The sequence below is a fragment of the Chiroxiphia lanceolata genome, chromosome 18, assembly GCF_009829145.1.
Source record: "Chiroxiphia lanceolata isolate bChiLan1 chromosome 18, bChiLan1.pri, whole genome shotgun sequence".
Taxonomy (NCBI): Eukaryota; Metazoa; Chordata; class Aves; order Passeriformes; family Pipridae; genus Chiroxiphia; species Chiroxiphia lanceolata.
The window spans coordinates 12,166,071-12,227,018 of NC_045654.1; the positions used below are offsets into that span (position 1 = coordinate 12,166,071).

General features: G+C 40.1%; 1 protein-coding gene across 3 annotated transcripts; it reads left to right on the forward strand.

Annotated features, from left to right (window-relative positions):
- The first annotated feature begins 30,547 nt into the window (after positions 1-30,547).
- Positions 30,548-60,520, forward strand: SFSWAP (splicing factor SWAP). Of its 3 annotated transcripts, XM_032705561.1 has the most exons (19): positions 30,844-30,954; positions 32,865-33,001; positions 33,404-33,526; positions 34,115-34,252; positions 35,679-35,764; positions 38,881-39,106; positions 39,527-39,642; positions 40,496-40,631; positions 41,037-41,274; positions 41,483-41,614; positions 41,978-42,071; positions 44,316-44,493; positions 46,201-46,434; positions 47,277-47,467; positions 55,035-55,300; positions 56,580-56,705; positions 58,767-58,937; positions 59,509-59,581; positions 60,100-60,520. In XM_032705561.1, exons 2-19 carry the CDS (start codon positions 32,923-32,925, stop codon positions 60,163-60,165), a joined length of 2,673 nt encoding a protein of 890 aa, XP_032561452.1. In that variant the 5' UTR covers positions 30,844-30,954; positions 32,865-32,922; the 3' UTR covers positions 60,166-60,520. The 3 variants fall into 3 exon arrangements, with proteins under 3 accessions (XP_032561451.1, XP_032561453.1, XP_032561452.1); XM_032705560.1 differs by lacking the exon at positions 32,865-33,001 and having other exon boundaries at positions 30,548-30,954; positions 33,404-33,573; XM_032705562.1 differs by lacking the exon at positions 32,865-33,001 and having other exon boundaries at positions 30,842-30,954.
- The last annotated feature ends 428 nt before the right edge of the window (positions 60,521-60,948 follow it).

Sequence of the window (60,948 nt, forward strand, 5' to 3'; positions counted from 1 at the left end):
GAATGCCTCTAGGCCTAAGAAAAACTGTCAGCTAACAGAGAGTAAAACCCAAAGACAGGCCCCATCCCTGTCCTGCCAGGCAGTGCCAGACCCCCTCTTTAAAGCACACAACTTTCAACAAGCTGCTTGTTCTGGGATTCAGGGCACAAATACATGGAGTTAATATCCACATTTCCCTTGGAGAAGTTGTGTTCTCATCTGGTGATACAAAACAGAGAGCAGAATCATTTCCAAGACATGCAGTAATGAGCACTCACCAGGCAATGAAAGAGGTACCATTTTTGTCAGCTTGGAGGCATTCATGGCATACTAAATGCACTTTTATAAAAAATACAACTGTAAGCAGAGGAAGAATTGGCTGCTTTTACCATAAAGCATTCCTAGATGGGGTGATGCAAGCGTTTGTGGCACAGAAAATTAAAGGAAGGCATATCCAAAATATAAATGGCAATGGTGCAGCAGTAAATTCACACTCTCTCACCTGTAGACAGCTTCACAGCTCTCCAGCAACTGCACAGAAAGTGGAACGTGCAGAGGAGCCAAGAAGATGCCAGACACAAAACCAGTCACTTGCTGATTCCTGCTGCCAGAAACCTGCCCTCACTGCAATCCATTTGGCATTCCCACCCCTGAGCTGCAAATGAAATGAGATCCCAGGCTGGTGTGCCTCACACTTCTGCCTCGTTCTCTACCAACACCATATTCCCAGGATGAAAGGGGCTGAGCCCAATCCTTGGTTCAACAGCCCAATTACTGTGTGCAATGCACTGTCCCCCACAGTGACAGGAGCTTCTTGGGCCTGATCATCCCATTTGGTGAGGTCAATGAAAGTTGTGCTTTTTGATCACATTAGTGCAAGAGTGAGCACAGAGGGGAAAATTTGGGCAAGTGAAGGCAGAAGAAAGCAGTCACAAAAATCTTGGTTTACAAAAAGCAAAGATTCTTCGGAAAGATGGGGTTTGCTTTTCAACAGCTTCCTCGGGTGACAGCTACCTGCTTTCTTGCTGTGCAGCTCTGCAAAATGCTGCTATGCCTGTGAATTCATCTGTGTGGTCTAAACCAAGAGAGGGCTCACTGTCTCTTGGTTTGGGGAAAAAAAAAAACAAAACCCAGTGATAAAAAAACCCATCAACTTTGCCTTTTCTTCCTAAAATAAATAACATTCAGAGCAGGAGCTGAATCCTATTTTGAACAGGAGAGTGGAGGCTCCAGCTGGGCAGTTTGTTTCTCAGGACAGGTCTGCAAGGAGAGAAATACTAACAGTCCCAGGAGGTTATAACTGCAAGTATTAGGATAAACTTCTCTACTCTGTGTGTATTTGTGAGATCATCTAGAAGAGAAACAAAACAAAATATTTAAAATGGTGTGGAAGGTAGAGAAATTCACTTAGAAACTGTTTGCCCTAGCTGGGCATCCTAAGTGCCAAGCTGTTCCTGGTGGATGCTGCAGCAGCTGCCTCTGCTTCCAAAGCAAGGTAACTAGGATTCAATTCTACGTGGCAGTGAACTGGAAGGCACAACACAGCATATTATAGGGCAAATACAATTGGAAAGGGAGGGGGAAACAATATCAATGGAAGAAGCAAAATGCAGATGTGAAAGTGACTTCTCAACACTCAGAATTCCAGTTTGGTTCATAAAAATACTGGCACAAACCCCAGAACACAGAGCATCAGGGAGGGGTCCAGCAATGAGTTACTTCATCCCATCTTGCAGTGGTGGTCTAGACTGGAAAGCTGTACTGAAAAAAATGAACGCTGCTAAATTCTCTTTTATCTTCCACAAATTCAGTTCAAATTTGGTAAAGTATCTTCTCACTTGTAACTACGTGACATTCATAAAAAGTCAGGTGAGAACTTGGCTTGAACTGCAGCTTTGTTTCCTGCATTAATGAAGTTCTAAAACCACAAAAGTCATGCTAAATTTACACAAGCAACAGTTAGCAAGAACTCAGAGGAGATTACAAAGCAGAGTTTGGTCAGTGAACTGACACCTGGACCAGGTAACCCACAGTAACTGTCCAGTCCTAAGGTCAGTGTTGGAAGACAGACAATCAGAAAAAGTAATTGTAGTTACAGATGGCTCATCTATAAGCTGAGCTTACAAGTGAGACTGTGTTTTTCATCTAACCCTGCGCTTCCTTTTGTATGTTAGAGAGATGGGAGGAATGTAATTTTATTCAGCACTGGGAAAACACATTTTCATGGGCAACTTCTGAAACAACTGAGAAGGGGACACCAAGACCTGCTTGGAATATGTGTTCTCTTCTGCAGAGAGCACTTGCATAGACTTCAGTTTTGCCAGTTAAAATAGGTTTCAGCAGCAGGTACCCATCTGGATTCTAATCTGAAATAACATAAAAGTTATTACAACACTTCCAAATATACTGATACACACATTATCTAATGTTCTGCTGTTTTATACCCCACTATAATAGCTGAGAAATAATAGAAAAAGTCTTCGGCTGTTTTATGAATAATAAAGTACTGAGATCAAGAAAAATGTTCTATATATCCTTGACTCACAGATCAAATGGGCTTAATAAAAACTGAAATGAGGTGGTTATCCAATAATCTGAGGATGTGATCCTCTTGGTTTTATTTTCCAAGCTGTTCCATTTGCTGACTCTTTCCTTCCCTCCTCCCCTTCTCCTACACTTGTTAGGAGGTTGAGGTTCTGGTCAAGCCCTTGAAGAACTTGTTGCTCTGAAACAAAGGAAATCATGTCATAATCATCTCATGAGAAAGTATTCCCTACAGAAACAGCCATTATTGAATATTATGTGAAGCTGAGCATTTTAAGGCACTGTTTAATTTAATTGCTAGTACCCGTTTTAATTAGCAAGAGTTATAGTCATACCATAATGAGCAATTGCATAGAATAACATTGTGGAAAATTTTAAGAGTTTTTCCACTTTATTGAAAGCACTGACAGTATCTGGCATCTTCAAAAGCTGCACCCTTAGGCCAGGGATGTGACAACAAATTATAGCAGGGTACCAAACCAAATGTCCCATCACAGTCCCCCTGCTTAGAGCCTGTACAGTAACACCAAGTCCTCTGGGACAGGAACTGCATCTGCAATGCCCTCAGTGACACAGTTTTGATCTGAAGTGTAAAGCACAGGACTAAATTCATAATAATATATCTATCACTTCTCTGAAGTTCCCCGTGTTAACTTTAGGCCTAGCACAATGGCAAAGGATGAAAAAAAAACCAAAATTAAAAGATAGAGTTATAAGAAACTGTGGAAAGAATGAAATCAATTAATCAGTGGATCTGCACAGTATGTAAGCCGCAGTGGCAGGTACTTCACAAGGAAAACAGCAGAGAGCTGAATTTCCATCAAAGGGTGTTCTTGTTGTTTCATCCATCAAGGTCCATTACTGTTAAACTTTAGGTCTCACCAATGTGTGGCAACAATTGATCCTCCCCATTTTCCAGCCCTCTTCTGAAATCCCAAAGGTGGGTTTGGATAGTCTGCATAGGCACTGGGGACATCCAATCCCAGAGTTTAAGGGAGCCAATCCCTCAGGATGTAAACTACAAGTATGCTGCTTGTACAGGAGCCAAACCTGGCTCCTGAAATGAGTGTCACTGTGGGGGTCATTCCTTTGGCTCCTGGCAGCTGATAAGTCCCTGGAGGGCTTCCTCATCCTGCCTGTTCCTTTTCCAGTCCCTCTATTCTCACAATTCCAGCCTGTCCTGTAGGGTTGTAGCTCAGTACAGCAGGTAGGAGGAGAGATAAGGAAAGGGCAGTGGGAGCAAATGCTTTAGGATGGCAGACTAAGCTTGGAGTGGAGGGTCCAAGGAGGAGCTGCTTTGCTCTACAACAGCCCCAGGAGGTCCTGTATGCAGCAGTATTTGATAAAACTGCTAGAAACACCCAGCAAACTATTCCTCAGGCTCACATCCTGACCTGCAAGAATATTCCATGACAGAAATGGTCTGTCCACACAAGGCAGTCTGTAGATGCAAATGATAAAGGCTGGGCATGCTGGATTTCACCTTAGAGAGCAAGATCTCTGCTGATTAAAGCACCTTGCACCTGTGACAAAGGGAACTTAAACCTATTTTCACCCACTTTCGGTGATTAAAAGTTGTTTTCTACTACTTCAAGCCCAGAAAATAGATCAAGATAAGCAGCATGGACCAGCAAATGTAATTCTCCCTGCCCTGGTGACGAGTGGCTCTGCTTACAGACATTTCTCTCTCTCTGTAGGGAGGCCCCTCCGTTATGCCCAAGGAGAAGCACCTGCTTCTGGCAGCGCATGAACAGCGAGGTTCCTCTCTCTCATAGCTGAAGGCTAATAAGAGCAAAGCAGGTTCAGCTCAGAACATCAACAGTGCCAGGAAAAACGATGTCTGTGCAAGCTGCTCTGGCCTGTGTGCCCAGAGCCCCGTGGGACTGTGAGCAGGCAGGCGACAGCTCGCTCCGGGTTGGCATCGGTGGCACGTTTTGTTCCGCAGCACACGCTGCATGCAAAGCCTTCCACATGAAGTCAAAGGAAGCAAAATCTCAGTGAATGCTACAAAAAGAAGAATTCTGCTTTGAAGGCAAGGGAAAAAAAGCATAATAAACAGCTGTGATGGTCTCCCTCGCCACCATTGCTCACCAGCACAACTAAACGGAGACCTCGATCAGCCATATTTGTCAATATTTTTATTTTTTTAAGTCATACCAAGTGTGTTTGGGGATCTTGGATAAATTTCAGCTGGCATTAGAATAAAAAAGATCTTGCACTTTTCCTCACTTCCATCAGGGTCTAGCAGGGTTTTGTTCTTTGCTCTCAGGCCTTTGTTTCAAGGACTTTTACAATTTTTTTGGAGGTGCTGAAGAAGGGGATGTGGGCTATGGGGCCAGATGGGCAGACTGCAGAGAGTTAATTTTATTGTGTTTTGGTCCCATAAGGTAATGGAACAGACCAAAATTGGAAAATCTCTCTCCAAGTTGGTGGACCAACATTCAGAGAGCTGCAGTGCAACTGCAACACCTTTCATGTCTTCTGTCATCAGCCTAATGAGCCTGGGGGGGAGGGTTTGACCCTTGCACTGTAGGAAGAAAGCTCTAATTACTTTGAAAGCAAAAAAGAACTTGTCCTTTAGGTTACATAACCCATGTTGCTGCTGTCCTACATAACTATGGAGAACTAAATAACACGTAATTGAATGAAAGCTGCAACACTGGGCTGGGAAAATCTGCTGAAATAATTAATACCACCAGTCAGTTATATTGATTTATACATTCAGCAGTCCAGACACAGCCAACCACTGTAGGTTATTATCCTCAGAGTCAATATGTTCAACTGCTATGCAGAAACAAAGGGAAAAAGTCAAAGAATATAATTTGTAACATTTGCAATGGAAAAAAAGGAGGTGCTGAATGCACAATGTGTGCTGCATAGGGGAAAGTCGTGCTGAAAAATGAATGGAGAAAGAAAGAGAAGCTGACATGAAGGATTGTTTAGCACACAGCCCAAAGTAAAATGCAATACTGGCTCCTTGAATATATTGTTATTTGCACAGTCCTTTTATTTTGCCTCTCTGGTATTATTCAAATTCCAAAGGTAGAGTCTCTGCTGTGTGTGACTGTGTAAATACATATAAAAACACACACGTACACACATATATAAAATAACTTTACAAGAATGACTATAGGGTGTCAGAGGACTTCAAAGTATGAAGTGATACAATTTCTATCTGCACATAAAAGTTATCACGGTAATGATATTTTCAGTTAAGGATAAAATAACAATTTGCATTGTTATCCACTGTAATGAAAATCGTTATTTTTTTACCAGCAAGTGCATGTCTGACTTTAGCCTCAGTGGCAGGATGAATGTTAAACCAGAGCCAATGAATAATTCATGAATGTTATATAATGCAATGGCTCATTCTGGGATTCGTGTTTGAAGAATGACTTCTGGTTAGATGCTGTTTAGATTCTGGGCCAGTGACACCCTGGCATGACCTGCCTGCAATGAGATAATGATGAAAGGGGTGGGCTGTTGTTTGGGGCTTTCTTAACCATTAAAATTTGATTGAGTTTTCATTACGCAGACATATCTACAGCAGGATGAAAAAAAGCAAACCCTGGAATTCAGCAGGCACGTTCCACCCCCTGAGCTGATTGCAGGGTCAACAACTGTGCCCAGTGAACCAAAGGGCCCGTTCCCACCACATCCTGTGCAAAATGTGGCACAGTGGGGGGGACACTTGGCATTAGGAAGTGGCATTAGGAAATCTGGGTCCACTCCCAGCTCTGCCAACTGCCTGGGACGTGACAGAAACACAGGGAAGCGATTTCCCTCCACGCCCCTGAGCGGGAAAGAGGAACAGAGGGAAGACTGGAACCTTCCCAGGGCAGGGACTGAGCCTCTGGTGTTACAGCCAGAGCAGACACTTGTCTGGTGTCCTCTCCAAGGGAGCTGAAACAAAGAGACTTGGCATTTACCAAAGGCTCCTCAGCTATGCTGTTCCAGCATGATGACAGAGCTTTATTGAAAAATATAAAAGGAGCAGGAATCGCAGAGTTTTGGGAAATTTAGAATAGTTCATTATAATTTTTTTCTAATGTCATGAGATCTTCTTTGAACGTTTCATTTTAAAAAACTCAAAACTTACAAGAACTTATTTTTCCCTAGTACACAATGTCTTTTTGTTGTTTTGAGTGATTTTTTGAGGGGCTTGTGGTTTATTTGGATATTTTACACTCCTTTCTCACATGTTATAAATAGCTCAACTAATTAAAAAGATTAAAAAAAAAAGGAATGGAGAAAGATCTTAACAGGATTGTAAAACGCTGCTCTGGATGTTCTTGTAACTAAATACATGCTCAGACAACATTGTGCATTACAAAACAGATAACCAAATTAAACCCATCTCTGCCTCAAAGGAGTTTTGGAGACAGAATTGGTTCATATGTCTCAGAGTAAAAACAGACAAATCATAACCAATATGGGTTGCAGGGTTTTATACTTCTTGATCCAGATTAATCCAAGTTGAGCTGCTGTACTGAATTTCTGGTGCCCCCCTTCCATTCCATCTGCTCTTGAACACAACATGGATCTAGAGGTCTAAACATTGCAACAGTTCCAATATCCTTCTGTCATGAACTCCCACCCTCTTTTTCTCATGTCCACAAAACAGCATATTTCCTGACTCTGTGCCACACTGCATGGTTAAGGGGCCAGTGTTGAAGTGGGTTTCTCATTTGAAGTGATTACTCATAACAGGAGGAGAAGTAATTTCTCTCTGACCTTCTTGATGACCATGAAAATATATATAATTCCTTAGAGCTCCTGCATTTCTCTGAATCAAAAGAATTAGAAAAGAGATACACACAGCAGGGAACTAATTTACACTTAGCTCACACCTTTGGAAAGGGATTTATAACCATCAAGGCTTTAATAAATTCTGCCTCCCTGTAGTTGTTAGTTCCCAAGAGAACTTGATAAAAGCCAAAATGTCAAAAGGAAGGCTAACACTTCACTGCCCATATCACTCCAGCTGCTCCTAAAAATGAGGATAAGTGAGAATTGTTCTACTAAATTTAAAATTCATTTGCTAGTCAGAGATTTAGCGAAAATCTCTGTTCCTCTGAGGGCCACACCAGTCTGGTTCTGCAAGGACCACTGAGAAAACAGCCTGCACAGCCCAGAACAGCAGCATGCCCAAGCACTAGCCTGGCACCCAAAAGCATCACAGCAGTATTAGTGGGTGAGAACAGGGACCCTGCTGCTCCAAGCCAGGTCCTTCAGCACCTCTGTACCACCCACCCAACCTTCAGACATGGAAGCACTAGTCTGGGAGGTAAGACTGAGTAAGGAGTGTTACAGGGTGGAAGCATCTTCCTTCCCAGAGAAGGAATAGTCATTAAATCCTGTTGGAACACCCTGGTGGAGGGTGTGACTGTGTCCAGCTATTCCAAATGCCACAGCAGATGCAGACAGCACATGCATCAGTCCAAGCTCCTGTCTGGAGTTATTCCATCAGTATCCTCACTGAATATTGCCTAAACTGTAGTTAGACCAGGTGTGTCACGTGTGTTGCTGCTGTTTGATCAGTGCTCTGTAAGGTCAGAGCTGTGACAATTTAGATCACAACAGGGACAAAGCATTTTTGGCCCTTAACGTTTCATTTGATGAAAGTCCTTTAGTTATTAAGTGCATGCTTGCAAGCCTCCTGGTTTTGTAAAGATTATGATTAGCTGATGGCATGGTTTTGTTCAGATACGCTGCCATCTAAGAACAAATAAGCGTAAAATAACTACTCACAAAAATAAACCCAACTTAAACTTACTATTGTTGCAGTGCTGTCTCCAGTTACACAAGAGCCTACAGCAAACCTTCAGCCCAAGAAACCCTCTGCTTTGCAAGCAGGACATCATCTCATGATTTGAATAGAAGTGAGATGACTTACAACATGCCCTCCACGTGTGAGCGAGCAGCTGCTCTGTTGTTGCTCTAGCGACAGGGGAGGAAAAGAAGATTACAGATGGATATGGGTATGAGATGAAAAGCATATTGTTTAGGTTCAGCAATACTGAAACACACAGAGTGCTGTCATTTGTATACAAAGCTGTTTTCCATTTAACCACAATGACAAAATGATAATTGCCTGGCTGCAAATGTGTCCATTTTAGAAGTTATAGAAACTGGCAGTCAGGGAGGAAAGAAGTGTTCCTCTCTGAGAGTCAGAGACCAATTTGTCTAAACTGTGCAGCCTACTGCCGAGGGTAACAAATCACTCAGACCTCCCCACTGAGCAGCATCAGAAGGTACCACTGTATGGGTAGGAGGCTCCTACACTCCATGTAAAGCACTTTCTGGAACTCTTAACTCACAATAGTGGTAAAATTACTTGTCATCCGAGTCTGGTTATCCTGTATGTTGTGTTAACGATGGTGTTTCCCTTTGAACGAGATACTTGAGATGCCCATTAAGGATCTCAAATTACTTTTAAAAATAGTAGATCCATCAAGCTAAGTACTCCATGAAAAGATTTATGTAGTTGTATGAAACAGCTCATACGCTGACATTTAAGTTCATCACAGTGTCTGACTTCCTTCTAGCAAGATCTTAAATTTCTAATTAAGGAATTTACCTGCTATTTATCTGCTGCTTTCCATTTGTGTGTAAGCAGCTGTGCTGGCTGCTACCTGGCACTTTACCATACTGCTAACAGCAGCTAAGCAGCTGTCAAGCTTTGCTTGACAAGTGACAGCAGTTTGATAGCAAAGTCATCACCTCTATATTCTTAAAGTGCACGGTGTTTTGCAAATCCTAGAGAAGAAAGCAGGCTGGAACAGACCACAAAGCCTGGGAAATATTAACCCACTTAACAAGTGATGAGGGCAGCGATGCTCTTCACAAACTAGTGATGCTCTTTGCGAATCTGTTCTTCCCTGGGTGTGAGTCTGTGTGGGTGTCAGCGTGAACAACCAACACGTTCCAATCTCTTCTCTTGGCATTAACACAGCAACAACTGGAATTTGTCTGTACATTGTGCTGACATGAATTCAGTTACAGACACTGCAGCACAGAGGTGGTTAAACCAGCACAAACTGATGTAGGTCCTGCTTCTGAAATAATGGGAGTGAAGTAGCTTATCTTGAGCCACAGCACTGCATTTTCTTCCATTTTCTTCTCCTGTGTTGGAAAGCTTTGCATCACCCCAGCCTGTCCAGAGTTGCTTCAGTGCTCTCCAACAAGGATACATGGCAGAAAGAAGCTTTGGCTTTGGTCATGCTTATAGGTGGTCTTCAAGCCCAGATCTACCAGACAGCTACATCCTGAAAGCCTCAAAGTTCAGTCTCTAGTTGTACACTAGCCCATGTCTTCATCAGTGTTATTGAATATCAGAATTTGAAGCCAAGCCTGCCCCTGCAGCTTTTCAAGTCTCATCTCTTCTGGAGTGGCACTGCAAAAACGAGCCGAGGAAGTCTCAGTTATGTCCTTGCCTTTTGGCTTCTGCTTTCTTGCCTTTTTTTTTTTTTCTGTAGTCTTTCTAGAGAGAAAACCCACAGAGCTGTGGGGATTTAACACAGGTCCCAAGGATCAGAAAAGGACTATTCAGATGGCTCAGGTGATCCTGCACGCTCTGCCCAGACCAGCTGTAGAAGCAGGCTGGGCTTCTAGATGTCATCCAGTGGAAAAGGATTCCATTGCAGTAGGGCAGGAAGGGTTTATACTCCAATTCACCTCCTAACCTACTTCAGCATAGCTTTGTCCCTGTGAATAGGCTCAGGTAAAGCTCACAAAGTCCTTTGGATATAAAACTGGTAAGCATCACAATTATGTTTTTTAGTGGATCTATTTCTACCCCCTTAGCGAAGAAACAGAGGAGTGTCTAGCTGCTATATTCTCCCTTCCTTGTGTTCACATGTCCATTATTTATTTTCACTTTTTAGAAGCATCACCCTGGCATAAGGGCACAAAGATGCACCTATCAAATCTGAACCACAGTGATTATAACACAAGCACTGCTCCAGAGCTGAAAGCAGCAATCACTCCTTCAAATAAAGAACCATTTATTAACCCTTTTATCTGAGCTGAGATAAAACTCTTATAAAACAGCCCTTTGCAGTTTAAACTAAAGGGCAAAATGTTACTGTGGATCTGCAATTTGTCATCTAGAAGCATTTGATGAAGGTCACAGGGACAGGCAGAGTCCTGATTCTGCTGCTTTCATTGCAGGACTCTGCAGGATCAGCCAGTTCCCACTTTGCTCAGATGCTCTTCCTTCCTGAGCTGTGGCTTCTACAGTTACAGTCCTAGGAGGGTACAGAGGGAAAGGCAACACTGCTGAGCTACAGCATAACAATATGAGAGGCTTATTATAATACAAAGCAAACAAACGAGAAGGAGAGTAGGAATACCACCTAACTAACAGCAGATAAAGGTGTAAATCCAATTGACCTCTTTCATATGTACAAGATGCAAGAAATAAACACCTCTCGGGGGGGGGGGGGGAAGGACTCCAGCTATAGGGTCATAATATTTATTTGTTGAAGTCATCTTGCTATTTCTATTTAGTTATTTCAAGAACAGTTATTCCAAGGATGTCATTCAAATGGTTTCTGGGATTTTTGACTCAGAGAAGTTTATTTATTCAGTATTCAATCATGAGGTACTTTCTTTAGGTGTTGAAAATCACTCCATAGTTCGCTCAAGAACAAGCTATGAAGGTAAAGGGTAAGAAGAAAGGAAATTCCCATTACAGAAACAAAGCTTCAAAAGTCAATGCTACAAAACTTACATGATTTTTTTAATGCCACTTTTCTGAGTCTTTTTCATTTGAGTACTATACACTGATGTGAACAGTGATTATTGGCTGATAATTACTCTGTGCACAATACAGCACCTGAAAGCAGAGCAGGTCTACCACTGACTCTGGGGAGCTGTGAAATTCAATAAAATGTCAGTTTGGTTCCCATTTGTGTCAGTCTGTGACACTCGATGTCCCTGTTCAAAGCTCTCCCTTCTGCAGTTAGTGATAGGCTTGGTACAAATCTAGCTAAATCAAGTTACTGGAAGACAGGGAAATTAATAGCTTTAAAATTCAATTAATTTCTGTCTATATTTTAAGATTTCACTGCCAGGTTTTAACCTAATTGTTTCCTGAATGCTGGTAAGAACAACTTGCATTGATTTGCAGTGTTCACCTTCCACCTGACGTCACTGACAGCTGCATTACATGGCATGGCAATTTTTTTCCCCATGTGGTCACTCTTAATGAGATTAAAGGCACTTTGTATTTTCAAGCCATTTATTTGGAAGAGATTGTGAATGGATTGTCATCACATCAAGGTTATTTAACCTAATAAGCAGTACAAAGAAAAATACAACCTACACACTTCTGCAAGAGAGGTTACCAACTGATGCTATTTAAAAAGTGTATTACACAAATAATTTTCGTGAGATACTAAAGAGATATTTTATTTGCAATCCTATGCCATTTGAGCTATTCAGAGGTGTTTTGCATATTCACAGTATGTCCATTCAGGACACCTCATTTCCTATTTGGAATGAGAATTCAGGTCCCACTTTAATCAATGGGAATTTTGCCATTGACTTTAGTGAAATCAGGATTTCATTCTTACTATAAATAACTCAGATAGCTTCAAACTACTCCAAAATATTGTCATGAATTACCACTGACTTCTGCCCCTGTTGTAGAATTGCAAACACAATAATTAGGCTGGAGATATAAAAGCAGCAACAGAGAGAGAGACTAGAACTGAGAAGGAGGGTCAGAGTGGCACCACAGTATGTAAACACTGTATCATCCATGTTGAAGTGCTAATCTGCATGAGTTTCCAGATTAATTCACCTTCTCTAATTCAAGTCCTTTAATATGTAACCCTCAGGCAGAGTACAATATTTTGTTGCAGACAAACATACTGCTATAATCAGCATATTTTCAGGTACTTCATGCCTAAGAAATGTCACTGCTGTATGGATGTATAATGTATACACAGGAACAGATTACACCTATTGCAAAAGCTTCTCTCTGAGATAACACAAAATTCTGTACCTCAGCTGGTACTTCAAATAATGAAATCTTTTCCTGATCCACCGCATAGAGCAATTATGCAAATTTCTACGAGTCCCCTCTTTCTGCAATGATTATGACTGAGGGTTCGACACGATCATAATTTGTCTGACTGGAAGACTGTAAGAGAGGCACAAATAAAGCATCGTGCCAAACAAGAAATCCATAGCTAGTAAGCAATTCAACGTTCATTAATAGCTCCTTCCTCCCCAAGGACTCCCCCCTGCCGGCAGAGACTCTCACGCTCCCGTTTCCAAGGAGCTGAGTGTGGCTGATGCAGACTCAAACTTTCTCAGTTAATTCTGTCTCCCATAACTCAAGTATTTCAGTACTGATTATTTGCCAGCTAATCTCCTTCAGCTCATCCCCTTACAGGCAAGGAATATTGCCCAAACAAGCCTTACTGCACCAGGATTTAAAATCTGTAGCTGGTCCTCTATTTTGCTATCTGAACACCATATTCTGAGCAAGGAGGACAATAAAAGTCTCCTTTCTCCTGGGTAGACCCTGCCCTGTTTCTGCAGCACAAGAGCTCCCTTAGCTGCTGTATCACTGATAGCAAGCAGGTGGGAGTTACCCAAGATAATATATTTGCCTTGTTGTATTTTCATGTTGTACAATCAGATTTCTCTGTACAAGGCATCACTACATTCTTCACAAGGCATTAATTCCCACAAGTTGTGCGGTATCAATGAAACAAACCTTAAAAGAAATTATATGCTTCAGCTATTGGGAAATTTGTTTTTTATAGATGACTACAACACAGCCATGAGTGACTCAAACCATACATTATTCCTATACAAAGAACAAAACAACACAACCATAGATGCACCTGGCCATGCAGGAAGGCTTCCCCTATCTATCACTTAAACAGATGGGAAAAGTTGCCAGTAAGTGTTGCCAACTGCTCCTCTAATAAACAATATTTCTCCCAATAGAAAGCCAGCAGCATGTGCTGATTTATGGTAAATGTACCATTCTTTCCCTGTGCTATCAGCACTGAAGACAATAACGAGTAGCTCAGAGCACAATACATTTTTATAAAAACAAAACAGTGGGTGTTGGCGCAGCACCTCATCTGCTCTGTGTGAGCACGGAGGCATCTGAATTGCCCCAGTGGGCACCTTAAGATCCTTTGTTACCTTTATGCTGTTGCCTTCTTGAGTACAGCTTTGAGGATGCAGACCAATAAATCATCAGTGAATAGCGTTCAGTGGTGTATTTGACATATTTAGATCTATGGACACGAAAGTCAAATCAAAGGCTGTGCAGAGGTAGCAGAGGTTACACCCTCTTACAGAGGTGAGTTGTACGTACAGTCTGAGTCAGCCTGAACACCTCACCAGCAGAAGAGCTGAGCAAGTGCCCTGTTCACAGATAAACCTGTAAAAATTCCTTCTGTGTCTTCCAACTGCCTGCCATTCAATTCCTGCCACTCGTAAAGGGAAAAGGGGTCTCTAGAACAGTGCGATTGCTCTTCAGTGTTAAGGGCTGACGGGGAAGAATCCTGTTTTGGGGCCTGCATTAGCTTACACAAGTGTGAAGCTGCAGTGTTCCCATCACCCATCATGTTCAAGATGTTTTCACAGTAGGTTATTAGCCTGGTAGCTGTACTAACACTATTTCTGCGTGGTGTGCAATATGTACATCGCTCAGCCTCCCCAAACTGCTCTTGGATTAGATGCTTCATACACACAGCACCATCCTGGGGCCCATCACGATTTTCCACTCACATTTTACTCAAATCTAATATGAAACACACTTTTAATTCAGAATCATGCATCTCCCTGACACTACAAGTCCTTAACTCCTCTCCCAGCCCCCTTGGAGGCAGTTGCTCTGCATCCTGAGCCAGCTACCCAGAAAGTCTAATCAAATAGCTTTATGGATAAGTATCACTCTTAGACTTAGTGCAATTATTTACATTTGACTAAAGCTTAACACATATTTTGCTAAAGTTAATCTTCCAAAAAGATACTTAAGCTTAGTTCAAAGGCATTTCAGAGCATAGAACTATGGATTTATTGCAGCAGTTGTTATGTATGTTCAATCTTTCTTAATTGGCATATGTCTTGCTTTAGTTTCCATCTGCTGATCCTCACAAAAACACTATTTAGGACCCAATACTTCTTTTCCCATGAAAATACTACTTCATTGCAATTGAAACCTCTCTCAATCCCTGTAATAAGTACATACACTAAAAATTGAAAATCTCAGCCTGTTACACTTGCAATCTTGACTGTGCACATTTCCAAACCACACTCCTGACCCAGACTGGGATTATGCAGATATGCTTTTATTTCCTCAAACAACAAGTTTTCAGTTGATGCTTAGAAGCATTCACTGCAATCCTCCAGCAGTTACTCTGGTGATTGGAGGTAAAAGAGCACTAACCAGGGCATGTCTGATTGACTAAGTCATTCCTGGAGCTGATAGTTATCTTTACAGATCACAACAGGGATGGTGCTGCTTGGTAGCATTTACTGCTCTGGCAGACACTGGTGGAAATTTCAGAGAAACCTTCAATTCTTTTCGTATGTTTAAAGCTGACCAGAGACAAAGGCAGAGTGGTTGCAAAATAACTACTGATTATTCCACTCTTTTTCGTTGACAAACATGCAGGGTGAGTAAGAGGTGTTTTGAAGAGAGGTTATTTTGTCCTACAATTTCCCATGGAGAGAAGGGGGCAGAACAGTGCAGACCACTGGCTGGACAGGGCCATTTTCAGCACCACAGTAAGTGTGTGTGTGTGAGGGCAGGTCTCAAGCCATAAGCAGCAGCTCCCAGTGTAGGGCATGGGAATATGGAATGGGTTGGGTTGGAAGGGACCACAGTGGGTCATCTGGTCCAACCTCCCTGCAGACACTGACAGACATGGGTGAGGTCCCCTCCCAGTGTCTCCTCTCGAGGCTGAAGAGCCCCAGCTCCTTCAGCCTTTCGTCATCACAGAGATGCTCCAGTCTCTTCATCATCTTTGTTCTCCTCCTCTGGACCTGCTCCAGGAGCTCCACGTCTCTGTTGTCCTGAAGAGCCCGGAACAGGACACAGCACTCCAGGTGTGCCTCACAAGGGCTGACTAGAGGGGTAGGGTCACCTCCTTGACCTGCTGGCAATGCTCTTCCTGACATCCCCCAGGGTCCCATTGGCCTTCTCATCCCCCAGGACACACTGCTGGCTCGGGGGCAGCTGGTTGTCCATCAGGTTCTTCTCCAGAGCTGCTCTCCAGCAGGTCACCCCCAGCCTGGGCTGCTGCCTGGGGTTATTCCTGCTGAGCTGCAGGATCCTGCATTTACCCTCGTTGAACTCCAGGCAGTTCTCTGCCCATCTCACCAACCTGTTGAGGTCTTTCTGAAGGGCTGCACAGCACTCTGGGGTATCAGCCACTCCTCCCACTTATGTCCAAAAGCTCTGCATTGCGGGCTGCTGTGTGATGGCCCCTGCTCCCAGAGCTGACAGAAAAAAGGAGCCTTTTAGAGGGACAAGAAAGGATAATTCTCACCTATTGCATTCAAAAGGAAGTCTTTCTCAACAACAGAACCTTTTTACATCACATTGTCAGGATCTGCCTTTTTAGTAAAGGCTTTTATATTGCTCAAACACCAAAGAAGCATTTAATTACAGGGCAGTTCCATAATAATATGTTAAGGATGCAATCAGTTCTACTCCTCCAAAATCAAAAGAGGCCGTGACTGGCTAATAAACTACTCCTTTCTAGTTGGGAACTTTTATCTGGTGTTTTAAAAATTTTAGGCTGAAATTTGGCTCTGCATATATTGAAGTATGATCATGAAAATATTTGCTATACAAATGTTAATTGAATTGAAAACACTGTTGATTCTGTCCTTAAATTTACATTTAATTGAAAAAACATCAAAGAATGAAGTAGCTAATTATAGAGACACATGGTTTTTTGGGACCTACCCAAATAGCTAACAGAGATCTTCAGAGAAACACAAAATAAAGCAGATTAAGTTACTTTCCAGGTATTTTCAGTGCATTACTTGAGCTGGGGTTTGTTAGTTTGCTTGGGTGGGGTTGTTGGGTTTGAGGGTTTTTTGGTTGGTTGGTTGGTTTTTTTTAACTTTTAGTGCAATCCCAACAGCTGCTTGCTCCAGGCACAGGAATGTTGGATCAACTTAGTGCTTTTTCTGCCCTCTTAAGCATCAGTGATCAGCCCACAGTCAAGGCAGAACAATTTAACCTTCTAAGTTAGCAGCTTTCTCCACATCTGGATAAGGTTTTGGATGTTTCTAGGCATCTAAGGTCTGGAGAAGAGGACATGAAGAGCCCACACAGCCCAAAAATCAAACAGGCTGCTTAAAATTCCCCCAAAGCACAAAAACAATGGCAAGTTCTTAATATTTAACCCTGTGACACAGAAAAAGTGCTTCTTTAATAGCTTTCCTCCTCCTGCAGTAGAAGTTATCAACACATTCTAGAAAGGTGAGTGGGTTCTGCTTAAGAGCTTTATTTTTTTTAACAGTTAAAAAAGAAATCCAAGAGTAACTGATTCGTTGATACAGAGAAAACACTCTACTAGCAGTACTTTCTTTATACTGAAGACTACAATGGTATCCTTTGTTACACAGGAACTGGCTCTTATTAAAGCTGAATAACTTTCACCCAGGAAACAAGGAAAGAAAGGGGGGGTAGGGTGGAGGAACACTAACGTTTAATTTTGTCTAGGACTTTTGCCTTTCTTCTGAGATATGAGGAAAAAAAAAACGTACCTGGAGTTTTCTCTTTTGAAGCTGACAAAATGCTTTTCAGACCTTGGCTTTTGGCAAAGGCAGCTGAGGGGAATAATTTAGATGTAATATGGAAAGTTATCAAAAAAGGACAGCAGCTTGAATATTCTTCTTAGATGACAGAGTTTAGTAAACAATTTTGGTCTTTTTTTTTTTTTGCTTTCTGCCATTAAGTTGAAAGCAATGGTTACCTTCTCAAAGGCCTCTTTGACCAAGGCTGAAATGAAGAAATACTGGCTCCTTCTGTAAATAGTCCCACATGAAGCACTATTAAATTATAGCAATATTTCTGAAACATAATGGTTTGAGGGGGAGAAAAATCCCTGTAACAGTTGACAGCTACACTACACATCTTCCCATCTCTCTGGAAATCCAGCCAAGCCTTCCTCCTCCCCATACAGGGGATTAAAGCCATCACATGAGAAAGCCTGTATTACCAAACACTTCAGAAAGAAACAAATACTCTTAGGATTTCAATGTAAACACAGAAGGAAAACCAAGTATTTGTTTCACAGGGAAAATACAGATAATCCCTATGAATGCTTAAACTTTTTTTTAAATTTTTTTTTGCTAATTACTGAGCAGATTCACAATGAACTTTAAAAAGGACGAGGCATTGAACTAAATGCAGTGAAATCTTGAGAAGCATCTCAGAGATTCAAGCTTACAGGTTAGTCTTAAAATTCCCTATGCCTTCCCCTCTTCCAAAATATCTAACTTCTGCCTTTTATTACTCAGGAAAGAGGAGTGAAAATGTATATATTAATTCAGTCTGGTTGAGGACAGACCATTTGCTGCAAAGGCATAAATAAAGTCTCAGGAATATTGCAGCTTGCTGACCAGACCAGCAGAACATCATGGGCACATAATACATGAAAAAATAGCCCAGGAGAACTAAATTGTACTTCTGAACACATGGAAAACTATGACAGAGGATAAGCCCTTTCCCATAGTCTTAGAAGACAGGATTTTTTCTTCTCCAATCACAAGACAGCATCAGTGCCATTGATCTTTTTATTAGGCTGTGCTGTTAGCCCTGAATATTGCCCAGCATCGAATTATTCTGTAACAGAGCTAAATGAGCAATATATTCCAATTACAGGACTTCACTGACACGTTCAGCCCTTCTGACATCATTGAGCTATGCTGGCCTTTTCCTAAAGTCAGACAAAAGAGGAATCATGGAGTTCATCTTCCCTTTAGCCTGGAGCAGGGCATTGGCACGTGGTAGAGGCTCACAGGATATTCAGGCCATTTTACAAACAGGTGCTTTACAAGGGCTTCTAACAGCAAGAAGGGATGAGTCTCACAGCAAAATATTTCACCATTTTGAAACACCACTGACAAACTCTAAGCTGTGCTTCTTCCAAAACTTAAGGCTGTTACTACCCAAAGAAAAAAAATTAATGTGTATTTAAAAAAAAAAAATAAAATTGCCAACGCATGTCCCATTTCCCTTTTTGAACCAATTTTCTGGTAACAAAAATTCAGGGTGAAATCTTACGCAAGAGGAAAATTTCATACAACAGTTTTTGAAGCTGAAAATTATCTTTCAGGATAAATTTTTAGGCAGCCTAAGGCAAATGTAACACATTTTTATTGTTTTGGAATTTTGAAGTTATTCAGATAATATTAAGTGAAGTTATTCAGATCTGAAGTTATTTATACTCGTATCATACACAGGCTTCTCTCAGCAGTACCTCAATAACATCACAGATTTTTGCCTAAGGAGGGAGCCAGGTAAAAATGCCAGAAAAATTGCATAGAAAATAATTAAAGCCCACAGTGCTGTCTCACACTGTGTTGGCTCAATACAATGAATCATTTGGGAATTTTATTTTTATTTATTGTGACTGGGTTTCATTACATCTGAGCAAGATATGCTCTTACGGGAGCAAGTGGGTTGTACTGGATTTATAGCAGAACAATACAAAGACCAGCAAAGTAAAGATGTATTTTAAGGCTTTATATTTTTTTTACTTTTTTTTTTAATCAATAAACTGCTTATAAAGGAAGATTAAGATCAGATGCAACATGGAACTGATTTAGAGGGGGGATGAAAAGATTATAATTTTCTGTGTCTTGTGAGATGCTCAGGTCTCAAAGAAGGAATAAATTTACCAGACTTCAAAAAAGTGGTGGGAGCAGATTATCACACATGAGAAAGGCACAGAACAGAGTCATTTCTGGCATTATATTTCCAGCAGCCTGAATTTTAAGACTCATAATAGAGAGAAGTCTTCCTTTGGGATAACGAAACCTATTTTTTTGCTGAGCATAAACCTTTGAAGAACACTCATAAAATTACCAGTAAAAGAACCAAAGTGAACTTTGGGGAAGTTACATCAAGAATCGGTTGTTGTGGGGAGAAAGGCAAATGCTTCTTCACCAGCCTGCCCTGACAGAAGTGCCCCAGGAGAAAGTCAGCCCTAAATAATCCTGCCCAGAGTGCGCTTTTGGGAAAGGTTTGTGTGGTCAAATCCTGTCTAACAGCAAAACTCTGTGCTGTGGTTTGTTTGAGGGAGTGTTTCTGCAGACAACTCTCCACCTGAGAACACAGCGGAGTTCGCTTCCTGCATTTCTGAAACACCGTGTTGGACCTTCTCAAGCTTCTTCTTGCAGCAACAGCACCCACAGAAAACAACGAGGAATGAAGCACTGAAGTGCTCCAAGTGAGTATTTTTCACATGGGTGAAAGTCTGACTTTGTTTTAATAAGCATTGTTTCTCTCCAAATAAACCAGTAGGAACTAGGCAGGAACAAGAGAGTCACCTACTGCAAACGGAGCAGCACATTCCTAGAACAAGTTCCAAAAAACCCCACTGACATTTTGCAGATATAATGAGGCCAATAATTAATTAATGTAGTGTGATTCAGAAACAAAACTTAGAAAGACAACGGGTCATCAGGAGTCACCCAGAAAATAAATAACCAAAACAGCAAGAATTGGCTGTGCCCTGCTGCAGCACGAAGGTGATCCCCCTTCCACCTCTGTCAAACCATGTAGCTTTTTTAAGCACAGCAAATATTGGTTCCTTCAGCTTTGCTAAGCAAATGCTAGATTTGACAGCATTAAGTTCTTTTTCCAGTGTGAGTTCATTGGTGTCTGAGCTCAAAATGAAGATTTTACCTTTTTAGAAGTTCTAGGATTTCTCTAATGCTGATGTCCTGTTTACATAAATTGATATAAATTTATGTTTGAGACACCTACTCTGCTGTCAAATTTCTTCCACAAAGGCTTTCAAAGCTTTTTAGCCAGAGTCTTTGTTTTAAAAGAAAATATTTTCTAAGTCTTCAGTTTAACGTTTACACCTTGCTTATAGTTTGCGTGTAGTAGCTCTGATCTGTGCCTGGTTCAGGTCTCTAACCTTCAATTCAATGATCAAGATTATCTGATGTTCAATTAGCTCAAAGTCCCTCAATTCCCTGCTCTCCACACTGGAACAGAAGTCAAACAGAAGTCAAACAGAGTCAATAATTAATTCAGTTTAATCCCCACAGCCTCCCTCTAGCACTGCTTGTCAAGGCCCTTTAAATCTACTCTAAGACTATGAGAAAAGACCAGAAATTCAAGAAAGTCATTGCTTTTCATTTCCTGTTCCTGGCAAGGCAGTCACAAACCTCCTGTACATGCAGGTTCACACCCACACATGCTATTTAAAATTAAAAGCTTTTCATTGATCCACTCTTGGCAGAAGAGTGCAAGTGTGATTCACACAGCTGTATTATCTGTCTTGCTCAGTGAAATGCCACTAGTCTTTTGAAGATTGTCATCTCCTCATGAGTTCCCAGGAAATGCAACGGAGAAAGAGTAACAAACTGCACCGAAAAGGTGGGAAAAACATGAGGAGCCTTCAGCAACGACAGCTTCCTGCATGACATCATTTTAAGAACCCTGATGATAAAGGGCAGCACAGCCCAAGCCAAAATGCTGGAGGACAAGTGGAACAGTGGCTAGAAAGGAAAACTTGAAAGTGGACAAAATGTACATTTTGGGTTTACGGCAGTACAGTCCTGACTCTGTCCCCAGCACTGCCTGCATCCCTAAAGCACAGACAGACCCTCCTGAGGTTAATGGGATCACCTATTCCTCACCCTGAGGATGTGTCAGCAGAAGAGATGTTTGGATTTACAGGATGACTCAGATCAGAACACACCTCAGGAGGGGTTATCAGTCCAATCTCTTGTTGGCAGCAGAGTCACTATGAAGTCAGATCAAACTGCTCAAGGCTTAAGCAAATCCATGCCCGGTTACTGTATATCTTTCATATTTTTGTATGTTATAATCTTCTATAGTTACTCCCCCTTCCAGAAACTGAATTTAGGGAAACTGCATGGAGTGAAACTTGAAAAAATCAACTTGCTTGTAAACTGTCCTGGAAAATAACAATTTTTCTATGAAATATCAACCCTGAGCCTCACAGGGGAGTTCATTACTCCAGATTTTAGGATTCACTGTGTGGCTGATTCTATTTCCTCACTTTTATCATTAGAACAAAGCTATAAAGCAGTTTCACAATATAGTGTGTTATGTGTATAATCAACATTCGCATTTCAGTTTGCATGTTATTCTTGTCCATCATAACTTGAGTTCCTGTCACCAAAATATTGCCACTTGCACCATAAATTAGATCTCTAAGGCATTAATTCTATTTCCCAAGACATAAAAACCCCTTATAGGATGTTATTACTTTATTTTCCTTTGAAACAGGAACCAGCTGTCTGATCCAATAATTCAAACCCTTAAGTTCTTAAACAGAAGCCACCATGATATTGAATGTAAACTACTTCAGGAACTGCAGGAATGACTGAATGATGAGCACTATTTATTTCCTTTCCATGTTAAAACACTTGGGTGGGCTCTCCTTCAGTCTGACACTTTTTTAACACAATAGGACATGACTAAGATTGTGCAGATCAGAATAGAAGCAACACAATAATAATAATTGAGTTTTTCTGCCTCAGGTTCAGAGCAGCAGAAATCTTTGGGCTCACTGTAACACAAAGGGATCTTTAACACAATTATTGCCCGTATCTTTGACCCACTAGATAACTCAAGAACCACAATGCCAGCATAATCAAGTTATTCTGAGATATAATTTAATGTCTTCATGAGTGTACTTCCATACAAAATGTGGAGAAATAAAGATGCAGGATGACAAACAGCAGCAAGCCAGAAAGAAAACACCACTAAAAGTCCTGTCCTGTGACTAGACCAGCACACAGATGTGCCTGAGCAGCTGTACTGATAAACAGATCATTTTGGCTGCATAGAGGCAGATACTAGGCTGACATCTCTGCCTTTGAAGTTTTCTTATATTAGAAAGCCTACAAAAATAGGAAAAACATCACAAGACTTGGATTGCTTCTGTGCTCAGACTTCAGCTTATCGTGCTGATCAACCTCGTCTCCCTACTGTGTGTACTTTCCTTTTATGTCACAACTGCACACAGGATGGAGATGGCAAATACGCCTTGTCTGTGTGTCTTGACTAATCTGAGCAGATTTTAATAACTCACCCAGCACAAAGAAGTATTTGTTTTGGCTTCTCCTGTACAGACAAGCTGTATTGACTGAAATGTCTTATGCAGTTGAGAGTTTCAAACTAGAAAAACCATAACGGTTGCATTAAGCAGAGAAGGGTCTTTATGAAGCATCGAGAGCTCTTGGAGTTTGCTTCCAAATTTGGTAGCTCAGGTTTTTCCCCTCAGAGCAATAATATCCTGAGCCTTGCACATAGAACTATGTATTACAAAAGGTAGCATCGAAAAAAGGAAGAAGCTGTGGGAATTGACATCAATAGAGGAAGAAAGCACAACATGCACAACTGGGGAAAAAAAATGAATTTTAGACTAATAAATTCTACTATAGGATGTCTCCTTCAGTTCTTAATTAGCATTTTCTACCCAGATGTATCTCAGAGTGAAGTATTTGAAATAAATCATTGGATCCAACTATACACTTTTAAGTTCAGGTGTCTTTTCCAATTTCATCCACCTTCAGAAATGGACATTATCTCAGTCATACACAGCAGAGGATAAGGTATTTAATTACACTTCTATGAAGAGTGGCATTGAGCCTTTTTGGTTTTATATTTTAGATTCAAGCCTTAGGTGTTGCCATCATGGAAACACAAAATATTTGCACCCAGCAGATCCACCATGGAAGGATAAGAGTCCCACTGCCTTCCCATGTCCCTCACTTGATCCCAGTCAATGTGTGAACAGGAAAGACAAGAGTTTTGCCAGGGATGACAGCAAGTTGCACTAGAGAAAAAAAAACATATGAAGGAACTGGCAGATTATATATGTCTTCACACTGACTGATTTGAAGGCACAGCGTGTAGCACACTCTGAAAGCAGCAGCTGCTGAGTATAAAACACTTGACACTGCTGAGACAGTTGGAAGCCAAACAGTGAAGACTGAAAGAAAAATTTCAGGGTTTTTCATCCAAGAAACTTCAAATTCTTAGAGAGACAAAAAATAACTGGGTTTGATTACTTGAACTGGCAATATCAATATGCAGGCACTTCAGCCTTCTTCCTCAGCATCTCTGTGTGGCCTCACAAAGGACAGTGTTGCTGGAGGCCTCTGTAAAAAGAAATTTTAAATCCAAGCTCAGGATGCACAGAGCCATAAGCAGCCTCTTGTCCCACTGTGCCATCTGGCCCTGGGTTGATGTGTCTCTCAGGGACAGCTGTCACACTCCTGGAGAGCCATTACTCGGTTACATGACCAATAGGTCCACTGGAGCCTGCTGTGATTTGTAAGCTGTCTCCCCAAAAGTCACCAGTTTTAAAAGTTATGTTCTGACTCGAAGAAATGTTTGTTTCAAGAAGCATTTTTCAAACGTGTTGGACTTACAAATTTCGCTGCAGTAAGATCTAATAAAAAAAGCATGTATGAAATATCACAGTTACAGGAATTGCTCATTAAGGACCTCACACAAACCAACTTTTCCTCTTAAGTCCACATGATGACATAATTTCATGTGAACTACCAAGGGCTTGAGAGCAACATTGCTGCCCACAGGCTTGTTAGATAAACTGCCTATGTCCTGATTCTTGCATTCTGGGCAGAGTCCATCAGCAATTCCTTTCAAAAGGTTTCTTTCCTCTTCACCCACACACAAAGGAACAGTTGATTTCTATTTGACAAAGTCAACATTACAGCTCAACCCAGTCAAATTTTAAGTTAATTTTCCATCAAACCTAAGTAAATTATAATTGTATTCAAGGCTCCTGTACTATAATATGGACTGAAGGTTTTACTTTCCATTATGGATCAACAAAACCCCCAGTGATATGAACGGTAGTCTAGAAGCAAATGACTGCAGAGACTAATATACTTCAGAAATTGCTATTGGAGAACATTCTCAGGAATTAGAAAGTAATTGTGAGACAAATAACAATGAAAGAATCCAAGCTAAAGGAGAGCAAATCATATTCCAACTTGTTCACAAACAGTAGGACAACAAAGGGAGGGAAAAATAATTTTTGGTGGTTTGTTTTATCTTTTTACATGTCTCTGTGTTTTTTCTTATGGATTAAAGGAACTAATGAACTGACTTTATTGACATAAAACTGCCAGCATGAAAAGTAAAACAAGATCACCACCCAGTATAGCCCCCACCACAGGAGGCCTAAAAGCTCCTCTGATGTCTCCTACCTGTGAAACTTTGCCATGTGTTATCTTGAGTGACTCACCTTTGGTAAAGCATTTAAAAGTTAAGTGCAAATAAAATCTTCAAAAAATACTCTGTAGAACAGAAGACTGCAGAACATTAAAGAAGCTAGTAAACAACACAAACTGCTGCTGATCTACCTTTTTCCTCCAGGAATGATTAGTAGTCTTCCCAGCCCATATCTTTAGTAATTATTTGCACACAGGAGTGCAGTATTGATTTCTCTAAAGCACACAGAGGGCCAGCAGTGCTTTAGCATCATTTGAGAGAGAAGCCTCAAGAAAGCAGTGGCTGCTGAAGAACAACATTTGCTTCATTTGCAAAAACTCCAAATTGTCAGAGCCATGAAGTTTGCAAGTAAGCCTTTCACTAGTTTCTATGTTCATTCTATCATATAAAATGACAGTCTTTAATAATCTGTATTTCCCTGTTGTTTCTACTAACAAATATAGTCTGACAACCCATTAAAGCTTATGAATCTGTCTCAGGTTATTTTAGGATGCCACTATTATAAATCTGGCTGTTACACAAGGGCAGAGTTTGACATTTTTATATCTGTGTATTTCAAATGATATAATGTACAAAAAAAAAAAAAAAGGCAGAAAGCATTTATTTTGTGTCTCAAGTGGGCACTCTCCTCTTCAAGGAGCAGATCAATGATCATCAAGATTCAGTTAGAAATTCTATCAAGGAATGCTGTCACAACATTAGACAAATGGTATTGCTCGTAGGGAAAATAAGTTTATTTTTGTATTCAGTAAACCTGCTCAGCTAAAGCCTTTTCTCCTTTTGCAGAGAGGATTCCCCTTAATGGCTAAGAGGAAATTAAATACAATTGGCCAGGCTGTGACACAGAGTGAGCTGCTTCATTGCATGAGGAATTTAGTGTAAAGCCTCCCTGCCCTAGGACAGGTACACCACCGACTTTGCTCTCAAACACAACAGCGCTAACAAAGTTTCTGTTCATTTTGGTTACTTTGTCTTCAAGACAGAACAGTACTTAAAAACCAGATTAATGTAAGTTACTCTCCAGAGACACTAAGCTTTGCAAGCAAACCCACAACACATTCCTGATAGAACCTGTGTCAGGGTTCACACAGTAACAACACAACCAAATCCATGATTAAAGCTGAACATAAAGAATTTGTTCATTATAAACTCATTACTTTTTAAGACTATTACATTTCTTCTATGAATCTCTCGTACAATAACTGAAATTGCTTGTTGCAAACTTCAGCTGAAAATGTCTCTTACATAAGCACTTTTTTGGGGAAAAATTGTAAGAAAACAAAGGTACTGCAGTGAGAATTCAAGAGCAAATCCAACACCGACTGTTGGTGTTACTCATAAGCTTTAATTTACCCTTTTGAAGCACACAGTAATAAAATGCCTTATAAAGTACAGCAGTGGAGATTGTCTTAAATCAAGAAAAAGGAAAGCACCAGGAAGGGAAAAGAGACAGCTTTGTGTATTGTTTTCTGTTTATATTTAAGTGTCTTTTTTCTTCTTACACTCTCAAGAAAGGAGTCCTTGGGTCTGAAGACAGTAACCAAATAAATTAATCATAGAAATTGGCAGGCAGTGAAATACACACACAAACTCAAAAGAAAATTAAAAAACAGAATAAGAAAGGTGGTCAATAGGTAAAAACACTGTGTTAAAAAGAAGTGATTTACCTCATTTTCTAAGAGAAAGAGGTAAATAGAATCTTTATACAATTCATACAAGAGGTAAGTAACTCTGGATATAAAGTGAGCAACTAAGCTATGAATTGCAGCAAACTTCTAAATAAAAAGGGCTGGAAATCCTTAACCACTACTCCACCCCCAGTCATTAATGCAGCCAGTTACATACTGCAGTCATTAACATCCCCAGAAATTGTTTACCTTGCTGCTGCTGTACAGCAATTCTGGGTTTAAAATGTGCTTCCAAATCAACTGGACTGGAATAACCATATGCTTTATATGTGGATGCTGCAGTAATGACAGAAGCAACGATAAAATCTGCTCAGAAAGTCATGATAATTTAGAGAATATCTTCTTTAAGAGAACAGTTATGTACAGTTTCAGTGTTGAAGAAACCTCACAGGTTTTGTGCATCCTTCCCCAAAGAACACGGCAGCTCTTCTGCTATAGGAGATCACTGAGAGAGAATAAAGAAGTCTGATGGTAGAGTGGGCTCACGCCAAGTTTTGTGATGAACAAATGATGATCAAGAAAAAAACTCAACTTAGGTCTTGGCTCCAGCCGGAGTATTTTTACTATAAAGCCAAGGCACTTGTGTTGATCAACAAAACCTGATTTTGTCCCCATATAACCAACATAGAAGACTACAAGCCTGTTCTTTGAATTTGTTTCAAATCTCATTCCCAAATTATAGCTTCTTAATTATTGAAAAAATTGCACATGCTTCTGCACTGAACTGGTTACCCATCCTGCACCTGCAGGGTCTGTGGCTTCAGAGCTACAGGTTTCATATCTTCCATGTGCTTGGAATAACATTTGATGCATTCTTTTGGTATGCTGAAGATTCCTTTATATTGCTGAAGGATGACAGAAATGGGACTTTTCTTTAGAAACAGCACAACACACTTTTCTTTCAAGTGTACTTCAAAACTAAATAGTAGGTGCTATTATACAATTTTAGCTAAACTGCAAAACAATATTAGATGCCTACACCTCCAATAAGACAGAGGAAAAAAAGACAGCCTAGGAAAGAAGGGCTTTTTTTTACTTGCTTTATTGTTGCTTTTGTACCTATGGCAAAATGAAAATAGAAACAGTGAGAGGGAGGGAGATTAATTTTGTAAATTTTCCCCGTTACACCTTCCCTGTCTTCAATACAGCCAGAACAGTTGGGATTAATCAAGGGTCTGAATAAAATAACCTGGGCATCCTACCATATAAAGATTTTTAAAGTCTGTAGTAAGTTCAGTGTATTTTTTTTTTTTAGTAGCAGATATTAAAGTTGGATGTATTTTTAAACGTGGTAAAAAACCATACCATGTGTTATGATCAGCACCAAGATTCCTTCCCAGTGTTGATGCAGAGTAAAAAAGAAAGGGAAAAAAGTTTAATTTTTTACACAAAGGAAAAAAGAAAGGGATAAGTGCTTTTTTATACCAATGTGAATTCATAATGCACTATGATGAGCTTTCTTAAAGACATTGAATATCCCTGTAAGTCGTCTGCTTATGTTCCTATTTCTTTTCCTCAGTTGCACAATAATCTGAAAAGAACTATGGTGTTGTAGTCCTGTTCTTTAAGAAATCTCTCTGAATCTCTCTTCTGATTACAGGTTAATTATGTGTGAACAAACAGCCCAGAACATCCCATGCTGTAAAAAACAGCGAGGTGCTGCCCTGGGCCTCGGGATTCATTTTGTCTCCTTTCTCAAAAATAGACACATGATTCCCCTTTTCCATTTCTTTACATTATTTACAAACTACCAAACCAACACGAATTAATTTTTAAAGTATTGCCCCCTTCTGTTCTTAATAATTCAGTGGGAACATTATCAACACCTGGTGCTTTATCGTTCCTGAGTGCTCTGGTTGCCTCTTGGTTCTTCTACAAATGGCTCAGCTTTGGAAAACACCAGCTCATCATTAAAGAGATCACTCCCTCCATCTCTCTCTAATTGCATTTTTTGTAACTAAGTTTTCCATTTTGTCCTTTATCTGACTCATGCACAGTTCATGTCCTTGTCTCAAATGCTGATATCTCACTAAAATGGTCTGGAGTTATCTTATTACGCTGCCACTTCAGCTGCTCAGAACCCTTTTTGTGCTGCACCATCTTTCTGCTGAATCCTTTGCGTTACCAGAGGACTCATGGAAGTCAAAAAATCCTCACCACATATTGCTTTCTTATACTCCCCATCAAAAACTTTTAATTTATTTTTTTTTTCTTGGGAGTTCTTTCCACGGTTTTCTCCTGCTCTTTTCTTTACTCCAAGTGTTTTCCAGCTGGTATAAAATTGTTGCACAATAGTCAAGCGTGTTCCCACCTGTAATACTTGGTGTTCAGGTCTGTATTTGTTCCTCAAAGGCCAGGCATTTGCTACACTTAGAACTTCTGTCTTCGTTAAAACAACTTTAGTCATTATTTTTGTCAAACACTAAGATCTCTCTGAAGCATCTACCTTTAGCAGATTTGTTCACTGATAACTTTGAAGTATCAGATGATTACTGGTACCTTACACACACTCAGGGATAGAGATGTTAACTTTAGTAGAATTTTAACCATCTTTTCAAGGCTGTGGAATGGCAGGTGGAACTGTATATGCACCACAGCTACCTAAAAGCATCATTATAAAGCTTACTCAGATTTTGCATTTCACTCTGAAAGATAGTGAGGAACCCCCACATATTATTATTTCCGATTTCATTACTCCAAATGAATAAAATGTCCAAGGGCATTTCTAGTATCCTCTTTTGTCAAGTTCACACGCTAGGAGGTATTTCTAGATGCTGATACAAACTATCCATGTCTCTTCCACTGCTCCTGCATTGTTTTCCCCACACTATCTTAACATGTTTCCTTCCTTTGTGTACAATGAAGCCAGGAAATTTTTCCCACAGGAAAACCCCAGCAGCTCTGCCTGCCTTTATGAGGACCCCCAACCTTTGGTTACAAAGGCTGTGGAATAACTCCCACCATGAATCACTAAAAACCATATGTGCTTCTTGACAGAATTTTATGTAAAATATGCAAAGCAATGTGTTTCTTCATATTTCTTGGAAGAGTGATGAAAGTAACAACCCTAAGGAAAACAATACTGAAAATTTCAAGCCAGGTGACACAACTTCAGCTAAAATAGTCCTTTATGTATATATAGACATACATGTATATATATCTATATAAATATGTATATATATATATATTTAAATCTCTCTCAGTGCCGTTTTCTCTTCTTTTTAAGGGAAGACTGGACTTGGGACTCAGTGCCCTGCTCTAACTGACGTGGTGGTGATCAGTCGAAGATTGGACTCAGTGTCAGAGATTTTTCCAACATAATTGATCCTGCGATTCTCTTCTTGGCTCCCAGGCTTTCCTTTCCCCTTGAGCTCCCCAGGCGCTGCCTGAGGTAAATCCCCGCTTCCTGTCGCACCTCCGCCCGCACGCCCGCCCCGAAACGGGCCGAGCCCCTTCAGCCTCCCCCTCCCCTGGGGGCTCCGGGGAATTTTTGTTTATTAAAAATTTGTTCTCGGTTGTTGTTTTTAATCCCCACGGGCTCATTTGGCCCCAACGGACCGAGAACACACCCGACTCCTCCCCCGGAGCCGCCTCAGGCGGCCCCTCAGAACACCCGCGCACCGGGGGCGGGGCCTCCGCGCCGCTCCGCCCCCCTCGCTCCGCACTTTCGCCATACCCGTGCTCCCGCCCGCGCCGCCCTCGCCGGGCCCGGTGGCCGTTGTCGCCGAACGCACCGTGTCTCTGCCAGTACTACGGAGCCGGCTGAGCAGTGTTTTCCCCCCGGATTTCACACCCGGGCTGCCGGAGTCTGCGGCGAATCTGCTGCTCGCCAGAGCCAGCCCGGCCCTGCCCCTGCGCCGCCAGCGGAAGCGGAAGCGCCGCCATTTTGTCTCGGGTGATGGCGGCAGTGGCGCTCCGGGGCTGGGGGGTTTAGCGCGGGCCCGGCCCTGGCGGGGACTCGCTGCTCGGACAGTCGCTGTTCCTGCGAGCTGCCGCTGCCTCGCTGAGGCCCCCGGGGATGTACGGAGGGGCCGGAGGGTCTCGACGGACTTCGGAAGAAGCAGGCCCACCACCCCTAATGTTGTTGTCAGGCGGGGGAGCGGTGCCCGGGCCCCCCGGAGCAGGTGGAGGTGGAGGCGGGAATAGCCGTGTGGAGCTGCTGGTGTTCGGCTATGCCTGCAAGCTGTTTCGGGATGATGAGAAGGCTCAGTACCAGGAACAGGGGCGACACCTTATTCCTTGGATGGGAGACCCCAAGATCATGATCGATAGGTCGGTGTAACACAACCCCCCAGACTCTGCTGCGAGCCCTCCTCCTGTGATAGCCTCTTTCTGTTCCCCCCCTTGTGCTGTGGGCAGGTGAGGGCGGGGGATGAGCAGCGGGGATGTTCTTCGAGGGCAGCTCCCCCTGGAAAAGCGCTCCGGGGGCTGCTTTGGTGTCGCTGCAGGGCCCCCCCGGCAGCGGGAACTCGGCGTTTCCCGCTCCGGCGGCGCTGGAGGTTCCCGTCCGTGCGCGGTGGTCCCTGTGCCCCGCAGGGCGGAGCGGAGAGCGGGAATGGGCTGTTCCTTTTCAGTGCGGACCACAAACATCCTCTACTACTCACTTGGAGTCCAAGGGAGCCCGACTGCGTTGGGAATACCTTACTAGGCACGCTGTGTGTGTTCTCTAGGTGAGAACGGTGCAGTGTGGGCAGTGCAGAGGTGTTTACCCACCTCAGAGCAAATGGGGATTTCTTATTTCTCCTACATAATCTGGCTGCAGGCTGTTGGTGGGACACCCCAGAAGTAATTCTTGGCCTAATTACTTTTTCCTTGTGCCATGATTCACTGTATTAGTCAGAATGGAGTTGATTTTGGGTGCTTGCTGTTCAAATTTTATGTGAGAGGTGGCTTTTTTTTTTTTGTGGTTGTTCATGCAGTAGGTCCAGGTTCGTGGCCAGAGAGAGAAATAGAATCCACCTTGATGTTCCTTCTGGTCTCTGAGTTGTTTCAGCAGTGCAGGGTGGGATTTCGAAATTCATTCATTCAGAAAGAGTTTTCTGGATGTTTTACTGGAGAGAAGGAAGATAGGAGGTCAAGTTGGTTATATTTGAGTGGAGCAGTAAAAGAATAATTTAAGAGTTGTGGCTGACCTGAAAACCTCAGTGGGAAACATGGAAGGATTTTGGTTTGAAAAGGATCACATGACATACTGTAGATATTTGTTCCCTCAATTTCATCATTGCTTTGGTGCTAGACTTGGTTTTCTTGTTGTGACTGAAGAGCTGCATTTGGCTTGGAAAAATGTCAATAAGGGAAGGTCTTTCCACTCCCTTCCATTAGACTGGAGAAAAAAGAGGTGCCCTTGCACTGTTTTGGTGTCTGTACTGTTAGTGATTTTTTTATCATTGAAATTAGTTTGATAAATTGAAATAAGCACAAACACAGGAAAAAACAACCATAAGTGTTTGTAGCTGTGTTTCGTTCTCAGTTACGTGAGAATGGAAGTGTTATGTTGCACACTTGTGATCCAGATCACTTCTGTGACAGATCTCATGGGTAGGTAGAGGCCGGTTTTGGGGTCCTGTGCAGCAGCAGCCCCGTTCCCAGGTGGCACAGAAATTGTAGGGAGCAAACACTGAGTGTGTGCTTGTCAGTGCACAGGTACTGAAACACCTGAATAATGGACATTTGTGAGTTAAGGCACCTTGCAATTGCTAATCTTGTAAACTCCTTCAGAAGCTTAGATTCCTTTTATCTCCAGCAGCAGGAAGTCTCCATTATCACCATTTTGAGAAAAGCACATTGCTATGAGAAGACTTGGGTTGAAGTTTACCTGTGGACAGAGCTTGATTAACCAGACCTGTGTGTTTCATTCACTTTTTTGCTACAAGAATATTTACTTTCTTTGTTTTTGGTCTAGCAAGTTGGCACAAGTCAAGAGTTGTGTGTGGGAAGACACCTCAGCGGAGTCGAGTTTACTGTCACTTTACTTTTCCAATCAGTTTCTCTTGCTGGTGCACAAACATTATCCCAGGGCAGTGCTTTTCCTGCAAACCAAACCTGGTTTCCTGGTAGACGGGAACTGTCCGTCACTGATCTCTGCCGGTTTTGCGGTGAAACCTCCTTAAATTGCATGTTTATGTTACTGTTCCTATGTATGTGTGTCTCTCTATCACATAACCCAGAACTTATTTCCTCAGCCAAATGGCTAGGGGCCGAGCCTAGCCATGATTTTACCTCCAATGGACGCAAGTTTCTATGGTGAAGATTTCTCCTGAGAGTTCGGGACTAGCAGAAAGAAGCGAGGAAATTTCGACCGTTTGGTTCTTACGGATAGGTATTTATGTACTCGGGTTTGTGTGAATGTAAGCTATTTGACTTTCCAGAAAAAAACGTATTTTGCAAGTGACATTGATTGGTTGGTTGAAGCACGTACGGTAAGAAGCTGTTAAGGAAATGGATCCCACTTAAAAAAAAAAAAACCTATTAAAGGATACCTTTTTGCCTTTAATTGTTAATAATTTAGTAGTTTCTTTGAGAGGAATTTAGACTGTTAAATTTTCGATAGCTGGCGACAAATGATTAGCAAAATTAATCGTAACTTCTAAAAAAGGCAGTTTGCGTTAACGTATAAGTATTTTATTTTTTTTTTTTCCATTTTTAATGGGTAAGTATTTTAAGTAGTCACATAAACCCAAGCCCTAAGTTCTTTGCATTGACCAGCTGTTTCATCCTGCAGGTATGATGGGCGTGGTCACCTGCATGACCTTTCTGAATACGATGCTGAATATTCCACGTGGAACAGAGACTATCAGTTGTCCGAAGAGGAGGCTAGAATTGAAGCCCTCTGTGATGAAGAGAGGTATTTAGCCTTGCATACGGACTTGCTTGAGGAGGAGGCAAGGCAAGGTATTTGCTCAAGGAAACTTCCTGGGTTTAGCACATGTTTAAAGAAATTATTACGAAATTAAATTTACTCCTAATTTTATACTCTCTTTTTCTGATGTTATCTTGACAGTACCCAGTGGATTGGAAAAGCGGGAGTCTTTGCGTATGTGAGAGGACCTCAGGATAGTTTAACTGTAGAGCCACACAGAAATTGCCCAGATTCTGAGGGCAGACTGGGATTTCAGACCCCCCCCCTCCCAAATGCCCCAAAATAAACACATTGTGCTTCTTTTTTAGTGTTGTATAAGTGAAATTCCGTGCTTTATGTGCATAATTGCATTAGAATGTCTTAATCCGCAGCCTGTGTCTCTTCCAGAAGAATTAAGTGGTCAGCATGTGTTACATGCTGTGTTTTTCTGTTCAGTTTTTTAATGAAAGCTAAAATGATCAGGTGAAAACTTCTAATTTTAAAACTAAAGTAAGAATTATTACTTCTATTTTTTTTTTTAATCAATTACCTTCCAAATATGTTCTAATGTTGGCAATTGCATTTTTGTTCAAGAGGAGGAATATAAAAGACTGAGTGAAGCTTTGGCAGAGGATGGTACCTATAATGCAGTGGGATTCCGTTATGGCAGTGATTATTATGACCCTTCAGAACCCACTGAGGAGGAGGAACATCAGCCTGCAAAACAAAGAGGTAAGGGGTAAAAACAGCAAGGGTTAATTGAGAGGGAGGACACTGCACCTCTGTGTCTTGCAGTTGCAGGCTGAAAATATGTGTGTCATTAAAATGCAATTAAAAATTCTCAAAGCATTTCATCAAAGTCTTTGTGGGACTGAGTTTTTGCAGACTTTGTTCTTGATGAGCTTAAATGTTTTCTGTTACAGCACAGTCAATACTGCAGCAGTCAGGGAATTTAATTCTGCTGTCTTGCAGATTCTTATGCAGAAAAAACTAGTTATTCCTCACATGGCTGTCTGTTGACACTGTGTTTCTTAGTCAAGAAGGAAAATATAATTGTAAACAGAATAGTAATTAATAAGAATATATATTTTTTTAAGTTTAGATTTTGTCTTCTTAATTATTAGAAATGAGTCTGTCTTCAACACAGTGTGCCTGCTCCATGACCTAAAAAGTACAGAATTAAGTTCTCATGTTCCCACCTCTAATTACAGTAACTTTGTATTTTTAGCATGAAACCTTAAGCAAACTTTCAATGGTTTTTGAACTATGTCTTAGTAAAGTGAGGATTGTTTAATTAACAGTTGGGTTGCCCAACTATATATTGATGTGTTACTGTGGTATGAGATGTGCTTGTCTTACCAAGGTGTGTGTGCTGCAATGCAGGATCATTTTAGGTGCTAAAGCTTATTCAGGGTTTTTTGCTGCTGTGTGTGAGAGGTTGTGTCAGGGCAGTGTCTGTGTTGCATTCCACAAAGGGTTTTTTTCTGTGCTCTATCTGATGCTGAATTGCATTGTCTCTTCTGGGGTTTAATTCATTTGTTTTAGACTCCATCACCAAACAGTGTTAGCTGGAGCTGCTGCCAGAAGAAACACTCCCATTCTGATTTGTCTGCTTCTTCCTTCTTTCCTTGGTGCTAAAATTTCTCTGTGCCTTTGGGGAGTTAAACTATTTGAGTTCATTTAAAAAAAAAAAAAAAAAGCAACCTACCAGAAAGCAACCAAAAAGTCCCTTGGTTGCATGGTTTGTGAGCAGTGATTGTTTTGACATCTCGTGCATGATGAGGCTGCTCTGCTGTGCCCAGAGTTCCCATGGTCAGGTGTCCACACACTTAATCCTGTCTAGTTTGTAAGAGGAAACCTGGAATACAATTTCTCTTAAAGCCGATAGAATAGATAATACAGTAAGTTACTTTCTAAAGTAAACTTTTCAATTATTGTAACAATTTGTAAAGCAAAATATTTTCAGAGGGACGTTTCTACTGTAGCAAATAACAGAACGTTAAACAAATTGTTCCTTATAACCATATTTAAATGTCTTCAGTGCAAATGCTGGTTATAGTTGCATTTGATAAATTCCTTGAGTGCACATCCTTTTAGGCATATTTTATTTTAATAATTGTTTTTGACCTTATATATTTTCTTCTGTCATTTCTTGTAGAAGCAGCTCAGACAGAAAATATAGAAGAAAATGAAGAACCTTTTGTTGCCCCTCCGGGACTGAATGTCCCCTCTGATGTGGAACTGGTATGTGTGTGCATTTAATGCAGCTACACTTGTGCCAACTTTTGGGGAGCTGATGGTGCTCTACTGTTTGGTGACTGGGTTGGGGTTTTTTCCATTAACTTTACTGTGGTATATTTTAAATTATTCTAAAAGAGCGGCTTCATTTCAAATGTTCTTTCTTGAATTCTTGAGTTCTATGAACAGTGTTGAATCTTCTTTTTTCTCAGTGAAATGATTGCAGGGCATATACTGAGTGCATTTAGTATCACTTGTGATATTATTTTAGATAATGCAGAGAAAGGGCAGTTGTTCTTGGAATGGATTCTTGCCGAGATGTCAGGGCTGACATTCTGAACGTAAAGGACCATTAAACCAAAAGATTGCTTCTATTCAGGAGGTTTTCTCTGGATTCTTTTTAATTGAGTCCCAATCTGAAGGGGGTAGGAGTTGACCAAGTGTAAAGGCTGTGTTTGAAACTAGCCTAAGTGTGAAATAACTTGAAAGTATTAGCTTACAGAAGTTTATAGAAGCTCTTTCCTTCGTGTGATGTCACCAGAATTTGCTACATAATTTAAACTTAATTGCAACATGCCTATTTTTCCTGCCTCCTGAAGTTTGCTGAACAGGCACCTGCTTGAGTACAGTTCTAACCTTGAGGGTTTTCAATTTATATCAATTTTTTTAAAAGATACTGGGAAGTCAAATAATATTCCTTTTTCTATAACCGTAGTCACGAAAGTGTTAATTTATATGTGGGCTCAACTTGATATTCTCAGCTTGATAACCTTGGTCACTAAAGATTCAAAGCACTCTGCTAGAATAATAGTGAGCACAGGATATTTGTGTAAGAGTGTTTTTCTACTTCATTAGCTTTTAATTAAAAATATTTATCCTGTTGTGGTCTTTTTACATGAAATAAGAGCTATTTAACCAAACTAGTGTGCAACTTATTCTAATTTTACTTCCTCTTCTCTACAGTCTATAATGCATTTCATTAGTGAGCTGCTTACCAACCTAGTTATAAACTCAGGGAAGATTTTTATATGCTGCCTTTAAATAGTGAGTTATACTTTAGTCTTATAATAAGAACCTTGAGTTCTCAGAGAGAAGCTGCTTATTTTGCATTTGGATACTGTTTCCAAGCAGTAACTGGTGGTGAAAGAGGTGACAGACTGTTGGTTTTGACAGCTGCTTGGCTTGGGTTTTGTTCTGAAACTTAAGATATATTTTCTGTGGATGTTGCAGAATGCAGTGTGGGACTTACCAAAGTAATTTCCCAGTCAGTTATTGAACTCCAGTATATTCACATGAACAGAAAGCAAATGTAGGCTTATTTGGTTTTGAGTTAAAAAAAAACCCAGCAAACATCAAAATGTCTAGACAGCAGCTCTGAAAGCAAGTCATATACTTGTATATGTATACGAGTGTGTACTTGACCTTGGATTGGGAATTGTGAGAATTTGGTTTTTTACAAGCCTTGATTTGTTTTTGTTATTCTAGTCATTCAACTTTACCAGGAACATATTTATTCTGTATTTTTTATTTCAACTGCTGGGAGGAATAGAAACCTGGTAAAGGTCACTTGTAAAGTTTGAATCATTTTGGGGAGGAAGCTGCTTGGAACTAAGTTAAAATTTGAGAGTCAGCTCGCTAACATGGAGACCTTGCTCACAGCCTGCAAGGTGCAGTTCAACAAAGACAGATATGAAATAACTTCTGTAATACAGAGCAATGCAAAATGCAAATATTTGATATTGAAGATGAGTCAGCACAACTGCATAAAAAGTCCAGAGGCTGTAGTGAGCTGGGGAATGTTCAGTGTGTGGCAACTCCAAGTGCAGCAGTAATGTCCTTCTGCAACTTGGAATGGAAGAGCTGTGTCCAGGATGCAGGAGATCTTCCACTGCTTCAGACTGTGATTATGGGCAGAGATGACTTTTTCACCAGTGCATTTTAAGAAGTCTGTGGATGCTATGAAAGTGGGCTGTGAGAGGAAATTATCAGTTAATAACTTCTGAGGAGAGATAGAAACAGAAAAACTTGATATATGGTGTGAAACTGATAATGCACAAATTGTTACCAGTTTATTAAAAACTTCATTGCCTCTAATTAAAATAATCTTTGTTAGGATTTTAAAGGGACAAGTAAAACTTGTAACAACTAGTTATTTTACATAGTGGACATGTTGTCCTGGTAGAGGATCCAGTTGTCTGAAAGCAACCTTTAAAAATGGGCTGTTTGATAATATTCAGACTTTTTTCCCTACGTGCAGCACCATGCTTCCAGTCTAATGAAAACCATTTTCTGAGGTTTGCAGCATAGTTCTGTATTTAAACCAATAAAATTGCAAAGCTAAAGAAATCATTAGTGTGATGCTTCAGTCTTTATAGGCACACAGAGTGAGAGTTTCTGCAGTTAGGTAAGCACAAGACAAACAGCTATCTGAGTATGAAATGAAAGACAGTGAATGATGTTCATTCATTCTTTAACTGTACTTTTGTTCTCTTCTCTTCTTGGGTTTGATATGGTAGTGCTCCCTAGATGGGATTTCAGGAGTGGAATGCATGGATGCTGCCTAACTTTATTAATTTTATTTTTTCTTTTATTGTTAAGGCATTCAATGACTCTTTAGGGGAATGTGACAGCACATAGGAATTATAGTTCTTATGTTGGTCTTGAGAGGCAACATGTTCCTTCCAAGCAAATGCAAAGTAACAAACTTCTCTAGTTAGGGAACAATATTTGCACACTCAGAGGTAACAGAGTTAAGGAGAACTCTGGGGATGAAGGCCATATATTGTGGGTCTTCAGGTAACCTTGAGGTATTGTAACACCGAACTCACCCAGGATTTGTTCCCCCTTCAGTTTGGTGTGCAGTGGCAGAAATAGTTGTGCTGATAGAAGGAGAGGATCTTGCAAAAGGAACTGAACGAGCAGCTGGGGAAGATTGGGACTGTGTTGGTTATTTTGTACTGCTGGCGTGCTTTCTCTAGTTGTGAGAGATCCCGAAACTTGAGCTGCCAGAGGAAGCTGAGAAGGGCAGGGAGCTCCCGTTCTTTCTAATTCCGTTTGGAGTTGTAACACACCGTTACAAGCTGCTCATGAAAACACAAATCTATGATCTTTCCCTCCCACAGCCGCCGACAGCGAAAATGCACGCGATCATCGAGCGCACGGCCAACTTCGTGTGCAAGCAGGGAGCGCAGTTCGAGATCATGCTGAAGGCCAAGCAGGCGCGCAACTCCCAGTTCGACTTCCTGCGCTTCGACCACTACCTCAACCCCTACTACAAGTTCATCCAGAAGGCCATGAAGGAGGGACGATACGCTGCCCCTTCCGAGAGCAAAGCGGACGAGAAGAAACGTGAGTTGTTGCCCGCCGCGGCCTGGCTTTGGGCAGGGAGTCAGTGAAACGGCCGCTGGGGTCGCGGGTAAAGCAGCCACGTCTCTCTGGTGTTACCCACAGCTGAGGTTCAAAACGTTGCTTAAATTGGAGGAGATTTTTTGAAAAGATGCTGTTCTGGAAAACTTTCAGCTACGGCAGCTGCTGTGATTTTGGAGGTTTTAGAAACTCATAAAGCTCAAACCCAACAGAAGGACTCAACACTTAAGTATTAGTGTTATTGATGTCTGGTGATATCTTCTTGTATCTGTATATTTGTGAATAAGCTGATTTATATAATTGAGGCTTCCTTAAGAATTCATGCTAGTGCTGTATCACCTTTCTCTCCCAGTGCAAACTCATAGCAAACCCAGCTAAAATTCAGACATTGCTTTTATTTAGACTCAAGAGTCAAATCTGAGGAAGATGATGATGATGATGACGACGATGATGGAAATTATCTGCATCCAAGTCTCTTTGCATCTAAAAAATGCAGTAGGCTTGAAGAGCTCATGAAGGTACTTGTCCCTATTAAAATTACTTTCTGTCTTGTAAAACACCTGATTCATGGACACAAAAATTATAATATGCAGGTGTTCAGGTCTTTTATTGACAAAAGTTTGGGGTTTTTTTCAGACTGTAATTGAAGTCTGCTTTGATAGGCTTTTGAGTTATCTTTTCTCTAGTACATAAATTGTTATTTTTCCATTTGTAAGGAATTATATTTCTATTTTTGATGCCCTCTGGTATTGAGGGCATCACTCAAGGATTTATCCCACAGAACCTGTGTTGAAGCTGAAGAGATTAAGGTATTTAATGCCTTCTGTATATAAGCTGAGAATGTTTTCTTTTTAGATTTTAGTGAATAAAATGTTGACATGAAATAGCACTTTCAGCAAATAATATTTCACTAGAATTTACTACTTATTACATGTAAATTTTGCTGGATGTGTTAGTTGTTTTTTTTTTTTGAGTCTGGGCAGTGATGGAATAATGGGACTGACAGATGGTTGGATGTATTTGAGGCTTTCAGAGGAATGCCTGTGGTGCTCCCACACTTAGACAAGGCAGGTTCTGTGGCTTATCCCAGCCATGGCAGTAAATGGCTAACAGTAGTAACCACTTTTTTTTTTTATGTCATGCACTTCTGTTCACATGGAATTACTTTTGTTTTGTTTTCCACTAATTTTCAGAGACGTCGATTGTGAGAGCTACAAAAAGATTAACTTCTTTTAGAAGTTTGCGCAGAATTATCCGTATCTATTAACTTACATAAATTTGCTTTCCCAAATACGTTGATGCCGTTATGCCTTAAATATGGACTTCCAATTTTAATCTCTTTTTCTTTTTCTTCTCTGAAAACCTTTCCAGCCTTTGAAGGTGGTAGACCCTGATCACCCGCTTGCAGCACTGGTGCGCAAAGCCCAGTCAGACAATAGCTCATCCACACCACAGTCAGCAGACGGGGCAGCTGTGCAGACATCCCAGGCAGAATACTCCTCTGATTGTAAGTGCTTTGTGATTAGGCAGCTGCTGAAGTGTCTTGATGAATTGTGTGTGGATGCTGGTGGGAAGAGAATAAATACATTGGCTTCATGCTTCATCCTGTGTGTTTATTCTTCTTCAGTCTCCTGAGTCTTTGGAGGTGCATTCTTTATTACCTGTAACCTTCAGTACTTCTGCATTCTGTCCCTTACTCCACATATTTCTTAGTCAGCCTAAGAGCATTAACATGAGCTGCCTTCTATTTCTTTGTTTGGTTGGTTTTTTTTACACAAGAGATCAGGTGCCATTTCTTAGTGTGTGATGTGAATCTGGATTCTCAATGTGTTTGTACTTATGCAATAACTTTTTTTTCTAACTGGGTGTTTTTCTTCTAATCAGAACATTGTTCTTAAATGTCTTTTCATAGCAACGGTGGCAGCCATGTATTACAGCTACTACATGCTCCCTGATGGCACCTATTGCCTGGCACCTCCACCTCCAGGAATAGATGTTGCCACCTACTACAGCACCTTGCCTGCAGGGGTGACTGTCTCCAGCACTACAGGGGTAGCAACAGTGCCTCCCCCCCCCGGCACCACACCTCCACCTCCCCCAGACACAAGTGACAGCAGCACTGGGTTGACTTCCACCACAACATCTACAAGGTACCTTGTGCAGATTTTTTCATTGTTTGGAGGGATCTTCCTTCACTTCAATATGGAATATTTAGTATATGGAGTGTTCTGTTACTGAATCAAGTTTAAATGCATACAGAGAACAAACCTCTGTGTACTTTTTTGTTGTTGTTAAAGCAAGAGTCTGAAAGATATTTATGTTCTATTTATAAAAACCATTTACTCTTGATGTTTTCAGCACAATTGCTCCAGTGGTTGCCATTATACCTCCACCTCCAGATATCCAACCTGTCATTGATAAGCTAGCTGAGTATGTTGCTAGAAATGGGGTAAAATTTGAAACCAGTGTTCGTGCCAAGAATGATCTCAGGTAAGAGAAAATGTTATTTAAACTTGTATTTTAGAAGTTGACAGTTTTGTTTTTAAATATATTACCGGGGCATGTGGGTTTCAAGTAGAGAAGTACTGTCTTTTTTTCTTTACTTTGAAATTCAGGGACCTACTTAAAAGTAAGGCCAAACCGTTGTTGCCTAAATTCTCAGAAAAAACAGCCTATTGAAAATGTCTCTAGTAAGCATGCTCTGAATATGTATCCTCTGAGGTTTAGGCATAAATAAGAATCCTTCCAACCATCAAGTAATGTTTCATTTGCTAGAGAAAATTAGATGGCAAAGGATTGTTGGTATTCACTTTGTTCATGTGCATTTTCAGATATGCGGTTTTCTTTTCACAGGTTTGAGTTCCTGCAACCATGGCACCAGTATAATGCTTATTATGAATTTAAAAAACAGTTCTTCCTTCAAAAAGAGAGTAGTGACAACTGCCAGGTACATGTGTGTTTGTATATACTTCTACTAAAAATGCAGTGAAAGTGAGAAAAGGCCTGGTTTATCTGTTGTGTTACCATGAGACATTTTAAAAATGGAACACTGAATTATGGAGAAATTGTTCAGCAAAGGATGTGAATGCTTTTTTTGTTGATTTTTAGCTTTGTATGGCCTTTAACTAAGGATATGTGAGGTGGTGTGGTGCTTAATTCTTTTTCAGTATAAGCCACTTCACTGTGGTTGCAATATAAAATGACCACCTGAAGATCTTTGGGCTTTCTATAGGAGGGAATGTGTGTTTTGTGGAGGTTTAGAGCTTTGCAGGATTGTGATCAGCGTTGTGCTGTCAGAAAGGGGAGGTCTGGCTTTTAACACCCACACCTTCTCATGTGCCTCATGGTTCTTTGTACAACAGTAGCACAGAGGCTGGACTAGTTTTCTGACATGCTTTTTTTCTGAGGGAGGTTTTAAGAGTCCTGTCATGACTGCAACAATGCTGGAGCTTCAGAATCTCCCATGAGTTTCCTACTTGCTTTGCTTCTCCTAGTCCATGTTATTAGAAGATGATAGCCAGCCTTGGCATCCATGTCTTTAACTGTTCTCGTGCTAGCTAATTAGATTGTTCTCTTACTGAAAAGAAAATTGCAAATAGTATCAGAACTACATTATCTGATGTTAACTTTTCATGGGAAAGAGCTATTTTTTTTTTAGGCCCTATGTCATTTGTCATCTCAAGGCTTAGATTGGGGAGCCTTAAACTGAAGAAGGTAGGCCTGTGGGTAAACTCCTCGGAATTGCTTTGTGGAAAATGAAGAAATTCAATACTCATTGCTGTTCGAAACACTTGTGTCTCATGTTTTGTTTTAATAGTGAAAAACGTTGTGAAAATACTGTTTTTAAAGATAAGCTGTGGTAAATATTATCTTACTCAGCTGATAAATTGCAAGCAAAATTGTCCTGTGCCACAATGTTGACTGTTATTCTAGAATGTCTTATTTGCAAACCAGTGGGTTGAATTCTTAATACTTAGATAATTAATAGGGACTTATGAACACTTATTTGGGGGGGAAATTGTACACTAACCAAAGCATAATAATAAAGGATTCATTTTAAATGTTCAAATGAGTACAGCTAAGAAGCAACAGAAGCTGACTTAAGTCCCTTGAGGTCAAGTGTAGCAATCATATTTTTGTACTGCATGGCTTTGTAGATAATGCCATTCTCTTCATTTTTTTAAAATAATGATTTTAATATTATCTTTATGCTTTAGCAATACATGTATAGGCAACTAATGCAATTGATGCTTCTCCTTTTGGCCATTAAAGTTAATAAGAAATTGTACTACTGGCCTCAGTAAATACACGATGAAGTCTTTGATTTCATTGTGTTTTTCCCCTTTGAGGATTTTACAGAAATTAGTTCTGTTGGTCAGGGAATGGCTGCAGGGAAGATCTGCTCGATGCCTCAATTTCAATATCAAACATGCTTAACAACAGCCAGTGGAATGCAACCAAACTATTTATTGAGAGGCACATTTCAATGTTAAATTACTCAATGTCATCACCTGACTCACCATGTAAATATTTTGAATGTTCTGTAATATCCATCTTGACATTTTTATACTGTGAGTTCAGAGATGGTCCTGAGTGATTCAGTCATGTAATAGCACAACCAGGAATTCTTTACTCCCTTGAGAAATCTCAGCACATCTGAGATTGCTAGGCCCAATGTTCTTCAGCAAGATGTTGGAACAAATCAACCTCTGTTGACCCCTGTATAACTTGATTCTGTTGAAGAAGTTATCATGCAATTGTACATTAGGAAAAACGAGTTGAAAACTTGTATTTTGTCCCTGGGAATCAACGTTAATGGGTTTGGTCTGGGACCCTGAAGGTCAAGACCTTAAAGAATATTCTTTGGGAAAAAAAGGATATGCTTTTAGGGTCTAATTTTAAAAATATAGTTTTTAAAGTGGTTTTTGGTGAAAGTATATCAGCTGAAGAACATTTTCTTTGCTGTAAAATAACATGTTCTTACAGTAGGTCTGTAGGTTTTACAGCCTACAGTGGGGTTTACATGAGGCAGACTTACGGTCATGAGTGCTCAGTGATATAAAAATAACTGTTATGTGATTAGCTGATAATGTGATTTTTGAAATGGCTGGCAAAACTGCAGCTCCACAGACGCTGCATTAATTATTTCATAACCACCCAGTTAGTAATTCTGCACATTTCTTTTGAAAAGGGAGTATCTTCCTCTGAAGATGTTCCAGCAGACACTGCCAGCGATACACCAAGCGAGACTCAGTTTGCAGATGAGCATGCACCTGAAGATGCATCTGAGCCAAGCTCTAAAGGAGTTCCAGGAACTAAAAAGGATGTTCCTCCTCCTAAAAATGTCAGTGATGGCAAACTGGTGAAAGGTATGTTAACATGTTTTACTGGGTGTGAAAGTATTTGTTAACAGATACGTAAGGAAAAAAAGGAAGGTGGGAGAGAGGAAAAGAATTTCATCATGCGAAAAATACGTTTGCACTGAAGGCATCAAAAAGGGACTGAAATAAGTAATTTGATTGCTTTCATATTTCTTTCTTATCAGACTATCAGGTATTTATGGGCTGACAGAATAAATGGTTTTACTTCGGTTTTGTGCTAAGTTGAAGGCTTTCATCACTGACCCCAGCAGAATCTTATTTTTGTCATTTTGAACTTGACAGTTACAAGCTCTGTGCAAGAAAGAAGTCATTTGTTCTGAATAAAAGCAGTGGTCTGATTTGAAAGCATACATATGGAGGAAGTAGTTTAGGCTTGTTGCTCAGTCTTCCTGTGTTGGACATTAGTCATGCTGGAAAAAAAGACCCCTTTTCATGTCTCAGTGGAATGTTTTTCCTCTTGTAGTTGTAGCAGCAGGGGGACAGAAGGGGAAGATCTTTCTGGAAGCCAGTCAAACAAAGTCAGCTAACACACTGTTAGTGCCCTGAGTGGAGATTATTTAAATCTGGGAACTGATTTCCTGACCTATCAGGAAAAGATACCTTAAAAATTCTCCTTTTTTGCAGTAAAAACTAGAAATTTGAAGTTTTCAACTAGAACTGAAAACCATTGAAAAAAAAAAAAAAGAAACAGAAAAACCACTCTTGACCTGTGTTTCCATGGATGGAAGCTGCCTTCCTGCCACCTCACTTAGTTGCTCATAAGTTTATCTACATCCTGTGGTCCCTTGGAATTCTTCTCTCTTCCTGCTTCTCTCTGCACTCCCATTCCCTCCAGGGCCTGCACACTCCAGGCTCTTTGCTGTGGTTTCCTCACTGACCTTACTCTGCCCTTTCTTCCCTGGGCAGCTTGAGAAGCTTTCCTGGGGAAAGAGCAATCCTCTCTGTCTTCAGAGGTGCTTTGTTAAGGGAACACAGTGTTCACCAGAAAATGGTATTGTTTCTTTTCGTGTTATTAATAAATGGCAAACTGGAGCCTGTGCTTTCATAATAGTAATCTGCTCAAATTCAGATGATGGAATATAACCAGTGAGTCATTTCATGACAATCTCATTCCTATAAATATTTATTTTCATTTCCTTTAATATGGTACAAATACCACTTTATTGTAACCTAAATACTGTACTTGGCTGCAAGACAGACATAACATTGGCACTAGATTTTTCTTCTGCCTCTGAGGAAGTAAGATCCCGTTTTAGGATTTGTTTTGTCACATGAAAAAGTTGGAAAATCACTGTTATCACTTCTCTTGGAATGCTTGAGTTCTCTGTTTCTGAGCATATTTCCTGAACCCAGAATTACCAGAATCAAAGCATGTATTTTATAAACCTTGGTATGTAATTTAATTACTATATTTAAATCTTATAGGATATATATGCAAAAGGCATCCTGAGGAAGATATACATTGCAGCAGACCATATGGTAGTAGGTTGCTTTGCTTCAAATGTGTGAGAAATTCCATTCTTTATTCATTGAAGTTTCATTTTAGATAAATGGGTTAGAAATTAATGCTGTATTTTTTTTCAGGTCTTTACAGGACAAAGGAAGTTTCCAACGTTTATTTAAAAACAAATTTGTTCAAAAAAACCCCGATTGTGTTGCCTAATGATGTGTGAAATCTCACCCATTCATTCACAGCGTCGTTTGCTCCAATAAGCTTTGCAATCAAGGCCAAAGAAAACGACCTTCTTCCTTTGGAGAAAAACCGTGTGAAATTAGATGATGACAGTGATGAGGAGGAGGAGGAGGGAAAGGAAGGCCAAGAGAATGCTAACAGTGCTTCAAACCATACTCCAGCAGTTACCACACCTTGTGCTGCTCCAGAAGAGAAAAAACCTCAACTTACACAGGAGGAGTTGGAAGCCAAACAAGGTATTCCATGTGGCACTGAAAACTAAATGAAGCTTTGAGTCCTTCAGGGAAACTGCAAAACTGTCATGTGACATTTTAGTGTGTTGAATCTTTTCTGTGTCATGTTAACAGGAATCAGAATTCTCTTCTTTTACCACAGTTTGCTTTTTATTGTTAAGAATTGAATCTTCATTGGTTGCTTAGCAAAAATCAAACTTTTAATGGACTGCTGACAAGTGCTTTGCCCTAATGCCTGATCTTTCTGAAACTTTTTTTTTTTTTGCTTTTCCATTACAACCTTCAGTAAAACACTTTTGGTTCCCAGATTGCATTAACAGAGACAAACAAAGGCATATCTGTTTCTCATTTTCCTCAGAGAACAATGAATTGCTTCAAGCTATTTTTCAGTTATATAGCACTCCCATATAGACTAATATCACCTAGTTGATGTTTTGTTACTCTTATAATGCAATGCCATTAAGTCTTCTTGTGGGTTTTTCTTGTTACTAGGAAAGGACAGAAGGGTATGCTGTGTGAATTTGAATGAAAAGATGTTTTAGAATAATCAAATTGCCCCCATTCCTCCCCAGGGCCTGACATTTGGGGTTTTTTTTTAAGTTTAAAAGTTTTTACTTCCCCTGTACTGCTTTTCATCAAGCGAATGATATATCTGCGAATTAAGATGCTTGGAATTTCCTAATTTCAATCTGATATATCTTTATCATGTCATTGAATGGATGTATTAGAAAGGGTTGAGAATGGCTGGAGAGGCTGTTTGCTGGTTTGTGATATTTTTGTGTGTGTTTGTTTCAAGGAAAGCCAAGTTCCCCCAGAATTACTCTCTGCTTAATTGTCTTTCTTAGCAAAGCAGAAGCTAGAGGACAGATTAGCAGCTGCTGCAAGGGAGAAGCTTGCACAGGCCTCCAAAGAATCCAAGGAGAAGCAGCTACAAGCAGAGCGCAAAAGGAAAGCTGCACTGTTCTTACAGACCCTGAAAAACCCTCTGGCAGAGGCAGAAACTGAGAAAATGGAAGAGAATTCCTTCAGTAACGAGGTAAGCAGGAAATAAATTTCTCTTTTCCATAAAAAGCTGTCGGAAAACTTCCCTCTGGAGTGTGAATCTGACAGCCTGTTATGGATTTGACTGAAGAGATGGAAGGTTTTCGAAATGGGGAGAAATTTGAATTTTAAACACTGTTAATCTTTTTCAGTTATCTTACATATGTCATCTGTCATTAAAGAACTGGTAGAGAAATGTGCTGCACAAATTCTCAGGTCAGTTAGCCAGGTACAGAAAGGAAAAGGACCTTCCACATTTTAACTCTGTACTAGTGGTCCATCTATTAGAGTGCTCACCTTTCAAGAGTGTTGGGATATCAGTTGTGATGCTTATTTAATGTGTATATTGGTGAGTTTGATGCATGTTGCAAATAGAAACACTGTTGGGAAGTAGAACCTCAGTTTCCTGGGTTTGGAATTACATTGCTTCCAGGAAAGGCAGTAAAACAAAGAATCCAGTTGCACTAATCAGGCCAAATGTCATCTCTGGATACAGATAGAAAACTTTAGATATTGACTGTGACAGACTGGTTACAAGAACAAATGACATGGCTTTCCATCATTTTCTTTCCCACAGAAAGAATTCCAGTACCTAACAAATAATTAATTGCCCAGTTCTCAATTTTTTTCTTTTTTTTTCCAAATAAATCATGGACTAGCCTTGAAAACACTTCCAAGAGAACAACTGAAAGGGGCATACCTGCAGTTTAGCTGATCCTTAACAGCACAGAGTAACAGATGTAAGAATTATGTGTGGTCACATCCCAAAAGAGATCTACTCTAGGTTTCTCATTGCTACTGCTGACCAGTTTTCCCTGACACAAGTGTTCAGTACTTTTTCTCAGTTATATATTGAAGACTGAATGCAAAGAGACAATGACAATGCAAAACTCCCCAGACTTGCAGTTCTGCTCTCCTTCTCAAGGGAATTTGTCAAGGACAGATATTTCTAAGCTAAGGTTCTTTTGATATTTTTCTTTAAGAGAATGCCTGAAATAACCAGTGACAGCTGACTCTTTTTCAGAAGAGCAGATGAATGTTCTTGCTCACATCTGAACTTACTGAAGTTCTAAGCTGAACTTACTAAAAAGCAAGTGAACTTCTCAACAAAAATCCACTCCCTATCCCACTTCTCAGTAAGCTGATTTTCTAGAAACTTCTTTTTCCATCTCCTGCATATGTACAGTTTCAGAGAAGGCATCTGTTTTTTCTTACACAAAAAATTCCAGTGTAGTTGATAATTTTAAAATAACCTGTTTCACTGCTTCTTACTAGTAGAAATGGTTTGGAGGTGCTTTCTTTATTAAAGGGCTTATTTAGAATTTCAGTTATATATTTAAAAGTTTCTGGTGTGACTTTGCTTTTTTAAAATAAAATTGGCTGTTGCATTGGGAATGCTTGTACTGTTTTAATAAACAGTCTAAAATGCCATCCTGTCTTTGGAAGTAATATTCTACTAAGTGTGGCTTGCTTAGTGGCATGCTTATGTAGATATGTGCATATAGATTTTTACTTATAAAAGCTTATTTTGGAACGTGAATGCTTTTCAAGCTGTTGTTCCATTTGCCATAATTTAAAAAGTTTCCATCTCCATTCATTCCAAATAATCTGCCTTTTGCTCTCCTTGCCTGCTTTTGCCTGTTTGTAACAGCCCATTTGAGTTGAGAAATTGTGTTGGTGAAAGATGAGTGAAATCATATTGCAGACTTGTTAACCTCTGTTTTATGTACCCTGAGAATCCAGAGAGCAGCATCATGATGTCTAAATCAGCTTGTAAATAAATACGTAGCACTGGTTTGGTTTTTTAAGCTTTTTTCAGTTGTGTTTCAGAAACAAGATGCATTTGAAAACAGTCATTGCAAAAGTAACAAGAGTATGGCTGTAATAAAAAGGAAGTATGGTAAAAAGGTGAGAGTGAAAGACGTTTAAAATTAGTTTTGTAGTTTGGCCAGTGGAACTAGTTGGGGAAATTAAATCAGAAAATTAATTAGTCTGAAAACAAAGGGAAAAATTAAATATTTGCATCCACCGAAGATGTCACTTATTGTGTTTCATCTCCTGTTGTGGGGGAAGGAGCATCCAATGAGGAGTTTAGGAAACAAAAGATTGATATGCACTGGTCTTAGAGTTAATGCAGTGGTGTGATTTTTGTAGCTTAAAATGTGTCTCAGAAACTGAGTAATGACTGGGATGTATAATAAAGAGTGAAGGGGAGTTGAGAATGTCCATGGGAGGTGCATTTTTTCCATGACACTGCCCCAGCCTAATACCTGTATAAAAACTAGTAATGCTCTTTATGTGTACACACAGTGTACATTTGTGCTGAGAATCCGTTTATCACACTGTGCAGAAGTGCATTAAATGTGCAAAGCTTTTGTGATCTCTCTTGGATTTTTCTGATACCTTGTATATCATGAAAGAAAGGCTGGTACTGAGTATACATTATATCTGTGAATCAAATCGATTCTTCTAACTGCAGGTAAAGGACAGTCAATACCATAGAACAGAGCACTTTTAAGCTGGTTTGGCTTCAGCTGAATCTCAAAAATAGCCAGTTCTACGTTTTCCATAGCTGAATTATTTCTTTTATGTGGTTTCCTGTTTTTCTTTTAAGTGAAATGAAGCAAGAGAAAGAAACAAAAAGGCTGAAAAATGAGCTGGAGCAGTGAAGCAGCACAGCTTTTCACAAATGGCTCCTCACTGTTCTTGCATGCATTATTACAACAGTACAGTGGTGCAGAATATTTCCTCAAACCAGTAGCTGGAAAACGTGGAGCTGAGCTCAGTTTCCACAGCTGAGCAGCTCCCAGTGACCTTGTGCTGGGTGAAGTCTGTGCCCTTGTTCAGGACGTGGGTAAACAGTGCCCGGGTGACATTTCCCTTCTTGTGTTTACATGTATAATTCAGGTACACTCTTCTGGAACAAGAAAATCACACATCTGTCAGTGTCACTAAAGAGGAGCTGCTGTCATTCTGCAATGAGAGCAGGTTCCTTGTCCTACAACACAAGCAGCTTGTATTCTCAACAACTGCAGTTCCAGACATGCCAAGCTGGAGCCCTCCAGGTTATCTGGAGTGCTGCATTGAACTGCTTTTTTCATTTAAAAACAAGTAAAGGAAGGTGTTTCATAGTCTGAAATGCAACTATTGTTCAAAATTGTTAAACATAATTGACATTTTAAAACCGATAAGATTGTATTTGTATATCCTTGGTAGTAGGCCTTGATATGGATTATTCTGCTAATCTCTCATATTTTATCCTATGTCAGAAATGTTTTAGGGCTGATGGTGCTTTGATGGGCATGTAAAAGACAGTTGGTTATACCCAAACTGTTACCTTGGTGTCCAGTTTAAACAAGAAGAGAAATCCACAGTCATGATGCTGCAAAACCAGACAAGCACATGATTTGGAAGTGACGTTATTTTAATGGCTTGTCCCAAATGTCATCTGTTGTCATGCCTCTGAATATAAACATTCTGTGGCACAAAGCAAAACTTTTCCTTCTTTTGGCTCTTTCATCTTCTCTGTTTTGAAGCCCTGTTTTATCATTTGTTTCTTTAGATGGCTTGTCCTTACTTTTGTCCTGTATGTAACAATTCTTTTTTTCCTGTGGAAAGTAGTCTGTTTACGAGTGAAATAGAAGTGTGCCATGTTTAAAAATGAGATGCTCTTCTAGTTTTGTCAAGCATAACAAGGTAATCAACCACTGCAGACAGTGCATGTCTTTCACACTGATTGCTGGAGTTGATCCTACCTTTTTAGCAGTGGACTGCAGATACTGCTGCATTCCTCTTTTTGGAAAAATAATATAAACACCATTCTATGTTTACCTATTTTCTTTATGTTAATTTTTGAGCAAAATGTGGTTGTCTAATGAAAACCATCCAATAAGTAGTTAAAGAAAAAATGCTTTAGAATATTTCAGAGCCATTCCCTTCTTTACTTTTTTTTTTAGTTCAGAGTCTATAGGTATCTATATCTTCTGTTTAGCATGAGAGGGGAAGATGAATTTGTTTTCTTATAAATCTGTCTGTCCTTTTGAAAAAGCAAGATAAAGGAAAAACATAAAATGTCACATACTAATTTGGCATTTGGGGGATGGATAACTTGATGGCATTTGGAAATTCTTTTTTATTGCAATAACCAAAAGCTGCATGAGAGTTGTAATTCCTCATAGTATAAATTCTTTAATCATAATTTAACAGGGAGAAAAAAGGTAAATATCAGGATCTGCCATTTTAATTAAGGTGGGTGAGGAGTTAAGAATGTTTATGTGTTGATTTTCAGTCTTCAAAGCACTCAAGATACAAAGGCATATTGATCCATATAGCAAACTAATTCACAGCCACTAGTTTCTTTGCAGTTGGCCCTTCAAAACTGAGGATGCCAAATTTTGTCTGCTTTTGAAGACCTTGCCATGGTCAGTGTACTGTCAATAGCTGGGTCTCAGTGCAGCACCTGATGAAACTTTTGAGTCTTTGAGTATTTTTGTCCTATAGGAAATATTTTTATCTCTTCTGTTTAATAATTTTGGGCCAGTTTATTGAGATTAGAACTGACAAACGTCTAAAAAGATGTAATTGCTTACTTTATTGCACAGAGCAATAAATGCAAAATATAATACACTCCTATTTCTGATGGACAGTTGCTTATTAATTCTCAGTCAGGGAATACTTCACCATAAGCTTTGAGGAACCTGCAGTAAAAAAAGATACAGTGGTAGAAAAGAATCTGGAGTTTTTTCAGATTTTACTGAAGTAAAAGAATTATTGATTAACTCTTTCAGTTCTGATCTAATATAGGATTCAAATTACTGGAAAAGAAATATTAGCCAATTATAGAAGTGTTAGTAATGTTATGGACAATGCTCTTTACCAGTTGGTTTTGTTTGAACATACTAGTGTTTTGTGCTGTTGCAATGAGCACATTTTGGTTCACTTCTAATTTTGGCTTTGTGTATTGATTAAGTAGTGTAACCCCAGAATAACTAATGTATGTTCTGGGCTTATGAATACTGCAAATATGCAAATGACTTGTAATGAACCGAAGTGCTCGTTTCTGTTCTCATATAGCTATAAATTCTCCTTATTATAGAGCTCTTTCCTAACCCATTCCTGCTAAACAAGAGTTGTTGAATCATCTTTTAGCATTATTTTAGTCAGACTTGCTTCAGTCATGCAAATAAAATGCTGAAGAACAACTCTGCCAGTGAATTTGTCTGTCACTGTAGCATTTAGTAATGGCCAAAAAAATGTGCTGTTGCTCAAAATGGACAGACAAGTGAGGTTCAGTGAATGCTATCTGAACATTTGCAGTTTAACTTCTTAGAAGAGCTCAGAAAAAATGTCAGTCTCTTATCCCTTGAGATGCATAATAAAATTCATCAGGTAACCAGTTTGTTTCCATGCTTTCCAAAACTCTTCAGCTGAGCTGCGAATTGGCAGAGCCTGGTCAGTAAAGCACAGTGTTTCTGCCTTTTGGAAATGCTTCTGTGCTTTATGTGATTTTTTTTTTCTTTTTTTTTAAATTATCTTTTTCTGCATTCATGCCTCCAATTTGAATTCCCATTACCTTCTTTTGCCTGGATCAGCTTCCACTAGTAAAAATACAAACCACTGACAACTTTGTCTCTTTGCCAGACGCTCCAGACGGTTTATTTTTTTTCCAAATATTTTTACTCATCGGCATTATTTATACACCTAGAAACTTTCTTTGTGGCCTAGCAACTTGCTGACCGTGCTTTCACTGAGCTCTCTGTTCTGCTCTGATGGTGACTCAGGTCATTTTGCTGGTGCTTTTTTAGTTTGAAGGCAACCAGAGTTGCCACCTTTGTTCAGGTGATCATGTCGTTGTGGCCTGACAACTGTCACCGGAGCTCCTGGGCACAGTGAAGGGGGGTGACTTCCCCTTGTGTGTCACCTGTTGTATTTCACTGCAGAACCTGCATATTCACCTTGGGGTAGCTAAAGTTACTTCTGTGTGGCTTTCCAAACGTGTCTGAATCTCCAGCCATCCTGCAGCTTCTCAGGGATATCTGAGCACTGTCGCTCCTTAGTGGCAGCTTCCTGAAAGCCAAGGAGAGCCCACGGTGTCAGCACTGGATGCTTTTGGTGGATACATAGCAGGGCTTGGCATTGTGGTTTTTTTTTTTTTTGTTCAGGTTGCTGAGAGAATCTCTGTATGAGGCACAGGTAAATGTGTCACTCATTTCTACCTCTGCCAAAAAGGAAGTTAATGAGAGCTTGTGTTTTATGTGGCCAAATGAACTTGGGCACTGAAAACCATTGGGGTTTTCTTGCCTCTCTTGTTTTCCTCTTAACTCTACTTTGCCTACAGCTATTTTGTTTCAAGCTATTAGAGGTGTCTACTTCAAGGCAAACTGGGCTATTACATATTCAGTAGTGTTCAAAGCACAGGATTAGGTGCTGTATAAAGACATGAATAACGTTGTCAAGGAACAAAAGTCAGCAGTGGTGGCCTCTTAGGAAACTCTGAAGTTTGGAGAGGAGGTGTCTGCAGTTACATGTGGAATATGTGAAATTGGAAATGGGCCTCTGGTAAACCAGTCACTCAAATGATCGTGCTGTAAAATGTTTATAATCTTTGAAGCAAACTGCCTTAGTACTGCTTTATTGCTGCTTTTGTGAGTGTTGTGACAGCAATTATTAGTTACAGCACAGAAAAGTGTCACAGCTGTATAATGTGAAGCAGAGCTGGCTTTTTGACTATTCAGATGTGGCCAGTTATTGCCTTGATACATTCATGGTAGGAGAAGGGCAAAAAGAAGGGAAAAGATCACCTGATTCTAATTTGGTTATTTCAGGTTTTAATGTGTTCCTTTTTATTCCAGTCATGGTGAGTATCCTTGTATCAAACAGTGAAAGTGTCAGACCAGGTGGAGCAGAAATTATGACAGAGGGAACTGATTTCTCCAGTTGCCTTGAAATGGCAGCTGGGGGAATGACAGGCTTTGAAATGAGGAGCATATCTATAATGCCTGACTTGAATTGTTCCAAGCAAGGTATTGAGCAGAACTCTCTGGGGTACAAGCTGATAATTTGAAAATGTCTCAGTGTGGTTTTGCTTAATCTCCTGCAGTTGGAATTACTCACTGATCATCAGCTGTGCATGGACCTGTTTTGTCTTTGAGATTAACAATTTTTGTGGTCTTCCCAACCCTTTACATTTGTTTTGCAGAGTTCAGAAAGAAAACTTAACTTTGAATGTCAGAAGTTCCTGATTGTATTTTCAGGTTCCTCCTTTTTTACATAAAGGGGATAAGTAGACTAAAAGATATCTGATAGCACTCACTTTTTAGAACACATTTCTTCTAAGAACTAAAAATGAAAACTTCAGAGCTATGTCCTAGTTAAGCTGACAGTCTTAGCATGCATATACCAACTTGCATATGTATCTTTGGGGAACTGTACAGGCCTCTGTTAAATTCTGCTAGATAGATGTTTTTGAAGATGTCAACCTTATTTATGCACACTTTACATAATCCTCATGAAGCATGACTAACTTGAAAAGTGAACAGTTCTTTGTTTACCTTTGATTTCAGAGTGTCAACAGTATACCATGTCCTGTGACTGCAGTCAGAACTTTACCCACCTTGGAAGTTAAACAAGCAGAAAGGCCTTCAAGCAGAAGCAGGGATCTTCCCAGGGATGAAGAAAAGGAGAAGAAAAGGAAAAAACACAAGAAAAGATCTCGGTCAAGATCTCGATCACCATTCAAGTATCATTCATCATCCAAGTCCAGGTCTAGATCACACTCAAAAGCAAAGCACTCACTTCCCACTGCCTATAGAACTGTCAGGCATTCAAGGTGGGTTTGGAGGCCTAACATATTCTTTATGTTCAAACATACTGTTTATGTTCTTTGTATTTGGCTATATATCTCTTTAAAACTTTTGGCTATCAATTGGCTAACAAGCTTTTTTGCTGTATATCTCTTTAAAATATCTTTGCACTTCTTCCATTACATAAGCATTGGTACAGTCAGCTTGAAGGCAATAAATAAATATCATCAACTGTGGCAGGTCTTTGAAAGTGGTTTTAATGAAATAATGAATCGTTAATTTCTAATTACATAGTGCAATAAATTCTTCTTCACTCTAGTCTGTAAAATACCTGGTGATAATATGTAGGGATGTGATGATAGCAAGAAGAGAACTTGGCTAATAAGTTTGTGGCTGTTGCTGGAGCAAAATAACTAGACATATTAAGATAGGCAATAGAGAACTGGGTGGTTGAACATCAGAGCTCAGAAGGAAACAAAGCAGTTGGGTGCCATATGAAAAAATATGATGGATGAATTGCAGGAGAAATATGACAGAAATTCAAGAAGGGTGAAAACAGAGTTGATGAGGGAGAGACCACAAGAATGTAACTCACTTAACTCTAATCATTAATGAGATTAAATACATTACATTGATTATCCAGCTATAAGATGATATGTATTGTGTTACATTGATACTGTTGATTGCATCTAAGCTATTTGGGTTTAGGCACCTTGAAAGTTTGCTGTCTGTAAAATTTGTCACATCTGAATGCCCTGCCCCAGAGCAGTCCCTGTATGTGTATGTGCTGCATGTGGAATCATACACTGCTTTCCCTTTGTGGCCATGCCTCTGGCACATGCTTCTTCCTGAACAACAGCTTCCAGCCCCCAATGGCAGTGTGCCAAAATTTCTCATCTTATGTATTCCGTGTGCTTTCCTTGTTTGTTTAACTGCACTAACAGGAGTAAGTGTTGACACGTTACAACCTTTTGGTTTATTCTAAGTCTTTGTTGCCACAAAAGGTGGCTGGACTAGAGGAATGCAGAAGTTGTCATTACAGACAATACCAAAAAAATTATTCCTTTTTTTTAACCTCCCTGTTGGGAGTGAAAAGCAGTGGGTAACTTCATCTTAAAATGTCTTGGATGGGCAAGAAATTCTTATGCAGCTGACAAGTCTTGGAGACTTAATATCCCATGTTGGTATAAAACAGGCATTTGGAAGGTGTTATACCTGCATTTGGTGACAGCACAGTTCCACTGAGGTAGAAGTAATGAAATAAGTGACAAAAACTAAGCTTCTGAGTGTTTCTTCTCTGCTCAGGTCCCGCTCCAGGTCGCCCAGGAGAAGGGCTCACAGCCCAGAGAGGCGGCGGGATGAGAGGAGCGTTCCCACGGCCTATCGGATCAGCAACAGTCCCGGCAACAGCAGGAAACGGCCCCGCTCCAAGTGAGTGTGCCCGGGCCTGGAGAGGGCTGGGACCTGCCAGGCTTAAACATTGCCTGCTGTACTGTGGACTCCCTGGCTAGAACTTACCTTTCTGTGTTCTGGGGGTTTCGTTCGATAGAAAAAAAAAAAAACTTCTGTGGAGAAAATATAGTAATAGAAGCACTTGTTCTTCTTCCCTGTTCTTGCATGTGTTTGAACATCAGATGTACAACCACCCTGGTCAGTGTTGATACACTGCTGCCTCCTGACCATGGGAGCTCAGGTTCTACTTGGAATGTCACGTTTCCCTCTTGTTGGGTCATTTTTCTCATGCTGTGCTTGTGCAAGCTGTATGACCTGCACAGGCCATGGTGCAAGCGTGCTGTCATCTTTCTTGACATCACATCATATCTGCACAAAATAAGGGCAACTCCAGTTTAGCAAGCAGTTTGATTTACATTTTGCAGTTATTTTACTGACAGAGTGGAACGTGAAGTATGAATCAAGGTACCTTTTTTGAGAGCACATTGCATATATAGTCTGTTTTAAGCTTTTTTTACCAAAAAGGCATTTAGTCTTTAAATTGTTTCTGCATGTCTCTTGTGGGGTAAGAAGCAAAGAGATCACTTTCAGCTTTATTAAAAAATTCCTATTGTTTCTTAAGATAACTTTCCATCTCTTGACAGCCTCTAATTAATTGATGTGTTGTAGGTATAATTGAAAACTTCATAAGTGTACTTCAGTGATTCAGTTTTTAACATTCATCAAGTGAAGATAATAGAGGCTTCTGTGGAATTCAGCATGCAGATTTGGTTAAGCAGAAAAGATATGGAAGCTTAAAATGTTTCTCTTCCTATAAACACACAGAAGAATTATTTTCACAGCCCTGTGCTATTTTTAATGAGTGTTGGTGTGTCTCCTGCTTGACCATTCAGCATTTTAAATCATAAAGTATTTTTAGAATTATGTCACTCTGAGTTGTAAAAGAAAGGAACAAATAATGTGATACTTAAAAGATGGCTTAAGGTTTTACAGTGTTCTAAGATGTTTTAGAAGCTTCAACACCATTCTTCTGAATAGACTTCTAGCAGTACACACTAGAGAGAGATGCCTCCAATGAGGTATTGCCTAACTCTAATTAAGGCATTACTCTAGTTATTCTAATTATAGTAATATCAATACTGGTTTGTAAGTCATACAGACATAAGTTCATAACCAGGTAAAAAATTTTGATAGTTCTGTCTTTAATATATTACTAATTGAATTATCTTCAAGCTTAATATTGCCTGTGAGGTGGGTACCTCTGTTCCCTTTCTGTCAATAATGAACACATCAGGTGCCCATAAGCCCTTTGTTTCAGCTCTTGTAGTGACAAATATTTGTGTATCTCATTTCCAAGTTGCAAACATTTTGCACTTGAGACATGTTGCCAGGTCCACGTTGGTTTGAGTGCAATACAGCAGGTTGTTGATAATTTTGGAGCCTGTGGTTTGTTGCATTGCAGGCTGGATCACAAGGAAAGAAATAATTTCTTTTCAAAACCAAAGAAACCATGGATTTGCCTGGTGCATGTTTTACATAGCTATGGTTCCATGTTTTGTTTATTTATGAACTAGGAAAATTATAAGGAATATAAGCTCTTATAATTCTCATTACATTCTCAGTGTCTGATGTTTTTTGGGAAGAAACTTCCCTCTAACCAAGTTATTCTGCAAATCTCCTGTGAAAGGCTTTTTGCTGTCACCCTCCAAGCTGTCAAATACTAGCCAGTAATTCCTGTGTACCACGAAGCAGCATTCCAAGTGAGAACCTCAGGAGTTAGTAGTTCCCTAATGTAATATGTTAAAAAGAGCTTCTGAGAAAGTATTTTGCACAACTATAGCAGTGGAGCACTGGGGTGAGACTCATGGGTAGGCTCTGTGAACAAAGATTTGGGAGGGGTAAGACTGATGCTTACTGAATGCATGAGAATATCCTGAGGAAGAGGTCTGTGTCATCTTTCAGAAGTGTGAAAAGTATCTTGAGCTGAGTCAGTGTAATATTGCTTTAAATATCCTCCAATATAATATTTTCTTCTCGCAGAAGTCCCCACGAAAAGAAGAAGAAGAGGCGGTCTAGATCACGCACCAAATCCAGAGCCAGGTCTCCCTCACCATCCATGTCACCAGGCAAACCATCCACACACAAAAATTCTGTACATTCAACTAGTGTCTCTCCTGTGGAGAGTAGGGAATCCAGCCAGGAACGCTCCAGGTACCGTGCCCTGTTACTGCACCACTGCAGTGCTGCTGTCTCTTGGCTGTGAGTGTGTCCTTTGACCAAACCTGGGGTGTGTGCAGTGGGTGCATATCAAAAGGAGAAGGCACTGGGAGCACAGCACTCTGTGCATCAGTCTGGTGAACATCTCTGTCACCTAATGGAGTAAACATCTCAACATGCTCTTACAGTAAAACTGGTGCAGAAAATTCTGCAACCTCATTCTGAGTTAGGAATTGGAAACTTGCACTAAACGGGATAACTCTTTGAAGTAGAACTTTAATTGAGTGGTTTGAATTGTAACACATGCACAAGATTCATAATTAAATTATTTCTACAGAATATAGAACAGTCCTGTAAAAAGATTCCCAGGCTGCTCTTCAGATGTGCCTGATCAGTTGTACGAGTGACTCTTCTGACTCTGACTTATGGCTTCTAGTTGAATGAGAGAATGGTTGACTTAACGTGTGAGAGAGGTGTACAATAAAACCCAAAATGGTGGTGGAGAGTGAAATGCATTTTTAAAACATTTACTCTAAATTTCTAATCCTTTTTTTTTATTTTTTAGGGGAGTTTCTCAGGAAAAAGATGGCCAAATCTCTTCAGCAATCGTGTCTTCAGTGCAGAGTAAAATCACTCAGGTACAAATGGACAAATTCAGAATATGTCACTGTCATGTGTGAAAATGCCTCTGCTGTGTAGATTTTTGGTTCAGCTTTGCAAAGCAAGCAAAGAAGGCTTTCTGTTAGGGAGTAATTGTGGCATTCACCTCTTACCATCTCTCTTTTGCTTTTTCTTTTCTTTTTTTTCCCCTTTTTTAAACCTCCAGTGGTTAGTTGTGTGTTCATTATGGGAGGTTTTTTAAAGGTTTTTTTCCATTTCAGTTGATGCGATTTCTGTGTTTTGTTGTGTAGAAACTGCTCTAAATATTTATGCAGAGCACTTTGTAGCATTGTAGTAAATCCCAACTTCAGTTGCTGTCATAGGAACTTTCTCCAAATTACTTCACTCATTTAGCCTAGGGACTGTTAACATTTGATGATCAGGAATCCAGGTTTTCAGTGTGACTGGAACATAAACTTCCCCTTTCATGCAGGTTTGTGCAATCACATGATTTAGCTCAGGCACCCACTGATCATTTTCCTTCTATTTTCTACAGGATCTTATGGCCAAAGTGAGAGCAATGCTTGCAGCTTCCAAAAACATCCAAACTAGTGCCTCCTGAGACCTGCTGAACTGATCATCAAGAAATTGTGTGAAAAAGAACAATTAAAAAAAAACCTGCCTCATCTCAAATGTACAGCTGAGCTTGGCTCACTTGGTTCACAACTCGTCTGATTTACCAGAACTCGAGGAGCTAAAACCTATCTTTCTGTACAGAAGCATCTCCTTGAAATTTCATGGAATTTTTTTCAGGCAGAATATCTTTGGAAAGTTTTTGGTTTTTGTAAATTGATTTTTTTGACTAATTCCTCAGTAACATTTTATGATCAGCAGTCTATATGTGTATATTTGTAAATACTCTGTTTCTGTGAAAAGTATTACACAATATTAAAGAAGGAGACATCTTTCATTAGCTAGTTTTTGTGGAGTCCTTAATTGCTTGCTGTTGGGTTTTGTTACAAATTAATTTGCTTTTTCTTTAGTAGGTTCTGCTTTTTAAAATGACAACTGTCTAACCTGCCTGACCATCTTAAGCTGAGAAATTCTTTTTATCTTCCTGCATGCACAGGGTGATCTCAGAAGAATGTTTGCTTCCTTAGATGTTAGTAGTGGACAGTTTTTGAACAAGGGATGTGATTTTTCTCTCCATGATTTAGAAAGATCTCTGAGCCTCCATCTGAGGAGCTGACCCTTTGAACTCAATAATGGTCAGCAGTAGCCTCATTGTGTCTTAATGTGCCTTGTTCTCTCTACTTAGCTACAGAAAAGAGGATATTTTTGGTCATTCAGCCAGCATCCTGTACAGAAATTCAGCATTTTTCTGATTTAACACCTTTCATACAGT

Coding starts and splice junctions, on each gene's coding strand:
- SFSWAP (XM_032705560.1), top strand. CDS start 30,701: ATGTACGGAGGGGCCGGAGGGTCTCGACGGACTTCGGAAGAAGCAGGC. Junction 47,468..55,034: donor AGAATTCCTTCAGTAACGAG/GTAAGCAGGAAA, acceptor CTTTGATTTCAG/AGTGTCAACAGTATACCATG. Junction 56,706..58,766: donor AGGAAACGGCCCCGCTCCAA/GTGAGTGTGCCC, acceptor TTCTTCTCGCAG/AAGTCCCCACGAAAAGAAGA.